Here is a 71777-nt window from a genome sequence, read left to right on the forward strand (position 1 = left end):
GATCCTGACCAGACTGCGCGGATGCTAATACGTCGAGTTAGCGAATATACATGTAGTACAAATAAATCTCTCGCGATTTTTTTTGATTTTGAAAAAAAAAAACAGTATGTGTTACACCTTACTATTTATAATAAGCGTTTACAACGCAGAGAAGAAACAAAGTCTTCTTGTCCTGACATATAATATGATGTAGAATATATTTCAATTTCTTTACGATATTTAAGGTACAACAAAAGTTGACAACAACCATACAATTTGAACTTACATGGTATGATGATGGAATGAAATGGCCAACTTCCAAACTGTCAGGAATCTCTAAAATACTCATGCCACAGGTAAATATTAATTTCCATTTATCACTGAATGACTGACTTAATGACCGGCCAGCCGGCCGTGTAATGAAGTATTTCGACCCCCATAGAATAACGACCCCCCGGTCATTATTCTATAGAAAATGTGACTCCTTTCCTGCAAAATATTGACTCCCCTTATAAAAAACTGACTCCCTTTGAAAACTCTATAGAATAACGACCCCCGGTCATTATTCTATAGAAAAACTGACCCCTCCAAGTAAAATACTGACTCCCTAAAGATGACTTCCTTCGAATCTCATAGAATAACGACCCCGGTTATTATTCTATAGAAAAAGTGACTCCTTCCATGTAAAATACTCACTGCCGAAATTACTACATTCGAACTCTCATACAATATCGATTCCCGGACATTATTCTATTTAAAAAAGTTACTCTTTCCGTGTAAAACGCCGGCTCCTAAAAAGACTTTCGACTATAATATCTATTAAAAAGTGATCCCCACCAAACCTAACGGACAATTTTACTAGATCTACAACTCTAATACCCTCCATTGCCAATAGTTAACATTTTGATTGTACTACTACTACTGGTGCCGCTACTTCTATTGCTATTACTACATGTACTTCTTCTTCTTCTACTACTACTACTACTACTACTACTTCTACTACTACAACTGCTACTACTGATACTACTATACCTGCTTCCACTAATACGTCTTGTACATCTGCCTCTTCTTCTCCTGCTGCTGCTGCTGCTGCTGCTGCAACTGCCACTACCACTGCCACTACTACTACTACTACTACTACTTTCTATTGTTGCCGCTACCGTACTTTACTGCCACTGCTAAGTATTGCAACTTATTAATACTAAGTTCTATGCTAGCAGTTTCTTGTGCAGTTTTCTTCTGAAGAATTACTTCATACCGAAGTTTGCAGGGATTATTGACACTGGTGTGTTTTGTGAACGTATTGTGAACTGTTATTTTCCTGAAAAAAATGTATACACCAAGATATAGCGTCTAGAAATAGAATCCCTTTTCCCGTTGCGGAATGCTCTGATTTCTGTGTCAAGTGATGGTATCTAAGGCTAATGGTCAAACGGAAGGACGGACGGACAAGGGCAAATCTATATGCCCCCCTCCCCGGAGTGGGGGCATAAAATGCATCAATTAGGCCTTAGATACATGAGTTATCACTAAATTTGACCAAATGACCGGGGGTCGTTTTTTTTATGTGAGTCAATATTCTTCGTGAGGTTCAGTTTACTTCACGTGGGGGAGTCATAGTACTATGATCTGGAGATCATAATACTATGACCGGGGGGTCACTTTTTCTATAGAATAATGACCGGGGGGTCATTATTCTATGGGGGTCGAAATACTTCATTACACCCGGCCGGCCAACCGACCGACCGACCGAACGAACGAATGAGTGAAACAAAAAATCAATAAATCAATTTATCAGTTAATTTGTCCTCTTTTTTTAATTTACATACTTGCATTTGTTTGTTGTATTTACCAGCGATTAGTTAATTATATTCACTACTTAACACTTCATGTTGCAGCTCTCTTTCAATGTCGAAAATCCATTCCTCGGTTGTATACAGGAGGTTGGCGGAATTTACCAGGTGCTAGGCTCATCCTCAACCTACTGAAACTGGAAAATCACCATAACTTTCTTACGCAAACCTTATAGCGGGCTGATGTATTAGCGTTCCTGGTCTGTAGCATAAATATAATGTACATTTCATTATACATTGTGTATATTTTTAATTTGCAGAATGATTTGTGGAAGCCGGATCTAGCTTTGCTGAACAGTTTTACGTCGTTGAGCGCAATGGGCAGCAAGTTTATGTTTGTCGTGGTTGAAAATACTGGTAAATGCACGTGGAAACCATACCAGATTCTAGAAAGCACGTGTCAGGCAGACATGACGAATTATCCGTATGACACACAAGAATGCGATCTCAAGGTATACATTTGACTGTGTAATGTGAACACCAGTTCTTGATGCTTCTTACATTGTTTGAACTCAGAGTGTAATCTCAAAGTTGTACATGTATATTTGTAATTACGCGTTGAGTCATTAAAGAAATTTGAAATAAATTGGTCAAACGTACGTCACACTATTTAAGACAATATGTTAAATATAAGTGTGGCCAAATTATAAATATATTATGCTACGTGCAAAACCCTAGGAACCCACCCGCTTAGCTCAGTAGGTAGAGTGCCGATCTACGGATCACGGGGTCGTGAGATCGATCCTCGGGTGGGCTGTATGTTCGCCGTGACGTTTTGATTCTGAAATAATTTGTCCACCGCCTCTGATTCAAAAGAAGTTGGCCGTTACTTGCAGAGAACAGGTTTGTACTGGTACAGAATCCAGGAACACTGGTTATGTTAACTGTCCGCCGTTACATAACTGAAATACTAGTGAAACCCAAAATATACAAAGAAAACAAACAAAACCCTAGTACAGCATCAACACGTAGCGTTAGGGAACATTAGCGACATTTCCATGGTGCAGCAATTGTAAACACTTGAGCAAGTCATTTTATACTGATAGAACTCATCCAAAAGTTAAATAATGTAGTGCCGTGTAACAACAGTTTTACTTCATGTTGGCAATAATTTCGCTAAAAGTGTACGGAAAGTATGGTGTAAAGAACTTTTCTCCTGATCCAGACATTGGTACCATTTCGTGTCGGTAAGTATTCCATCAATATTTCGATGAAGAGAAACCCTGTAAGGACATTATTGTGCGTGCATGTCGTGCAGATAGGCATAATACTCAAAAAGGTACACAACAGAATTAATATAATTTCAGTAAAAAAGAACTCAATAGTAGTTGCGCTACATCTGATGTGATAACTCTTTATATTAATGGTGCCTCTGTGACATATATTTTAAAGAAGTAATATCTCGAAATCAATGATTTGTAGTTGAATAAAATCATTGTTTGGAGTTCAGATGCCGAGGAGTTATATCACAAGAGCGCGCAGTCCGAGTTATATAATAATATACATCTAACCGAGAAACACAGACTTTACTAAAGTGCAAATTACTGTTTTAGACATATCAGTTCGATTCGATAACGTTATCAAAGATTATGTAATACATTATCAGACGGCACTGGTCGCAAAGGCAGAATCAATCGTGTCCAGCTTGAGAATTGTTGCATTCATTCAAGTACACGGTTTTGGCAAATGTATGAAGCTCTAGTGCGGGCTTTTTGTTTATTTCTTGTCAAATATTCTCGAACACAATCTCTGCGACCACTTAAAATACTGGCGTAGTGTTATACATATTTGGACCATTTGCATACGTACTAGTGTCTTTATAGATATAATAAGCTGATATAAAAATGCCATCAAGCTGGTTCACGGAAGGTCGGTGGTTCTGCCAAGGTGCCTTCTCGTGGTGATATAATACACGGAGGGGCACCTGGGGTCTTTCTCCACCATCAAAGCTGGAAAGTCATCATATGACTTATGATTGTGTCGGTGTGACGTTAAATCCAACAAAATAAATAAATAAATGATATAAAATGTGAAAATGTCTCAGTCACGAGAAAGGCTCTTGACACAGCAAATATATTTTAACGGAAGCATAGCCTTTCTATGGTACAAATTTTGATAACTGGTACTACATTCTTCGATCTACGAAGTAAGCTCTACAGACAGAAATATTATGAAAAGTAAATCTTACTCAAATGTTTACAATTTGAAGCGGGTAAAAACTGCGCCACAGAAATTGGGACATCATCCCTTTATGGTGGCTGAGCTGGGATTTAGCAGCTGTGTATATGGAACATTTGTACCTGGTGGTGCTAACTTATATCACCTAATGTTGCAAATTAATCTTCAGTGTGTCCAAAATGTGCGGTATATTTCATAAAACTAAAATCAATTTCTATTTCAGTTCAGCACATGGTCATCAACTTCCGACCAGGTTCAAACTATTGTTGGCTCTGCTGGTATGCGAATACACGAGAATTTCGTGGAGAACGCAGAATGGAAACTGGAAGGTGTATCTCAAAGAAACGAAACTATAAACGGTCAACTTACAGCTGTGTTTACATTAAGACTAAAACGAAACCATTCATTTATCGTGTTCTATGTGACAATTCCGGTTATTTTGCTTTCCCTATTGAATTCGCTAACATTTGCTCTACCGGTGTCAGCAGGAGAAAAGTCAGGCTATGCGATAACGGTGTTCCTGTCATTTTTAATTTACGTGATAGTCACTTTTCAGAAAATGCCCGATAGTTCTGACACTATTTCTCTTTTTGCGATTTATGTTTTGATATTGACTGGGATGAGTAATTTAACAGTGATTATTTCTGTCTTAGAAATAAGGATGATGGAATTGAAGACTAAACATAAACCAATGCTACAATGTACCATCTCATTTACAAAAATGATACTAAATTTGCAACACAGATTTTTGTGCATAAAGGAAGAAATGGATGAAAAACGCTATTTACAGGAACAGATGGAAAGTACACAAAGAAAAAGTGTTGCGAATGATGATGACGATGACGATGACGATATTGAGGAAGAGGATAATACATGGCCAGAATTCGTTTCTGCTTTAGACTTTGTCTGTTTCTGGGTGTTTTTTATTGTTTCACTTTCGCTGGCAGTTGGCTACATGGTTTATCTAGCGACACAATAGAATATATAAACATTTTGCCAATCTATAATTGTACACAATTATTGTAACCTATTACATATACTCTATTGCGAAAGAAGAAAAGCGCACTGTAGCCACCCCGCCTTTCTTTCTCCATCCCCTCTTAAAAGAGTAATTGCTCATCATTCAAATTGTCTCCTAGATTTTATTTTTGTATTTGCTTGCAATTTGTTCATGTTTATGAAATAATTTTGCTGTCAGAAAAGACTGATTGTCGAAATAAAAAGTTTACATTCAATTTTTATTTCATTCAGTAACTATTTTGTTGTGACTTTTCAAAATAATGTTTACCGTTATCTGTAAAGATCTATACACGCTTGATTTTGGTACACGGTAAGTTTATAATCATTTTTTGAAAGCTGAAAGTTGCATGATCCTCATAAATGTTCAGTTAGGTGGTAGGTTTTCAAACATACAACGATATGTTTTGTTGTTATGGACATATTCATACTTTTTGACTTGAAGTTGTACTGGGGTTAGAATCAATTACTACACATGTGGACTGATAGTAACGGTGATTTCTGAAACTGTCATGATGATTATCCATTGCATACGGCTTTTACCTCTACGCATAGTTGGGGAGATAAGGTTCCGACATTGTCCTTATACAGTGATGAGAGTGAAACTGTTTTAAGTGCTTCGTTATCTATATGTTTTTAGAACACTTCCGCTCTGACCCCTGGATATGCTCGTCTGTCTTTTCATCCGCTTGTCTTCCGGCAGAGCAATATCTGCATAGTTGGTCAAATTGAGTTGATATTGCATACACAGATACTTGGGAATCCTAGTTTGCTATTAAATGTTAACATACACAAAAGTAATAATTATTATACTTTTATTTCAACTCACTTAAGTTTGTTTTGGGTTTAACGCCGTTTTTCAACAATATTTCAGTTATTTAACGGCGGCCAGTTAACCTAACCATTATTTCTGAATTCTCTACCAGTACAAATATGTTCTCCACAAGTAACTGCCGACTTCCCCACATGAATCAGAGGTAGAGGACAAATGATTTCAGATGCAATGTCTTTTATCAAATTGTCGCGGAGAACATACGCCTCGCCCGGGATCGAACTCACGACCCCTTGATCCGTAGGTCTGCGCTCTCCCTACTGAGACAAGCTGGCGGGCTAAACAATATTGAGTTTGTACAGATTAGTTAACCATAGTATGTGTTTACTAATTTAACCTTTCATAAACATCAACTTTCGACTTGCAAATATTTGAATGCCACATTAGAATATAGCATTGGCTACCATAATTTAACTGGCGCTATTTTTATTTTCTAATGGTTGCGACCATTATATCAGAGATCCAACACAGTAAATAAACATTTCTAAAGCTGATTTCTAGCTAATTCTAATAACTGAAATAAATCATTTTGAATATGTTTGCTTCTAAAGGTGTACTTGCCTGATTGACAGGTAAAAAGCTACGAAGACTGAACTTACATATAGCTGATTTTTGAAAGGTTACGGATGCTTTGATTGATCCTAAAGGACGAGAAAATATAACAACATTGAATCCACGTGCGGGGATGTGTGTGTGTGTGGGTGGGGGGGGGGGGGTTACATAACTTTACAGCCGACACACGGCAATTAAAGATTGCTGTTGTGACAATAAATAAAATTTGTGTTGGAGGAGGGAGAGAGGTATATAAACAAATTATCCAACACCTCTAGCACCGACGTAAGCAGACCTCTATTATACAGGTATATATGTATATATATTTGAATGGATTTTATATGATACCGAAGGATTAAAAATAGTCAGACATGGAGACATTTTACGGCCGTCAGACGCATGACGGAAACAAATTTTGTGATAGTTTATAAAATATGTGCAATCTTTGTAAAGGGAGAACGCAATCAATCATAAATATTTAATTGCAGATTCTGTTTAAATGAGTCTGACCATTACAGTCAATCCCTCTCGTCCACCTCAGCACCAACAATTTATTAGAGCTTAATTAGATTTCGGTATTTCTTGCTGTTATTGTAAAACAAATCCTTTCCACTTTCAATTATAACTCTGATATAATATATTTTACATCAATCTCAATATGTCTCTTAATGGCTAACAGAGGGCATGTGTCTCAAAATCTCCATGTCGCCGGTATAGATGTATTCTATTTAAAACGCTGCATGCATGCGAAACATTCGCAATAAAATAAACATATGCATCGTTGGGTAATGGTATGTTAGCTCTTGAAATAACTTTGTAAAATTTTCGTTTCTAATAGTTCTTGTCGCCAAATCTTGGAAATCTACAGGACAAACATAGCAAGTGGAATATATATCTCGTCACAGCATAATAATCCTACTATAGTGTATCATACATTGCCTAGTTTGAAAATGCATCGCTTTACTAGAATGTAGAGAAACAGGGAAAGGCCCCATGTGGTTCTGGGACGATCTATGTATGAAAAGAATTGGAACCACTGCCTTACCCTTGCATGATCGTAAGAGGCGACTTATATAGGGTCTTAACACTAGGTTTTGCTGTAACTCTGTGATTCCAGCAGGAATGCAAATTTTGATTCCATACCTCATGTTTTTATTTCGATGTAAATGAGATGTGAAACCAAAAATTGTAGTCCTGTTCGGCGCCATATAACCTTAACTGTGTTGATGCGCCGTACAAATATGACCGAAATATAGAATACGAATACATTCTCAAATATCCGTATCTGTCATAAAAGTCTAACAAGAACACATAAACACTATTCAAAGTTGGTAACATTGCTTGAAATTAAATGGGAGTCTTAGTGACAGAAAGATTAAAGTCCTTTCGAATCGCTTGTCTCTCCCTCTGTATTTTTGAGTCCCTTTCGGGTCGTCTCTTGAGGAAGCAATTTAGCTGGCTAACAGAAGATCGGTAACTCTATCGAGTTACCAGCTCTCTCCTTAGTTAATATCTGGTTTTAACGGTTTAAAACTGGAAAGTCGTCATACTACATAATACTGTGTCGGTGTGGCTTAAAAACATGATTATCTGCGATATCTGATTATTTTTTATTCACTTTAATTTCAGTTTGTAACTTAATGACATGAGTAAACGAAACAGATCGATTCATTCAGATAAAATGCTTTGTACCTGTATGACGTTCATTTCCTTTGTCGTAAAGGGTCATAAACTGAATACACGCTTATCGTTCTCGATCTAATCTCGCAAATGAATTTTTAGATGTCACGGGTTCGGAGCAAGTTTTAATGTCACCAAATATACCCAGCGCATATAACGAGTAAGAAAAACATACTCGTTTTTCTAAATGAAACAGACCGGTGCAAATTATTTGCTTTACCTGATACCAATATATGAATTCTCACAGCTTATAAAACGTTTATATAATATAATACGATAGGTAGTCAGAGTTAATTTTAGTGTAAGGTCGAAATATTACCGAGTGCACACCCGATGTAATATTTGCGCTGAAACAAACAAATAACGTCCATCTATATCCAATCAATTTCAGATTTCTTAGCAACGACCGTGTTTGTACTTTGAAAAGTATAAAACTTTTAATGGGACCATATCAATATTTCCTTTCCTTTTAGGATTCGATTCTTGTTCGTGAACATTTTCATCACCAATTGGTATATTGTTTCAAATAAAATTTCTGGATATGGGAGGTTGTGGCCAGAGTCACTTGAGGTTCCATGATGGTAAGTCATTTTGCATAATAAATATATATTAGGACTATTAAAGAGACTGTTATTTGTTTTGGATGGTAAAAAGTCTAAGTTGTATTTTGTAAAAGTGGCTTATTGACATACATTTGTATGTATATATTTTTGAAAAAAAGTATGCTAAAGCATACATGTAACAAGATCAGTATTTAGAAAAAGAATTGTTGCACAAAAGTGTTACTATTGCCGTCGGGCTTAGCTACTGATCATTCACTTGCCATCGATGACCTACCTTTTGGTGGTCTTCTTGCAAAATTATTAAAAAAATTCCGCTTGGTTGCACATAGAAGACACAAGAGCTAAAAATAGAAAAATCTTCAAATGACATATTCTCCTAAACCACTATTCCGATTTTGAAAACAAAATCACAAAAAATGTTGTTTGTGAAACCCATCTTCTACCAACTTTGTTCAAATTATTTTGATTCGTCAAAATCATGACTGTCATGTTGGCGTGGTCACTTTTCCCTATATGTATATAATGGAAACTTAAAAAAAAATCTTGTATGAAACTACTGGCCCGATGTTCAATTATTTCACACAAGTTACTTGTGTGACCCTCCAAATTGTTCAAATGATTTCTATTCATCAAAATACATGGCCGCCAGGGGGTGTGGTCACTGTGTGGTCACTTTCCCCTACATGTATGTTGATTCTGCTTGTTTTATATTGTTGAGATTACCCGCCCATATTTATTTAGAAGCCACTTTTAAAATATTCTTGTCGGACAACATTGGCACTTTTTCACAATAAATTCACCACATTTCCATCTTCCAAAACTGTTCGAGCAAGCAGTGTAACACAGGTGAGCGATCTAGAGCCATCATGGCCATCTTGTATGCTGATGTCCCATTCATTGCAGGTACCTCGACGGACGACGCCCAACTAGACACAGTGTGTTCTGATGCATATATTTACGAGTTCCAGGATGTAGAAACTACCGGGTTTTCCGGCCATATCGCCTGGACAGTTACCACAGAGTCTTCGGACTATTACGGTTTCTTGCTGGTCTACCGGACAAATTCAGGTAGATTGTTTAAATAGTAGTAGTGTGTTGGTCGGTATAGGATAGATATTGTATTCAAGTCTCATTTGATACATAGAGGATATTACATGAGTCTTTAAAGGCATTGAATAAAATAAAAATAATGTGAGGCTCTATTGAGCATTTTATAAACTATATTCAACAAGTTTAATAAATTCAGTACGGAAAAAAACATTCATGTAATATACTTTTTCTATCGCATGCTGAATAAAAAATCAAAATTAATTTCTTTCTTCACTTATTAAAGACAAAATTAATTCGACCGTCGTCTGTTATATTTAAAATGAGGTCAACAAATTAATGTTTTAACGTTATTTAACTCCCACGATGTCGATCATGTGATAAAGAGTTACGACCGACCTTTAGTCAAGACGTCAAATATTACGTCAGAAAGTATCCAATGATGGCATCTTAACGTTTCATACTTCAAAATGATCCGCGATTCAGACGACTGTTTAGTCTTATTTGTCTCAAATTATAGTCAATTCGGCTAAGATAACAACATAAATAGGTAGATGTATAAGATGACTCGATTTCCTGTCAGTTTAAGAAAAACACATTTCAAGCGTTGTATACTCTTATACATATAGATAATGGTTGACGCGCGGACTGATGAGACAACATTTTAAGACCAATTATGACGTCAAGTAGCCGACTGATGTATGAAATAGATTTGAGCATCTTGTTTTAATATGTGTGTGTTAGAATGAAAATCAGCAATGCCTTCTTGTGGTTTATCGTTTCATTGTTCAGATGCTTTGATATACCACTCTTGCTAAAGCTCACATCTGAACTATGAACTTCGGGAAATCAGACAATAATCAGTGCAAAGGCTTTGATTGTCTGAATATTATAAGACAGTTCCTGCAGTAATGCGTTCGGCTCTCGTGTCCAATACCTGGCAACATCAACCGCCTCGGTAGCCAAGTGGTAGAGCGTCCGCTTCGAGTGCGGGAGGTCGTGGGTTCGATCCCCGGCCGCGTCATACCAAAGACGTAAAAATGGTACTAGTAGCTTCCTCGCTTGGCGCTCAGCATTAAGAGGATAGTGCTAGGACTGGTCAGCCCGGTGTCAGTATAATGTGACTGGGTGGGGTATCATGCCACGTGTCTACGGCGTAATATTCCAGTGAGGCAGCACTACTATAAAGTTGAGCATTGTGCTCACTGCTACAAGTAGACATCGTCGTTTATATGACTGAAAAATTGTTGAAAAAGACGTTAAACCCGAACAAATACACACACACACACACCTGGCAACATCAATTCTGGCAGAAACGTCGTTTGACGTATAGGAGACGGTAGTGGAATTTACTTGGTCTGTTATAGGTAAAGAAAGAAGAAATTTTGATGTTTCAGCAAGGAAAACTTACATGTGATAAAAAGAATATTACATTTTCATACTGAATTTATTAAACTCGTTGAATAAAATTGATAAAATGCTCGACAGAGTCTCGCATTTTATTATTTTATTCAACGAGTTTAATAAATTCAGTATGAAAAGACACTCATGTAATATCCTCTATATGTTCATGGGATTTTTTCCCCAGAATGTTCAATATCTCCCCGTTTGCTAAAGATACAGTGTTTTAGCTCGGAGCTACAGCTTCAAGTTATTATAGGCACAATAATACTAAATAGGTAATCAAGCAGCACTTCAGGGCTAGTCAGATAATGACGGAAAGAAATTGTAATGACTGTCAGCTAACCTAATCGATTCCTCTGATGACTGTTGTATAAGTACTCAGGGGATGTGGGAAAAGGTTATATCCCTGACAAACGTCAAACGTTATATTCCTGTCTGGGTTCAAATGACTGAAGGCACAAGTTATATCCCTGTCTAATTCCTAATAGGTATGGTTACAAGTAATGTATCTGTCTGGTTTCAAATGGGTAGGCAAATAACTGGTAGGAATATTTTAATAACTCACATTTGGATTTTAGGAATGTTTTCTTATAACAAATGACTGTTGCCATATTTCAGCAACAACAACAACAGCGGCTACAACGACCACGACTGCCGCCCCTGATACAACAACAACAACAATCGCTCCTGATACAACAACGACGACGACGACAACAACGGTTTCTGTTACCACCACGACTGATAGTCCGGGCTGCAATGCTTCGCTTACGGCAACTGCAACCACTGCCTATTTTACCACTGAAAATTATCCAAATAACTATGACAAGTAAATCAACTGTGGTTAACGTTTCAGTCAAGGTTCATGTCATGTTTGTTTGTCTATCTCCCCTAGATTGAAATTTAAATCGTTTACCAAAGGTTAGCTATTGGAAGGTCCACCAACGTTTCCGCAAGTTCCTTATTGCGTTATGTCCGGAGAGGAACAAGATATATTCTCCCATAAGTTCTAACTCACCATGTTACCTAAATTGTGTTAATATGACTGAAACCATTATGTCAAATGTTGATTTTTCAGCAATATAAACTGTCATATACTGATTACGTCACCAACGGACACGGCAGTTACTTTGACATTCGTGGCTTTCACGTTTGAAGCTGACACCTATTGCACTTACGACTATTTTGCAGTCTACGATTGTAAGTAGTCCTTTAATAAAGTAAACTGCAGATGTACAAAACAATATATTTTATTTTATGACGTTATTAGCCTCATTTTGATTTGATGACATAAGCTGGTGGCCACATTTTGATTTGATGACTTATTTGACTCCGATCGACCGGCCTGATTTTGATTTGACGATTCAGATCAAGTCTAAAAAGTCCGGAAATCCGCCTCATGGTGTCTCATTGTGATTTAATAAACCAGATTGTATCTACCGATCGAAGAACATAACAATTTGATTTGATGATTCAAATCATATCTGCCGAATTCGGTAGGCCGTCTCTAAGAGCCTTATTTAAAATTGATGACTAAAATCAATATTAATTTGATTTTTTTTTAATTCAGATTGAGCCTGCCAAATCCGGTCGAACATCCCTCAGGGTCTCATTTTGATTTGAAGACTGATCTTGTCTACCGAAACCTGTGCATCGTATCTATGAAAAACATTTTGATTTGATGATTCAGATCAACTCTGCCGAATCCGGATGGCTGTCTAGCTGTTAGAGCATCATTTTGATGAGCTGACTAAGATCGAGTCTGTCGATTCTGCTTTATCGTTTCAAGGAACCTTGTCTCAATTTAATAACCGGAGTCTTAAGCCATACCTGATTTGATGACTCAAATCGAGTCTTCCGAACCCATTCGACTGTCGCTTGGAGCTCCATTTCAATTTAATGATTCAAATAAAATTTACCGAAACCGAAGGACCATCTCTATGAACCCCTTTTTGATTAAATGACCCAGATCAAGTGTACAGAATCCTGGTGACCGTGCCTAGGAGCCTCATTTTAACTTTATTCAGACCGAAACTACCTAATCCGGCGGACGGTCACTATGAACCTCTTCTTAATTTGATGACTCAAATCGAGTATACCGAATTCAGCTGATCGTCACTACGGATCTCATTTTGATTTGATAACTCAGATCGAGTCTGCCTAATCTGGAAGATTTTCACCATGAGCCTCCGTTCGATTTGATGACTCAGAGTATATCTAAGCACCTCATTTTAATTAAATAACTATTATCGATTCAACTGAATCCTATGGACCTGCTCTATAAACCTCATAATCTCATTGGATGTTATCACTTAGACCGGATCTACCGAATCCCGTGAAGTCTCTAAAACTCATTTTGATTTTATGTCAGATCTGGTTGACTGTCACAGTGAGTCTCATTTTGATTTGATGACCCAGAAAGAGACTACCAAAACTGCCGGAGCGTCTCTTGAGTACTAATTTTGATTAAATGACTATACTCAAGTCAACCGAATCCTGTGGATCGTCTCTAAGGTTTCATTATGATCTGATGACTCATATTCGGTGGACCATCACCATGAGCCTAATTTTGATTCAGTATCCCATAATTAGTCTATCGAATATGCTGGGTTGTTCCTCGGAACCTCATTTCGTAAAAAAATGACTATGATCGAAAATATCGAATCCACTAGACCGTCCGTTGGAACATGAACCAGATCAAGTCTGCAGGACCCTGTCGACCAACTTTATGAAATATAAAAAGGTAAGAGTAGATTCTCTGGAAGAACTGAGCCCCGAAAACTTGGCTAGTCACACATCGCAAAGAATGCCAGCCGTAAATGTTTTTAACATTTCTGTTAGCCATTGAACCTAATTATCTGGATAGACTCGAGAAGGTGCTGATGGGACAATTTTATTTTATGCTTTATAATTTTGGTAAATTATCTAATGAAATAATATCATTTTAGATTCCACTGTGGATGGATCTACGTCTCTCACTGGAATATACTGCGGGACCAACGCACCAGGGAGTATTCTGGAAACAGCAATGGCGAAAACTCGAAAAGAATTTGTGCTTTCGTCATTGCAGTTTCGACTTTTCATCATCGTGATTTCGTTGTTTCGACTTTTCACCTTTTTTATTTTGACTTTTTCAACATCTAAGTTTCACCATTTCACGATTAAAGTGTTGATTTTTCTCCATCGTGACATCAATTCACCATTGTAGTTTCCACTTTCCGCATTGTAGTTTGTACTGTCTTGAAACTATTGTAGGTACTGCTATTTCAAAATCTCTTTAATGTAATTAAAATATTGAGACGGCTTTGTATAGCGAAAAGAACTGATGTGTTGTCGTATTATATATTACATCCTCTGCTTGAAAATATCTTTGCTGTTTGTTCTATATATGTGTTTAATAATGTGGCGATATGTTGTATAACACAAACAAAATCGAATATTTTGTTGTATTCTCTGCTTCAAACAACTGATAATCGATAAACTGACTTCCCTTGTTTATCGGATATTGCAAATGTATGCTCTGCTTCAAACAACTGATAATCGATAAACTGACTCCCCTTGTTTATTGGATATTGCAATTGTATGCTTTGCTTCAAACTATTAATAATCGATAAACTGACTTCCCTTGTTTATCGGATATTGCAGTTGCATGCTCTGTTGCAAACAAATGATAATCAATCGGTAAACTGACTTAAATGGAACATCGGATATTATTGCTCTTCTTCTAACAACTGATCATACAAAAACGCAGATAAACTAGGATTTGGGGGGTGGGGTATATCGACTGCTATTGTGGTATTGTAATGTCAACATCGAACAGCTGATAATTTAACAATTTGCATGGTATATCGAATATTCCATCGTGCATCCATCCAACAATTGATAACCGATCAACTGGTTCTCGTGGTATATCAAATATTGCGATTCAATGTTTTGCAGCAAACATTCGTTGCTCAATAACAGAAAAAGTTATCTACTGTTCTCGGTATATCGGCTATTACGACTGTTAGCTCTCATGCTCTTTAACAAACAACGATTGTACGATAACAGACTAGCCTGGTTCTCGCGATATTTCGAACACTGCAAGTGAATGCTTTGTAACAAATAACGATTTATCGATAACAGATAGCCCGGTTCTCACGATATATCGGATATTACGATGGTTTCCCGATTACAAACAGACTAGCCCTAGTCATTCATGGATATCAGAGGTCCGCCATAGTTCGTTCCGAAATTACGAAGCGTCTGTAATGGATGAGGATGTATGTACGCTCTGCAATAAACAATGGCCTGGTTCTCCATGTTACATATATCGCTGATTTATTTAATTATATAGTTACATGAACAACAAGTAATTCAGATATGCATGTTATATTTCAAATATTTATCTGTCTTGATTTATTCCCTATATAGCGACCATTTTACGCTGAACGCAAATGTAACACCGGTCATTGTCTTACACTTACCACATCGATCACCGGTGTATGTTGAATCAAACTAAATACATGTCAGTCTTTTGACTTTACAGCAATCAAAACGAGTACTTTCTTGTGGAGAATCCAACAGCTGGCAGTCTTATTCTACAGTTGTCAACAATGAGCATTGAACGGGCGTCAGGATGCACATATGACAGACTGACCATCTACAACGGTAAGAAAATGATACAATTATAATTATACATAGTGAAGTATATCTTTCATCGGGTGAACATTAAATGCAATATTTCAGAATGTAAGATCTAATGTTGACGAGTGAAAGATATTTTACCTATAAAAGAGATACATACAAAAAACCTTTCATTTTCCTTAAAATATGTCCAATAGTTTTAACTAAATCATACCGAGTTTCAGATCTGTTCAAATAACTTCATTTACTATTTTTGTCACTGAAATTACCATGTGATACGTGTTGTTATATTTTAACAATTCCCTGAAAACACGAAATAATGAATTATCTCTTCTTTTTAATAAAAACTGTATTTAGACTTTTACTGAAACATCTGTTTGATTTCAATTATGGTCTGATGACGGTTCTTCCAAATTTTATTCTATGAATACTGATTGCAACTGTTGAATATATGTTTTATTTCAACTTGAATATTTTTCTGTTAATAATCTAAACTAAAATTACTTGTAAAAATGGTATTTGTGATATGTTGAATGTAATGAATGTTTGTGCATTTAAATTCTTTGCCATGTTGTAAAGGGGACTATACAAATTATATTTTTTCACATGTTGCATGTTCTAGTTGTTGAACTTTTGCCATGTTGAAGTTCAATACACACAGTATTTTATCTATGAGTAGTAATTTTGCCGTATTGAATGCATTGTAATTAATCTTACTTATTACTTCATGTTTAATTGGACAGGTACTTGCACAAGGGATACTGTATTAGATATACACTGTGGAACATTCTTGAAGAGATGGGAGTTAACAGGCACTGAATATCTCGTGCATTTTCATTCTGACAGCAGCATAGAAAAGAATGGGTTTACTTTACAATATTTTCTAGGTAATTACATGCACATATACACTATGAAATAAGACTGTAACTTAAAATTTAGTTATTGTATGTTATATTAAAATTGTGCCAAACATACATTGTCTTAATCCAAAATGGTAGACATGTCTAAATAAATGCATCATGATAATTTGTTTTGGAAAAAAACTAATATATTAGCAAAACCGTGTTTTAATATATTCTAACACGACGAAGAGACTGCGGAATAATTTCACGACGGCATGACGAAGTGAATTATTCTACATGGTGTCTAACATTCTTCTGCTTTTATATTTTTTCGATTTTGATATGTATTTTATGTATGAAATGTGGATAAAATAGGGAATAATTTTAGCGTATATATGACACCAAATAATAGGTCAACGTGACTTCAATGTTTACGTGTTTTAATGTAATTCAATTAAAGCACGACAAAGAGGTCATACGTCCTGCGGAATAACTTACGAGTATGTAAATTTCTAGTGAATTATTCTGCGTGCCTAATAAATGATTCAGAATATATGCGAATAAATATAACACCGTTCTGTTATGTCATTTCGATTCTGAAACGCTTTTTAATACAAAATAGTGGATCTAATATGATAGCTTAGTGTGAAATTTATATTCCACATGAGTCGCATACCTTGTGTCTTTAATCATAGAAACAGAGTGTGAAATTATACTCAACTTGAGTTACAAACTTGTGTCTTTCGTCATAGAAACAAAGTGTGAAATTATTCTTCAAATGAATAATCGATCGTATCCTTTTCTACATGCGCACAGGTGTATCTGGAACAGGAGCTCCGACCACCACCACAACCACTATTGGTCCGCCAGTATCCGCCGAGGTATTCCTAATCAATGACGTACTGACCAACTACAGTACTGGAAACTTTCCAGCCAGGAATTTATCTACCTCTGTTGAATCAGTTGTAGAAGTGTATTTAGCAGGCGTCAACAGTTTGGACGAGGTAACAGAATTCAGTATCATCTCCCTTTTCTCTAAAAGTCGTAATATATCAGGAAATAATAGAATTAAATAACTGAAGGTAAACACTTTAAAAAAGTGTTCACAGTGAAATAAGTTTGATACTTCCGAAAGTTTAAGAGTAAAATTAGTACAATTAATTCGCGTTGTATAATACTCGCAGTGTTTGTCCAGTTTCTGAGACATAAAGGTTTATTTTAAAGATATTTAATGTGCATCTTTCACTATGATAATTTATTTAAAGATACTACATTCACATGGAGGAAATCCTCACTAAATGAGTCTAATTTGATTAAATATATAAACCAGCTGTGTTTGTACAGCTACATTTACAAGTACATATCATGTATAGCAATTATTTGTTAAAAACGTCCAGTTCTTTTAGTGTTTGTAAACATTTAGTATGTTTACGTAGATATTATGTAATTGTTAATATTTTCAGATATAAATTTGGGTGTCATATATATTTAAAAATAATTAATCTTTCGCGAGTAATTATTTTCGCTAATACGTCGAGTTAGCGAATATAGTACAAATAAATCACTCGCGATTTTTATTGTTTTTGAAAAAAAACAACAACAGTATTTGTTACAAATTACTAGATTAGATCATTTATTAGTCTCATCCATTTACATTTTTACATAAAATAGCACATATCATATAAGTAAGTAGCCATTCTATGTAGAAACAAGCGTCTATGAAATAGTATACTCATACCATGAAATGGTACACTGTTAAAATCATAGTAAAACTATCACAAGTGTGTGTTGTGTTTATTTCATGTGGAGTTAGTGTGTTGTATGGGTGCGTGTGTGTGTGTGCATAAATTGTGTGTATGTGTGTATTGTGTTACTATCTATAATAAGCGTTTACAACGCAGAGAAGAAACAAAGTCTTCTTGTCCTGGCATATAATATGATGTAGAATATATTTCAATTTCTTTACGATATTTAAGGTACAACAAAAGTTGACAACAACCATACAATTTGAACTTACATGGTATGATGATGGAATGAAATGGCCAACTTCCAAACTGTCAGGAATTTCAAAAATACTCATGCCACAGGCAGATATTAAATACTATTTATCACTGACTGCCTGACTGACTAAATGACCGGCCAGACGGCCGACCGACCGAGCGACCAACCGACCGGCCGAACGACTGAACAAATGAGTGAAACAGAAAATCAAAAAATCAATTTATCAGATAATTTGCCACCTTTTTAATTTACGTACTTTCATTCATTTGTTTGTTGTATGTACCAGCGATAAGTTAATTTTATTCAATGGTTAACTCTTTATGTTTGCAGCTAGCATCTCTCTTTCAATGTCGAAAATCCATTCCTCGATTGTATACAGGAGGTTGGTGGAATTTACCAGGTGGTAGGCTCATCCTCTACCTACTGAAACTGGAAAATCACCATAACTATCTTACACAAACCTTATAGCGGATTGGTGTATTAGCGTTCCTGGTCTGTTATTCATTTATTCATTTGGGTTTTACGGCGCACCAACACAGTATAGGTTATATGGCGCCAAACAGGACTACAAAGTTTGGTTCCACATCTCATTTACATCGAAATAAAAACATGAGGTATGGAATCAAAATTTGCATACCTGCTGGAATCACAGAGTTACTGCAAAACCAAGTGTTAAGACCCTATTAGTCGCCTCTTACGATCATGCAAGTGTAAGGCAGTGGTTCCAATTCTTTTCATACACAGATCGTCCCAGAACCACATGGGGCGTTCCTGGTCTGTAGCATAACTTTAATGTACATTGCGTTATACATTGTGTATATTTTTAATTTGCAGAATGATTTGTGGAAGCCGGATCTAGCTTTGCTAAACAGTTTTGCGTCGTTGAGCGCAATGGGCAGCAAGTTTATGTTTGTCGTGGTTGAAAATACTTGTAAATGCACGTGGAAACCGTACCAGATTCTTGAAAGCACGTGTCAGGCAGACATGACGAATTATCCGTATGACACACAAGAATGCGACCTTAAGGTATACACATGGCTGTATAATGTGAGCATCAGCTCTTGGTGCTTCTTAAATTTTTTGAACGCAGAGTGTGATCTCAAAGTTGCATATTTGAAATTATGCGTTGCGTCATCAAAGAAATTTGAAATAAATTGGTCAAACTTACATACGTAACACTATTTAAGACTATGTGTTTAACATAATTGCGGCCAAGTTATAAATATATTGGGTACAAAACCCTAGTGCAGCACCAGAATGTAGTGTTAATGAACATTAACGACATTGGCGACATTTGCGCGGTGTAGCTATATATTCTACCTGCTTATATTAATAGACTTCCTTAGAAAGTTGGATAATGTGGTACCGTATAATAACATTTTACTTCATGTTGGCAATAATTTAGCTAAAAGTGTAATATGAAGATTATGGCGTAAAGAACTATCCTCACGATCCAGACATTGGTACCTTTTCGTGTCGGTAAGTATTCCATCAACATTTCGATGAAGAAAAACCCCGTAAGGACATTATTGTGCATGCATGTCGTGCAGATAGGCATAATACTCAAATAGGCACACAACAGAATTAATATAATCTCAGTAAAAAAGAACTCAAAAGTAGTTGCGCTACATCTGATGTGATAACGCTTTATATTAATGGTGCCTCTGTGGCGTATATTTTTTAAGAAGTAATATCTCCAAATCAATGATTTGTAGTTGAATAAAAATATTGTTTGGAGTTCAGATGCCAAGGAATTATATCACAAGAGCGCAGTCCGAGTTATATAATAACATACATCTAACCGACTTTACTAAAGGGCAAATTACTGTTTTAGACATATCAGTTCGATTCGATAACGTTATCAAAGATTATGTAATACATTATCAGACGGCACTGGTCGCAAAGGCAGAATCAATCGTGTCCAGCTTGATAATTGTTGCATTCATTCAAGTATACGGTTTTGCAAATGTATGAAGCTCCAGTGCGGACTTTTTGTTTATTTCTTGTCAAATATTCTCGACACAAGCTATGCCTGACAGCGCCACCACTATTGTAAAGCGCCACCACTTAAAATACTGGCGTAGTGTTATACATAGTTGGATCATTTGCAGACGCAATAGTGTCTTTACAGTGTTTCCATGCATCGCAATGTAGTTGAAATATAAGCTGATATAAAAATGCCATCCGGCTAGCTTACGGAAGGTCGGTGCTTTTACCCAGGTGCCCGCTCGAGATGATATAATGCTCGGAGGGGCACTTGGGGTCTTCCTTCACCATCAAAGCTGGAAAGTCGCCATATGACATATAATTGTGTCGGTGCGACGTTAAACCCAACAAAATAAATAAATAAATGAATGATATAAAAATGTGAAAATGTCTCAGTCAGGAGAAACGCTCTTACACAACAAAAATATTTTAACGAAAGCATAATATTTTAACGAAAGCATAGCCATGTTGTTACCTGGTACTACATTCTCCGATCTACGAAGTAAGCTCTACAGACAAACATATTATGAAAAGTAAATCTTACTCACATGTTTACAATTTGAAGCGGGTAAAACCTGCGCCACGGAAATTGGGACATCACTCCTTTATGGTGGTTCAGCTGGGGTTTAGCAGCTGTATATCTGGAACATTTGTTCCTGATGGTGCTAACTTATATAACCTAATGTTGCAAATTAAGTTTCAGTGGGTTCAAAAGGTAGTTAAATTTGCATATTTGTAACTAATGTGTGGTATATTTCATAAAATTAAAATCAATTTCTATTTCAGTTCAGCACATGGTCATCAACTTCCGACCAGGTTCAAACTATTGTTGGCTCTGCTGGCATGCGAATACACGAGAATTTCGTGGAGAACTCAGAATGGAAACTAGAGGGAGTATCTCAAAGAAACGAAACTATAAACGGTCAACTTACAGCTGTGTTTACATTAAGACTAAAACGAAACCATTCATTTATCGTGTTCTATGTGACAATTCCGGTTATTTTGCTTTCCCTATTGAATTCGCTAACATTTGCTCTACCGGTGTCAGCAGGAGAAAAGTCAGGTTATGCGATAACGGTGTTCCTGTCCTTTTTAATTTACGTGATAGTCACTTTTCAGAAAATGCCCGATAGTTCTGACACTATTTCTCTTTTTGCGATTTATGTTTTGATAATGACTGGGATGAGTAATTTAACAGTGATTATTTCTGTCTTAGAAATAAGGATGATGGAATTGAAGACTAAACATAAACCAATGCTACAATGTACCATCTCATTTACAAAAATGATACTAAATTTGCGACACAGATTTTTGTGCATAAAGGAAGAAATGGATGAAAAGCGCTATTTAGAGGAACAGATGGAAAGTACACAAAGAAAACGTGTTGCGAATGATGATGACGATGACGATATTGAGGAAGAGGATAATACATGGCCAGAATTCGTTTCCGCTTTAGACTTTGTCTGTTTCTGGGTATTTTTTATTGTTTCACTTTCACTGGCAGTTGGCTACATGGTTTATCTAGCGACACAATAGAATATATTAACATTTTGCCAGACTATAATTGTACACAATTATTGTAACTTATTACTTATACTCTGTTGCAAAAGAAGAAAAGTGCACTGTGGCCACCCCGCCTTTCTTTCTCTATCCCCTCTTAAAAAGATTAATTGCTCAACATTCAAATTATCTCCTCGATTTTATTTTTGCTTGCAATTTGTTCATGTTTATGAAATAATTTTGCTGTCAGAAAAGACTGATTGTCGAAATAAAAAGTTGACAATCAATTTTTATTTCATTCAGGAACTATTTTGTTGTGACTTTTCAAAACATTGTTTACCGTTATCTATAAGGATATAGCCCAAATAGTGATACATCTATACACGCTTGATTTTGGCATAAATGTTCAGTAAGGTGGTAGGTTTTCAAACATACAACAACGAATAGAAAATAAGAACAAGAGCTGACCGTAAGACAGCCAAGCTCGACTATTCGAAATATTGTCCGAGAAGCAGGAAAATATTAGCCAAAATGTTAAATATCAAAAGAGTTTTATGTTCATAAGGGGACATAATTTGACCAAAATGCATATCTGAGTTATGGGACTTGATGCTATCAACTAGTTTTATAACCCCGAAGGCACATGTGAAGTTACAATTCAATATCTGCATTGGTTTTGGAGATAATAACTTCCATGTAAAACTTTAACCAGAATTTTTAAGTCCAAAAGGGGGCATAATTTGCACAAAATACATGTCAGAGTTATGGGACTTGACCCAGTGAGGTTGGTAATTGATCTAGAAAATCAAAAAATAAGTTTCAAAGCTATATGTCTTTAAGTAATTGCTGTATGTACTTGCACGCAAAACTTTAACCAGGATTTTCTAAGTCCAAAGGGGGTATAATTTGGCTAAAAGGAAAGTCAGAGTTATGGGACTTGATGCTATCAACTAGTTTTATAACCCCAAAGACACATGTGAAGTTTCAATTCAATATCTGCATTCGCTTTGGAGATAGTAACTTGCATGTAAAACTTTAACCAGAATTTTCTAAGTCAAAAAGGGGGCATAATTTGCTCAAAATGCATGTCAGAATTATGGAACTTGACCCAGTGAGGTTGGTAATTGACCTAGAACAAGAAAAAATAAGTTTCATAGCTATATGCCTTTAAATGATATATAGCTGTATGTACTTGCATGCAAAAACTTAACCAAGATGTGACGCCGACGGCGACGCCGACGCCAGGGTGAGTAGAATAGCTAGACTATTCTTCGAATAGTCGAGCTAATAAAAACTGATTTGAGCGATTTTATTGTAATTACACAGCACAAACTTATGTAAGATATTAATACGATATGTTTTGTTGTTAGAGATATTAATACTTGTTGACCTGAAGGTATACTGGCGATAGACGAAGCGGATCAATTACTAACTGTGATCAATGTAATTATTATCGATTCCTAATTATCTGTTGTATGGTACCTGTATTTTGATTGTTTTTGTTTTGGTAAATACGGTATTAGTTGATTTGGCTGAGCGTGAAATTATTCATGTTTCTCGCGTGTTTTATAAGGCTGAGCAGTCGTGTATTCGCCATTTGAGGTTTAGAATATTGACAGCTAACATGTACACTATGAGTGACAACGAAAGCAGAGACGTCGGAGAACCCAGGGAATGTAGAGAACGCAGAGAATTGAGGCAAGAAGTCGTTTCAGATTTGGAATCCATTATCGACAAGAAATTTAGACAGCTGAAGAAAGATTTTGTAGAAGATTCGGAGTAGATAGTGAAAAGCACACGGAAAAAGGTTAGAGCTGACAATTCTATTTCACTGAAGAAATTGTCAAATCACAAACAATTTCTCTTCAATTCTGACATTATTGATTCGGTGGATTCTATCGGCAAGAGGCTGTAGATTTGAGAGATTCTGTTAAGGCACGAGAGGAATAAGTTGATCAGGATCGCTGACATCTCTGTAACTGGCTGGGCGACTATTAGAGAATATGAACTCGCCCGCTTAGCTCAATAGGGAGAGCGCCGATCTACGGATCGCGGGGTCGTGAGTTCGATTCTCTGGCGGGCCGTATGTTCTCCGTGACGATTTGGTAAAAGACAGTGTGTCTGATATCATTCGTCCTCCACCTCTGATTCATGTGGGAAAGTTGGCAGTTACTTGCGGAGAACAGGTTTGTACTGGTACAGAATCCAGGAACATTGGTTAAGTTAACTGCCCGCCGTTACATAACTGAAATGATGTTGAAAAACTGCGTTAAACCGCGGCCAAAAACAAACAACAATATTAGAGAATATGAATCCTACGATAAGAGAATTTGCAGAGCTGAAGACAGAGATAAGGTCCAGCTTGAAACCTCTAAGAAATCAGAATTTTCTGATAGCCCTTGTTGATAAGTTTGTTGATAAGTCTTTTCACAGCTTCCGTGACAGGAACTACGGCTCATCAAGAACTCCCATGGCGGGAAGATTATTGACCGTGGAGAGGTCATCTGCTGGAAATGTGGTAACTCCGGACACTTCGCCAACGGCTGTGCCAATGACGTCTTCAAACCACAGGGATTTCGGGGAAACACGCTACATAGGACCAACCACAACTCGCAGAGATGGACAGATGTTAAAGACCTCTTTGATTTCTGACCAGCCAGAAGAAATGTTCCCAGATGTTAAAGCCGCCTGTATTACGAGGTAATGGGAATGAATCTTCAACAACAGGGAACTATTTATTGTATTTCAGTCGCTTCGCAAACTGGTGTAATAATCTTAAGTTCGAAAGTTTACCGGCTACTCCAGTTACTGTTGCTCTATATTTGATTTCCGTAAGCCAGAATGACGATGCTTGTGGGAAATCCAAGCTGAATAAGACTTTTTACGCCATAAATTGGGCACACACACTGTCAGCTTTATCTGGTGCAAAAAACTCGTGCAATGACAGTTGGCTTAAATTGTGCTTAAACGGATGTATTCGTAGTAATGCTAAACCAGTGAACAAGAAAGAACCTATAAGTTCCGATATCTTAAAGCAGTTAATAGTTCGATTCGCGCCTGATCATGACACTGAGAACAATTCTTTGGTCGATTTGCGACTGGTTGCTAAGTTTGTATTGATGTACGCTAGGAGAAGTTCAGAAACTGAAAGAAGCGATATTACCTTTTTTTGAGACTCATTGTGAGATTTCTGTAAATAAATAAAAAACTGACGTTTTAAGGGAAGGTATTTGTGTTGTGATAGCTAGAATTGGCAATTTTTCTTGTCATGTCAGTCTTTTAGAGAGATACTTTAATAAGACTAAAATATTTTCTCAATCTTCTGAATATATTTGCAGACATGTATATTACTGTAAGAAGTCTAAAACTTACATTTTACAAAAGTCAAACAAACCCATTACGTATTCAGGTGGTAGAGATTTGTTTAGAACTAAGTTGAGAATGTGGGTTTGAACCCCGACTTTAACGGTTTGCATTCCTGTAGATCAGGCACAGCGTCCGTTAGTCCTAACAATAAGACTTGTGAAAGGTTGTGGTAGCGGCACGGAAGATGGCAGTCCGTTTCCGCTAGGGACGGATACGTTAAGGACTCCCTTCAGGATCGTCTGTCCGTATCGCTGAATTTAGAACTGTAGTTTCAACATTCTACATTGAATTATACTTATTTCAAATCGATGTATTCAAATATATGTGTAACACGTCTTATTTTCCTGTCGTTCTCTAATCAAGTTGCCTTTTTGTACTATGTATGTTCTATGGACTGTATATATTCTATAGAAGTATTTATTTATTTGGGTTTTACGGCGCACCAACACAGTATAGGTAAACCTTATTGCTATGTATAATGTAGTGTGTTATGTACTGAGTGAGAACGGAGTATCTCATTAAACTTGTTCATTTAAAACTCGCTACATGTGCTTTATATTATTCCTTTTATTCAGTTTGCACTTTTCATTTTATTTTATTCACATTCATTTTAATGCTTTCCCTCTGTCAATCCTGTGTCAATAATCAAAATTTATTTCAAGGGTGATAACTTTTTTCAGCTTAACCCGAATTTTCAAATGTCCAGTGAAAGATGTAGAGTTGTCTCCCTGGATTAGTTCATTAATCTATTAAAGATTTTTTTATGCCTTCCAGATTCATACCTTCTAATATCTAATTAACAGATATATGCCTTTTTTTCCGGCCGCAGGCCTGTATTGATTTCATCTTAACTTCCTCTTTATATCGGGGGTGAAGGTCATTTAACAGCTGATTAAAACTGTACATTTTGATTGGTGGATGAAACATTTCACAGGTTTCCGAATGGAATAGGTAATATTTTCTGAAGGGGTGTGCAGGTGTTCTGAGCTGTATTGTTAGACAGTATAATCCGTTGCAAGGCTCCTGTGTAAGTAGCTTGTAAAACGTCATAAACCTTAATCCTCTGCGGCAGAGTTCGACTCTGCCACTCTGATACGGAGTGATCTCCCGTAAACGATTTACAGTCAACTCGTATTCTAGTCAACTCGTCCCTCAGACAACTCGTCCCCATTTTGGTCATTTCGTTTTCTTTGACGATTTAAAAAATGGTCATTTCGCACCCCCACAGTTCGGCCCCTCCTTTTTAGTCTTATTTTTTTTTGTCAGAGTTTCCTAGATTATGATTATTATAATTATGATGTAAAATATCTTCTACATAAAAAATGAAAATTTTACTTTAAAAACTACATTTTATTTTGCTTTATACATTCCCGATCATATGTAAACGTGCAGAGTGCATGCACGTTTCGTAGCTTAAAGTGTGCATTGACTAATGAGGCCGTGTATCTTTTTTAAAGCTACTTCTTGTTTTAAACATTCCATGGCCACACGTTCAAACACAACAAAGGGAACAACGTAGCATTGACATATTGAATATGTAACTTCGGTCCTGTCTGAAATGCTTACATGGTGTTTTTCCATGACTTGAAAGGGGCATGGTGCTGTTGGATCGAAGGGGCACATTCAGCGGACCGTAACGGAACAAAGAAGGCAACCACTTCAACTTCCATTATAGTCAGTTATTCATTATTTCATTCAATAAATAATCAGTAACAGCCACTCAAAATCAATCACATTTTGAATCAGACTATCAGTCACACACTAGCGTCACTCTTTCGTAATGCATAAGGTTTTCCTTGATTACGCTTTAAATGTAAAACAATACCGTTCATATTAGGTGGTAGGACCTTATTAAATTTTTAAATGTCTTGTGTATGGTGGCTGATTTCTGCCATTTCGTGTTGGCATATTGGCGGGGCGAAAACTCGAAAACTCGAGAAAAACCTTATTTGTCGAGTTTTCGTGTTTTCGTGTTGTTGTGTCGGCGGGGCGAAAACACGATACATTTTACGCAAAAACTCGACGTTTAGAGGACGCCGACACGACAAATTTATCTGTCGAGTTTTCGTGTTGGCGGGTATAAATATGTCGTGCTGTCGTCTTTTCGCCCTGCCGACACGACAACACGAAAACACGACAAATACATTACTTGTCGAGTTTTCGTGTTTTCGCCCCGCCGACACGAAAACACGAAAGCTCGACAAATTAGGTATTTGCCGAGATTTTGTGTTGTCGTGTTTTCGCCCCGCCGACACGACAACACGAAAACACGACAAATACACAACATAACTGCATGCTAGAAAATATAACTTTAAGAATTAAAATTGACTTATGTTTTATGTATATTTCGACCGAATACCTTTTTGTTACATAAAAAGATATTGAAAGAGGAAGGTCGATTATCAAATAATATTTTCTCACTATTTAGACCCAAAAATGCACCAGAGGGCACCATTTCATACCTATATTTCAAAAATGACAAGGGAGAGACCCTGTGATTCCACTGTCAGGAGGAGGTTAACCCCAGTATCTCAAACTTTGGACTCAAAAAATGCAACAGGGGCCACCATTTTATTCATATATTTCAAACATTTCCAGGCGGACACGCCCTGACCTACCTAATATGAAGGGTTAGCCCCTTCCGTACCTAGCCCCACTCGGCTCGCCGATGCCGCCTTCATTCTTTAACTGTTGTCGCTCACCGTATCCCAATGAAATATTTCTGGAACCGGGTCTGTTATACATACACTTTGTATTGTTAAAACGATAACTGACATCTGACATAATATTGTACTATTTTATAATCTCAGATCTTTAGTGAATATAAATAAATTCTGAATTGACGGTTCGTTCGAATAGAAAGAAAATTGCTTCTAAAATCCTATGCCACTGGTTTCAGAATAAGTGAACTTTACGTTTTATAAGAGATGTCTGAAAAGTATTTGTCATGTTTTCGTGTTGTCGTGTTGGCGGGGCGGAAACTCGACAACACGAAAACTCGACAAATACCTAATTTGTCGAGTTTTTGGGTTTTCGTGTCAGCGGGGTGAAAACACGAAAACTCGACAAGTTATGTATTTGTCGAGTTTTCGTATTGTCGTGTTTTCGCCCCACCAACACGAAAACACGACAATACGAAAACTCGACAAATACCTAATGTGTATTTAATAATGTGTAATACCCATGTGTATTTCAATGTTATAAATACCTTATTTGTCGAGTTTTCATGTTTTCGTGTCGGCGGGGCGAAAACACGAAAAGACGACAGCACGACAAATAAAGGGCGCAAACATGACATATTTATACCCGCCAACACGAAACTCGACAGATAAATTTGTCGTGTCGGCGCCCTCTAAACGTAGAGTTTTTGCGTAAAATGTGTCGTGTTTTCGTGTTTTCGCCTCGCCGACACAACAACACGAAAACACGAAAACTCGACAAATTAGGTTTTTGTCGAGTTTTCGTATTTTCGCCCCGCCAACACGCCAGCATGAAATGGCAGAAATCAGCCACCATACTTGTGAGATATGGTTTGAGTGTTTTGACAGAGTATTTTGCAGTGTGAATGTCATACATTTCGGACACACAAATGATTTAGATTTTTTTTTGCTTTGTAAATTGTAATTTAAAGCCCTAGATCTTAGCAATGGGCCATGCGATTTCGCTCTTCATTTGAACAGTAGGGGGCTAATGGCTTTCAACGCATGTGAACAGGGGTCACTCTTTATTGGAAAGTCAGCCAACCTTATATCTGTATCAATAAGTGTAAAGAAGTAAATGTGTTTTTCATTATCAAACTTTTGGTTCACTTTAAGAATTATATCTATTTTGGGACACTTTTTATTTCAAAAAAAGCTGCTCAAACATAGTAGTAAAAACTACTTTTAAGAATGTATTACAAATGTACACATGCTTTTAGGAAGAAAGGCGTGCTCTTAATTTTTCAAGGTCTATCTGGTTTATGCTAAAAACTTTAAACTTATAAATATAAAATAAGAACAGTTTTTTTTTCAAGTTTATTCAGACTGAATTTAAATCATAATCTGGTTAACAATGGTTTGAAATGTGCACAAATTGAAATTGGATTTTTAAGAGAAATGTGACATTCACATATCTTTTTTTTTTGCTGCTTTTTGAATATTGTAAAGAATATTTGTCTTAGATAGGAATACCCATGTGTATTTCAATGTTATAAAATAAAGCATAAAAATGTACACTTTATGTAACTTATTAATGAAACTGAAAATTCAGTATAAATGAATCACAGTAAATTGATTTTAACCCTTTATGGTATATTTCAGTAACACATATTTCTTTTTTTACGTTTGAGGTCCCAATGGGGAACCCCGTTTATTCTCCCCGCCAGATGGTTAGACATGGGTCGGGGAACCATCCCATGTTAACCTTACAAATACACACGTACCAATGAGTTAAATGTAAAATACAAAAACATGGGAAAAATAGATTTCGCAATAACAATGTTCAGGGAAGGTAATTATGTGTATGTTCTGAGGCCTCAACACATAGAACAAACGATATACTACTAATACTATATAATAAAAGACAAAACAGTCATAATCACGTACAGAAACGACTTTCATTATATTGGTATTTATATAATTATATTTATACACAACTATTCACAAATTAACTTTTCTATAAGTGACCAGTGAGCTTTATTTTTCTCAGCTTTATCTGTTTTATTTTTTTTTATCAATTGAAGAGGCAAACTTAAAGCTATTTCTTAACCCTTGCAGAGATGGAACTATTTCTTTTCTGTACACAAAAATATATATCTTTTTATTTCTAGATTCAAAATGTTAAAAGTTTCTTTTTGTTTTTTCGTATATCTTAAAATAAAAGATATACAAATATTGCAGGTTTATCTTCTGGCCTGTTTCGTCGGGCCCTTAAGGGTGTTTCTCTTGTTGCTCTGTCTTCTGAAAAGGCATTGAGTACATACGTTTTTGGTTCTTAAGGTTTGCTTTTTATATATTTATACACGAGCATTTTTGTGTTTTACATGCCATGCCTTTTTGTTTCCATTACGTGTGTAAGAGATTCACCTAGAGGGGATTACTTTTATTTACACTGTCCCGTGTCTTTGGAACATGGTGGGGGTAAGAGTGAGGTTGGGTGCGCACCATAAACCGGTTTAAGCTCCCCAGTGGTGTTTTTGCCACTGACCGTTCCAAGGCGATGCCCCACTGTGTTCCTTTGTTTGTTCGTTTTGTCCTGATGTGTTGGCTTTGTGTGTGTGTGTGTTCCTTTGTTTGTTCGTTTTGTCCTAATGTGTTGGCTGTGTGTGTGTGTGTGGTGCACGCATCTGCGTGCTGTGGGTTTCGTTTTGGGGAGGCTGCGTTTTTGGTGCGTGGCATTCCCTGTTTGATATTTGTCTTTGTTTTTATGATTAAATTATTTTATTTTTTTTTGTAATAATTTACGTTTTCACTATTTCAGTGGTTTATTATTATAATAAATTATTATTATTCTACATTAACTTCGGGGATGGGGAGTGGATCTATGCCTTTAAGTGTCTGCCTCCCCAAATCCAATAACTAACTAACTCCTTATCTGCTTTTAACAGCGATTATGTTACTGTAGCTAATTGGAGGGCAATTAGCACTGCATGGGTCTCCACTAGACCATGAATAATAATAATAATAATAATAATAACAGTATTTATAATGATTATATCACTATAATTATTATTGATAAAAATATAGTTATAGTACAGCAAACCAAAGGTTGATTGTAAACTCAGTAATGCCTGTGTAATCACAAAAACTATCTGCAAATATCATAATAATGAAAAAGGTCAAACCGGTGAAAGTGATCTAACCATTATATTTATATTCAATACTTAGAAAAGAATGGGAAAGTGGTTTTATCATGATAAGTGCAGTCACCATTATTGGAATGTAATATGTCAGGATAAACTCACTATGTATCATGTATACTGAATTTTCGATTTCAATAATAAATTGCATTAAGTATACACCTTTCTACACTGAATTGCATACTCATAGACAAATGTTCTTTACATTATATATTCAGAAAGCAATTGATTAAGAAATTGAATGAATGAGTGTCACATTACTTTTAAAAAATTTAATTTGCGCACATCTCTAGATAGAACTTGAAAAAATAAAATTTTGCTTTTTTCCATAAAACATGGTGAAATTTGTAATATATTCCCAAATAAGATTCTTATTATTTTATTATCATGTTTGAACAACTAACAGTTTTCTTGTAATAAAAAAGAATTCCAAAAATAGATGTAACACATGTTTATTAAATAAAAGTTTGTTAATAGAATACACTGTTTCCTCCTCTCACTAATTCAGCTATAAGGTAGATTGACTTTCCACTAAACAATGACCCTTGTTTATTAGAAACATACTGCGACAGTCATTAGCCCAAAACTGTGCTAATGAAGACAGAAATCCCTTGGCATTCTGCCAAGATTTAGGCATTTAAGCGGAACTCAATTACAGATGTATTGAATGGGCTTCATGATCCTAAAGAACCACACTGAATCAAAATACGGGGAGACTTAACCTTTTGCAGCCAACACGGCAATAAGAGTAAATAAAATTTGTGTTGAAGGAGGGAGAGGTATATTAACAGAATATCCAGCACCACTCACGCCCTCTGGCACCGACGTAAGCAGACTTCTATCATACAGATATATATATTTGAATGGATTAGAATGGATTTTAATACAGATATATATATATTTGAATGGATTTTATGATTCCAAAGGACTTAAAACAGTCAGACAGGGAGACATTTACGGCCGTCAGACGGAAACATTTTTGTGATACTTTATAAAATCTTTATGAATCTTTGGAAACACAGAACGCAACAAGTCATACATATTTAATTGCAGATTCGGTTTGAATGAGTGAATGTGACGAAAAGTGACCAGATGGATAAAGTTCCAGTTTTTCTCCCCAAACAAGTAAACATCTTCTTTCCATCTCTTGATTAAAGCTAACGTCTCTTCCGTGTGTTATGGATATGTGGTGCAGGCCAACTTGTAAGTGAAGGTGGAAAAGAATATGGGTCCGGTATCAGGCTTAAGTGATGTAGAGAATAACAAGTTACTGTCTTTTGAGAAAGGGTTTCTCAGACAAGGCTAGATATGGTCCTGGAAGGAGCGAGGCTTGCCGAGTATAGAGAAACCCCTTTCTCAAAAGACAGTTAACTGTTATTCTATTTATCATGCCATTATTAACAACTTTTATCATACCTTCATGCGAAATAAAGGGCAAAACGTAAGGGTAGAATGATTTTGCTGTTTTGCCGGACTTCTTTTTTGATTTTTTTTTCTTTAAAACGACGCCATCTTGTTTTTGAGAATAACTGCTGAAAGATATATTTACGCAATTATTTCTATATCCACAAATATTTTTATAAACGCGCTCTTATTAGGTACGTGAGACTATGTCACTAATGTATAGCGTATGCCTACCGTATTTGCAATTACCACAAAAAGTTTTAATAACAGAAAGGCTCGTAGAAACGGAAAAAAAGACTCATGTAAAGCGTTCGTTCAGGATTTTAGCTCTCTGCACTTACATCAAGGATTATTGCATCTAGAATGGAATGTTATTGATTAAAATCATCAAGGAAACGGTAATGCCTATTTTTATTTTCGACCAAGCGGCGTTATGACGTGCGTATTTAAATCATGTCTAACGTTTGTTTGGTGAGAATGGGTATCCGTCTTGCAACTGAACTTCGGATAAAACTTCTTGGCATCAGATTAAAATTATTCGATCATGTTCAGCAGAACTGAGATGTTGGGGACAAGGATAACTTTTGTTTTTTTCCGCTTTTATTTTATAATATTTGGGATTTTAAAGACCTATTTCAGTGCAGTAAGAGGGCGTATTAATCTTTAAATGCAAGGCAAACACAATCTGATGTCCTTGCACTTTATCATAGGTTTTCACAGTGTTCTCAAGTCACTGACCTGGGAAAGGCTGCTTTTCTCAGACAGGCTTTGTCAGGCAGTTGTTATAGTAACGGCATGATAAAATGTAAAACAAAGTCTAAGTGAAAACCGACTGAAATTTTTTTGTATGTTGGCCTTTATCATTAAAATGTGGCCACATATTTCACTTTTGACATATTCTCAGACAACCTGTTCAGATGATGTCGTCGACCTGTAATACAGTATTTTTCCATTAAAACAGATTGATGAGATAAAAAAATTGATGTTATTGTAAAAAACAACCTTTCTACTAAAATAGCACTGATGTAATATATCTTAAGTCAATCTCAATATTTTACGTCAACGAAATAGACCCTGTTTATGCCATGTTATTTAAGAAATAATAAGTTCCCAAGAGTGGTTTATCGTAGAATAACCCGTGTTTTGAGTTCTTATGCGTAAGAATATATCACGAAGGCCGTAGGCCTGAGTGATATATCATTTCGCATAAGAACGAAAATCTAGGGTTATTCTACGATAAATCACAATTGGGAATATGTTATTTCGATTCTAACACGACATACTAGTATCAACAGTGTTAGAAAAAATAGTAACTACTTTTTACGACCGTGCTACGCACAATGATCGGATGACGTCATTTCACGCGAGTGGTTTATTGCAGAATAACCCGAGATATAGATTTTGCTCTGCATGTATGTAGGTTATTCGCTGGTCGTGTTAGAATTATCATTTGACTGCCAAATGTGAATAGGGGGCGGAAAGTTATGCAAGAGACGGACTTATTATGGGGTATATTTGTGCCAAATAATATTAAAATCCCCTTCATGGATGACAGACTTATGGACCGGACAAGAAATAAAACCCTATTGAACCGTTAAGCGTGACCTTGACCCTTGGGGCAGGAGTCTGGATATTGTACATGACATATCGTCTTATGAGAAACATTTGTGCCAATTAATATTAAAATCCCTTTATGGATTGTTGAGTTACAGGCCGGACAGGAAAAATGCCTTCTTGACCTCCAAATGTGACCTTGACGTTTGAGCTAGGATTATGGATGTTGCGCATGACACGTTATCTGGTTATGATGAATATTTATGCCAATAATATTGTAATTCCTTGATGGTTGACGGAATTCTGGACCTGACACAAAACAGACCCTGTTCATGCCATGTTAGCATTTGACTGCCAAGTGTGACCTTGACCTTTACGATAGGGGTCTGAAAAGTGCACATGACACGTTGTCCTATTATGGGGTACATTTGTGCTTAGTAATATTAAAATCCCTTAATGCATTATTGTGTTACAGACCGGACAAGACAAAAACCCTGTTGATATTTAACCTCCAAGTGTGACCTTGACCTTTGAGCTACGGGTCCGGATTTTGCGCAAGACACGTCGTCATATCATGGGGAACATTTGTTCAAAGTAATATTAAAATCCTCCTATGAATGACGGAATGACAGACGGAAGGAAAGGCGCAATCCTATAGTTTTCAACCAGTAGGGGACTAATAAACTAATGCATCGCTTTAGGTAGGCTAGTTTTTAAAAAGAGATATTAAACTTTAAGAAAGGAAACCACTAAATCTTGGAAATCTACAGGACAAACGTAGCAAATGGAATATATACCGTCTCAGCATAATAATTCTACTATCATAAAAAAGTGTATGTTTTTCATGAATCTGATACATTGCCTAGTTTAAAAATTCATTACTTTACTACATGTATGATAATAATAATTTTTTTTTGAAATGTCCAACAATTTGCGCCCAAAACGTGATTTTAATACTATAATCTACGACCTTTGTTTTAAAGTTACTGTAAAGGTCCGGAATAAGATTTATATTTCCCCCAAAACACGCCAATGTCGTTAAATATATATCTTGGTAGTTTTAATGATCACTGCGCATAAGTGAAATGAATTAAATCATTTTAATTGCGGATATCATTATGTCAAATTACGCAACCTGTTGTTTTCACCATTGGTCGTTTACCTGTTAGAAATGAGTTTCTATTAACATAACTGAGGGGTGCGTTATGTTTATTTTTGAGTATCAATTTTTTTATTTACTTATTTATTTATTTATTTACGTCTCGTCCATGTACACCAATTACATATAATAAAACAGTTTATTATATACCTTACTATAAATAGTAACAAAAAAGCCGTTATAAACGGTCATTACGGCCTCTGTTGGCGAATCCACAATGGCGCAGTGCGCCTCACGCGCCATAATCATAATGGCCCCGGGTAACCGGAACGTCAGCGCGTTCTGACGATGACGTCATGTAGCAACGTCATTATGGCGGGTGAAAGGATGCTGAATTATTTTCAAATCGATTGTCAAATAGTGATGGCACTGTTGATGAAAAAAATCAAAATCAAATGATATTTAGGCCCCATAAGTTTGTAGAAAAAATATGTAAAATAAAATTACAAGATGAATATTAAGCGAAGGTATATAATAAAAAGGTCAATAAACGGCTGGTTGTGCCTTCTAGCCATAATGGCACACCTAGTTTCATAATGGCCCTCGGGCAATTATGACACTAAGTGTGCCATTATGGCAAGAAGGCACAGCCAAGCCGTATATTAACCTCTTAATAAAGTGCATTAAAAACATTCAAATTTGAATTACATGAGACTATTTCTAAAATATACATTCTAATATCATCTTTTAAAACACAATTCTTATTTCAATGACATTAAGAGATGCAAAGAATATTTCCTGTTGGAATCTAAAACGAACCATGATAAAACCATGTACACTTCTAATATTACCTATTTATCCCATATCACATTTGACCTGAAAACCTTATTCTAGCATATGTAACCTATATGTTAATTAAGAGACATAACAACAATGTTAATCTTACAGAGAGTAATTGTTACATATTCTGAATAAAACAGCAAATACTGTTTGTTGAAATCTAGTTAAAACAGAGAGTGTAAGACCTAATCATGAAAATCTTAGCAAAAGCTGTTATAATTAAATTAACAAATAATCAAGGCCTTCGCGTTGTTTATCGTCTGATTTACCACGGTTCAGAGTTCAGATGCGTAAGAATTTAACCACGAGGGCGTTAGCCCGAGTGGCGTCTGAACGACGAACCGTGGTAAATTAGACGATAAATCACAAGAAGGCCTTGATTGTTTTCATTCTGACATGCTCATTGATATATCTTAATAAATACTATACTGGACTTCATTTACGCGAGGAGTAATGTAGCGGACGTCATGCGGCAATTTGACGTCATAATTGACGTCATAATGCTCCCTTACCGGTCCGCGCGTCAACAGTTGTTTATCGTAGAATATACAGAGCTTGATTTCCTTCTTTGTTTAACTGGAAATCAAATCGAGCCATGTTAGAATGTATGGTTTAAAACACTTATCATCTCATATCAGGTATGAGAAGAACTGACTAACATTGCTTTTATGCATTTACCTAAGATATTTTCTAACATTTAAAAAATATTGTATTACATAAATTACACAAGATTTAAAATTACCAAGACAACACATTCTTTACTAGTTTCGACCTTTATGTCTTCGTCAGAAATAACAACGTACAATACAAACGACGTCACGTCCATTTGGACGCGAGCGTCAACGTGACAAAAAGCGCAAATTTAGAATATACTTGTATTAATGTACATATAGATACGGATCACAACGATACGACGGGTATTTATCGAAAACATATTTCTTCAATATGAAGTAGAGAAAAAATAAAACCCAACAGATCTACATGACAAATTTTGAAGAAAACATGTGAAGCATAAGCGAGAATTAACAATAGATCCACTTATAATTAAATAAATAGTAAAATAACATTAATTTAAAAGCTAATCTCACATATATAATTACAGAAACAATCAAAAAAAAAAAACTTTAAAAAAATACGATTTAAAGAAAAAATGCAGTCAAACGGTGGAAAAGGGGACCTTGAAGCAACAATAAGGGGAGGTAATAAAACGGCAACAAAATATCAAAATGCTGGATATTAGAGCAGATATATTCTTAACTTTTACATAAGTTATTAATATTATTTTAAAATTAGAAAATATATTAAAAATAATACTATAATACACAGGAAATTATTTCTATATAAATTTGTTCCTCCTTCGCAGAATAAAAAAGCAGGTTTTGGCTGTAAAATTTGTCATTTCTTCTCTAGTAAAAATAAATACGAACTGATATTTTCAGACATATTAATAAAGTTCACATTTATGCATGTAGCTTTTCTATACAAATGATCCCGGATGTCACTACATAATTCACATTTCACAAGAACATGTATTTCATTAACAATCTGGTCCTTACAAAAGGGACATAATTCTTCATTAACAGGCAATCTTTCATACCTTCCGGTCTCAAAACGCAATGGTGCCACAACACATCATAATTTAGCCAAAGCGAATCTATGTAATCGGGATAGTATAGTTTTACAATAATTTTCTGGTTCACAGTCTACTTTAAACAATTTATATGTACGTAATTTATTGCCTCCTTGTTTACTAACCACAGTAGGGGAGTTCACAGTACTTTTCCATTTTCTTATAAAGTTTTTCATACCAGCCTTTGTTATTCTATCAGCAAATTCAGTTTTTGACATTGGCAGGATAATGTTAAATATATCTTCACATTCTGTTGACCTTAGATTTTGTCTTACTCTAAAACACCAATTCCTACATCTGTTCTCACCTTGACCATAACAATACAGAAATATTTGATGATTTATTCTTCCTCTAGGCATCTTACACAATCTGAACCAGACAGAAATTGGATACTACATCCATTTGTCTCACTGTGAGCTTCCATCCCATTTCCCCAGACACTGCAGTAGATGGGGCAAACTTTGATACTCCCAAGAAATAGACACATAGCCCTCTGTTGAACAGAGTCTATACATGAGAATGACTGGGTGCCCCAGATAGCCAAGCCATTTGCTATAACCAACCACACCCGTGAGTCATATAAATGAGTAAACACATCATATTGCATACCTACTAATGTTTAGAATTTGGCAGTTAAAAGTCTTAGAGCTCTACTTGCTGCCTTAGCTACATGAGTCGTACACCAGTTGTAAATTCAAACCAATCTGTCTGGAAACCATTTACCTTTATACATGAAGAAATATAGTCATATAAGGACTTTACTGCATTATATATTTTAACATGGGTACCAATGCTATTCCGTTTTCGCCAGAGATACCTGTATGTACGGAGTAGTATGCTTTCCTAAAATCAATGAACGCTGTAAATGTAAATTTCTTTTTAATTCTTGTTTCAATGATATTCGTTAAGAACGATAATTGATCAATTGTGCTCCGTTTTTTCCGAAAACCATTCTCTTCATCTACTAATTTAGAGACCAGGTTTGGTGAAAATCCTTGAAAAAGTTCTTCAGGAGTTTTAATGTTTTACCTCCTGGACATAAAATGCTTCAAGTGATGTCTAAAGTACACAACCAATAGGGCACTTATTGCTTCAAGTGACATCTAAACTACTTGACCAACAGGGCACAACTTTTTTCACATGTCATCTAAACTACTCAGACAACAGGGCACAAAGTGCTTCCAGTGTCGGGCAACAGGGCACAAAGTGCTTCCAGTATCGGGCAACAGGGCACAAAATGCTTCCAGTGTCGGGCAACAGGGCACAAAATGCTTCCAGTGTCGGGCAACAGGGCACAAAGTACTTCCAGTGTCGGGCAACAGGGCACAAAGTGCTTCCAGTGTCGGGCAACAGGGCACAAAATGCTTCCAGTGTCGGGCAACAGGGCACAATGTGCTTCCAGTGTCGGGCAGCTTCCAGTGTCGGGCAACAGGGCACAAAATGCTTCCAGTGTCGGGCAACAGCGCACAAAGTGCTTCCAGTGTCGGGCAACAGGGCACAAAGTGCTTCCAGTGTCGGGCAACAGGGCACAAAGTGCTTCCGGTGTCGGGCAACAGGGCACAAAGTGTTTCCGGTGTCGGGCAACAGGGCACAAAGTGCTTCCAGTGTCGGGCAACAGGGCACAATGTGCTTCGAGTGTCGGGCAACAGGGCACAAAGTGCTTCGAGTGTCGGGCAACAGGGCACAAAGTGCTTCCAGTGTCGGGCAACAGGGCACAAAGTGCTTCCAGTGTCGGGCAACAGGGCACAAAGTGTTTCCAGTATCGGGCAACTGGGCACAAAGTGCTCCAAGTGATATTTAAACTACTCAGCCAACAGGGCACAAAATCCTCCAAGTGATATCTGAACTACCCGACCAAGAGGGCACAAAGTGCTTCACATGGAATCTAAACAACACAGGCAACAGCGTACAAAATGCTTCAAGTGACATCTAAACTACTCAGTCAACAGGGCACAAAGTGCTTTCAGTGTCGGCCAACAGGGCACACTGTGCTTCAAGTGATATCTAAACTACTCGGCATAGAGGACACAAAGTGCTTCAAATCACATCTGAACTACTCTGGAGAACAGGGAACAAATAGAGTTACATATTTGACACATGTATAGTAATTATGAAGTAATATTATGTAAGAAACGAAATAAAATGACATCCGACACTTTTAGTTTAGATATTTCTGTCTAACAACATTACATAAAAACGTTAAGATGTATTTCGTTTTTTTTTTCCCGTAAAAACAAGGGTGGGTGGCGGGTTCACCTTAGCCGAGTGGTTAAGGTCGCTGACTTTGAATCACTTGCCCCTCACCGGGTTCTTGCCTCAACCGGGGCATTGAATTCTTCATGTGCGGAAGCCATCCAGCCTGCCACGGAAGGTCGTTGGTTCTACCCAAGTACCCGCCCGTGATGAAATAATGCACCGAGGGACACGAAAGCTGGAAAGGCGCCATATGACACGTGCGACGTTCAACCCAAAAAATTAAAACGAAATCTTATTTCGTAATCAAGAAATTTATTTTGATTTTACGAAATGAAAAAGAGTGTATTGTCTAAAACAACAGTGCCGGATGTCACTGAAGGGGCTTCGTACACATTTCACCGTACTCCATACAATTTGACCGAAATACAGAATAAATAAAAAATACATTCCAATGCCTGTATCTATGATAACGGTCTATCAAGAATACATAGATACTATTCAAGTTGGTAACATTGCATGAAATTAAATGGGAGCCTCAGGGACAGAACGGTTAAAGTAGTTTCGAATCGTTTATTCCTTCCTCTGTATGTTTGAGCCCCACTCGGGTCGTCACAGGAGGAAGCAATCCAACTGGCTAGCAGAAAATCGGTAACTCTATCAAGGTACCCGCTCTCTCTCTTTAAATAATATCTAGTTTTAATGGTTTAAGCCATATCACGTAATATTGTGTCGGTTTCATGGGTGTGGCTTAAAGGTAAATGCCACAGTTGCCTATATGTATATAGGGCAAAAATTTCCTACGGGCAGAATTTCTTTAAACTGTGTGTACAGACTGAGAATCAAGTTTAAAACGGAAATATGTATAAAAAATCATAGGTATCCAGACTTGATGTTGAATTATCTGCCCTTGAAAAACAGAAAATAATTTCATTTTTCAAGGGCAGATAATTCAACATCAAGGCAAGAGAACTGTGCATTTTAATTTTTATTTCTGTTTCAGACTTCATTTGCAGTCAGTATACAAAGTGTAAAGAAATTCGGTCCGTGGGAAAGACCAGGACTTTGCGGTATCATTTTGTCATGTTCATAGTTAAGGACATTCGCAACAGTCTCTATATTGACATGGGGCAAACAATTTCTTACAGAAATATTTTCTTCTTTAAACCTTTTTTACTGACATAGAATCAAATCAAAAACAGAAATATGAAATAAAACAAACCATAGGCACCCAGTCTTGGTCATGAATTATCTGCGCTTGAAAGTCGGAAAATATGGGAAAAATCTACTTTCAAGGGCAGATAATACAAGATCAAGCCTGGGTACCTATGATTTTTGATACATATTTCCGTTTCAAACTTGATTCTCAGTCAGTACACAAAGTTTAAAGAAATTCTGCCCGTAGGAAAATTTTTGCCCTATATACAGTCGAGTCCACTTAATACGAACTCGCTTGATACGAGTTTTCGGCTATAACGAACAAAATCCGGATTCCCCGGCTGAGTCCTTCTATTTCTTTGTAAAATTATTTCGGTAATAACGAACTCGCTTCATAAGAATTTTCGGGAGATACGAACACATTTTGGAAGTCCTAATGAGCTAAAATGTTATAAAGTTTCCATTTTTTGATACGAACTAATTTTAGAAGTCGGCGACCATTTTTGTTTTTGTTTGCTACGCTTGATGTTTCAACAGTTTGAATCTCTATAGTGCTGATATTTAGTCGAAGTGATTATCACTGTATTCGATAAATACATAATAAAGAGATTAACACTATGTATGCAGTTATTTTATTCATTACAATCGAGTCCAAGTAATAATGTCTTTAGCAATTCAGCGATAATCACTTTCATTTGTACACCTCTCTATGAAAATATAATTTCATTGTACGTTTTAGGGCTATGTAGTGTACTTTTAGTATAAAAAATACAACCAAAAATTACCAGTTTTTTTTTTCAAGTAAATGTTTGAAATACCATGTGTAAAGTACCTGTTGCAAAAATGCATTGACATATACACCTTACTGTATTCCTGTGTATCTATATGTGCTAGATCTATATGTGCTATAAACACTTGATGATTCAATACAATTGTACATTAAAATTTATGTTTCATACATTTTTACGTGTTTAAGTATAATTTTGTTGAGTTATTTCATTGTAAACTGAACATACTCACTTAATCAGTTAAAAATACTAATGAGCACCTATTCACTACTGTATTTTTTATTTATCGGAAGCTATTCACTGGCGATGCCGGTGGTACTGCCCAACTTGCTCGGGCAAATTACCCGGGAGTGTTCATATAGGCAGCTGTGGCATTTACCCTTAAAGTCAGACAAAACATACTTACATAACGGATATCAAATTACAAAAAAAATCCACATTTCAAAAAACATGCCTATCTGCGATATCTTTTTGTTCACTGCATTTTCATTTTGCATTTTGTAACATGATAAACGAAACATATCCGTTCATTCATTCAAAAAATGCTTTGAACCTGAATCGAGGGCATTTCCTTCCTAAAGTGTCATAAGTACACGTCTAATCCCGCGAATGAATATCTTCAGTAAAATATTTGTTATATGAAACTGAATGGATCCTTTCATATATATACGTCGTCAATGTTTCATTGAAACTATGGCATATGGAAGTTATATTTTCATTTATTTACCGATATATTTCCTATTTTTACATCAAAGAGGTATGTGCTGTTTTGTCATTTAGATTTTTTGTTTATTATTGTTTAGACTGTACATATTTCCTTGAATGGTAGCGCGAGGTTATTATTTGGGAAATGTTAAGTATTAGTGGTGACGCTAATATACAACTGCACGACCATGCAGGTCATTCAGACAGTAGTATTTCTCAACATGATAACGTGAAGTTAGCACATGTTATGGCGGCCGTACCACTAATTTTACAAAATACAAAATAGCGGAGTCAGTATTGGTGGTCACGTTTTTGCAATGGTGAAAGTTTGTGCGAGGTTAGCAGTTGTGCGGGTTCAGTCCTGGTCGCACAGTATACCGGTTAAGGCTATAGAAGAATATTCTGTATCATTTTTCAAACTTCTGTCGTTCCTGGTTAATGTTTCGTAATAACTTTATATGCATGTTACCGCTAATGCTTGGTAGTTCTATGTTACTGGTACGTCACATTAAGTTAGGGGTATTTCAAATTAGATTAATACAGAGAGCTCTTGAAAGACTACGAATCTTGTTGTCGCAAATTTAATTCCTAGGCGGCGTAAAGGATATCCATGCCAATTTCATAAAAGACGATACGTCTGAAGCACCAAACCTTCACTTCTACGTCTTCTCTTTACTTATAAATAAAACTTAACACAAACTCTATTTCGCCCTTGTAGCTGTGCACTCTGACAATGGGACCATTAAATTTTATTCCAATACGATATGAAGGACATACTGCATAACAAATACTATCAACGAATAATATGTAACTCTCTTATTGTATCTTATAAATGTAATACTGGTATATAATATAAAATTTGTTACTGTGCAATTCCATTATTACAAACTCCTATCTTTCATTACATATGCCATTCTTGTATAATCAAACCTTTTGCCATACCAACAATATTATACTGAAAATTTGTATCGGAATTCGCCATATCATTGAAAAACACGACGTTCAGGAAACAACAGAGATGGCGGCTCTAAAAACCTGTGTCCAAATAACAATTCAGTGCTTTCCTCAATGGTGTGTGTGGACTTTAACACGAATAAAAAATCATTAGTTTTAATTGCGACACAAAATGTCTTTATGTAAAAAAGCAAAAATTAATTTAATTCCTTATAAAGAGCTTTCTTTCTTATTATCAAGGAATTTTGACTTACTTATGTGCTAAATAAAGTATATGCTATAACTAACACCTATCTACAATTCTTATTAATTATAACTTGCGCTTATTTTCAAATTTCAATTATGAACCAAAGCTCCTTATGTAAAAGCAAAATTATTCAAATCCTTATAAAAATACCTTTTTTTATATTAAGAAACTTGAAATTCCTACAGTGCTAAATGAAGTGCACGCTAGAACTGACAAATATCTACAACACCTTTTACTAGTAGCTTATGCTAATTTCTAATTGGTCAGTTTGGGAATAAATAAATTCCCGTTGGTCAATATCTATACATACTTGACCAGTGTGGTTCAATAAACAGTAACTCAAAGACAAAACTTTCACGCTATACTCCGAAACGCAGAAAGTAAAAAATCTTCTCTTTGCTTATAAATAAAACTTAGCAGAAACTCTATTTCGCCCTTGTAGCTGTGCACTCTGGCTAGAACTATTCAAAGTTAGATGGAATAAAGGCATTTCTTTTGGGCAAAATTTCTAAAAGAAAGACCTTGCATTAAACACATGCATATAGATAGTTCATGGTACTATCTGTTACATATACAAAGTTGATGTTACCAAATCTTAAAAAAATATCCTTACTGCGCCTTAACAACAACTACAAAAAATTAAGTAAAATTTTAATTGTTTTTCTTAATACTTAAATACTGTTAAATTTTCAATCTGTTTTCAACTGAATCTGGAACGTACATATCTTTTGCAAAATCAGTCTTCCACCTTCCATGCCTCTTTAGACATCTTTAATTAACATTATTATTTGCTGCAGTCGAAGGACCACCAGACCTTAACGAATGAAGGCCGATATATAGATCTGGAGCCACGTTTTTGAAAAGCTTAACTATACATTCTCTAGCTCGAGTATAACTGATCTTTTTGTCTTTATATATCAATTTACTGACACATTGTGATTTAAAAACTAGTTTAAACAAACCTTCAGTAGAAGTATCAATGCCTGCTAAACACATGTATCTCCTATCATTGAAAATGGACATGCTACTGTAACTCCTTTACTGATTTAAATTTCATTCTCAAATCTGTACTGATCAGTTTTACTTTTGCTTATATGAATCTTGAAATAATTTTCATCAAAAGAAGTATCTTCGCATCTTATATTACTTAACTCAACAAATCTCAAAAAACCTGCATATGCAGTATTTATCATGTACAAATTTCTGACAGTGCATAAATCTTCTGACGATGCAAATCTTCCACACAGTTCTATGATTATTTCTGATGTTGCTGGGTCTGTCTTAATAGTTGGTTTCCTTGAAGTACGCTTTGCTGATTCCAATAAGTTTTAACGAATGAATTTCTGGTTGGGGCGTCTAACCCATTAAGCTCGTGAGCCCATTTTATACCACAAAAAGCCTTAGAAACCGTATGATATGATGATGAAGAATCTAAAAGTTTAGTTAAATATAAAGCTATTAAAATTTGACTTGCTGGCAAAGCTGTATATCCCTTGTTACTACAGTATACCTTCCATCTCTTGAATCTAGTGTTATATGTTTTTGTAGTGTTTTCACTCTTACATTTAACAAGTGATCACGTAAACTGTCCACTTTAGAAAAACCGCTACAACTAGACTCCTGTAGGTTTCTTACAATGTTGGATCTTAATTCGACACATAAAAATATCATAATAAACCAGCTCTTATTATACTTTCTGCTAAACTTAATAAATCTTCATCTTGTTCAGCTACAATAAAAGAAAATATCAATTTCTTATTTTCAATGCCATCATTGGGAATTTCAATGGATTTTCTGCAAAAATGCCGTTGTTACCCAAATCTGAAACAATAATTTTATCTTTTGGCAATGTTCTATATTCCTCGATAAAAGATCTAAAATTGTTACTTTCATCACTAATAAAGGCCAAAATGGCGCAGATATCCATTTTGGACTATCAGAGTACTCTTAGCTTTCTTTTTCTGGAATTTAACTATAACTTTACATATCAATTTTGGCGGTGGTATCCACCAGCTCAGCCCCTCTCTCCACGACTGCTCAAATACATTAACTCCTTCACAACCTTGGAACCTACACATACAATTAAATCTTAAGCAATGTGTATTGAGATTTGAAGCAAATATATCCACGTTATGTGGTCCCTATTCTTTATCTAGCAAATGAAAAACCCACGACTGGATTTTCCAGTCGTCATTATCAAACATTCTGCTACAACGGTCTGCTTCGACGTTACTCTCTCTTGGAATCCATTCTTGAATAAAACTGACATTTTTATATTTACAAAATGTTTGTATGCGTTCTGCTATCTTGTGAAGCTTTGGGATTTTGCTACCTTTATCTAAAATAGAAATTACATTTTTATTATCACAAATTTTTAAATATTTTTACTGCTTTGTTTTGCAAAAAATCTTCATTTTCCAGTACCCTCTCTACAGATTCGATTTCTCTCCATGTAGAGCTTTCAAATGCTTCATTTTCATTCCAGTTTCCTGTTACCATACTGTCTTCAACTAAAGCACCCTCAAAAAAGGCGACATAGCCTCCATAGTCACTATTCGAGGCGTCAGAAAACACTGTATACCATATACAAAATCATTATACAAATCATTGCCTTAAGCATTCAGTCCTCTAACACTGTCCTTCCAGAACTGGAGCTCAATTGTTCTTATCAACCAAAACATGCATTCCAACTAGAACTAGTGTCCAAACAATGATACAGAGATCTTGTCTTAAATAGAACAAGTTTCCCAATTGCATTCTGTAAAGATACAGCTTATCCGACCACTGACGCCAAAATCGTGCAGGCATTACGTTTACACCATCGCCTCTCATTTGAAAAAAAAACATAAAATCGATAGCATTTTCTAAACGACACAATTATGTAAAGTGCCAAAAACCATTTTCTAAATATAACCTAGCCAGACTGCATCTTGCTTGGGCTCCCAAATGCATTTATTTTCAGCTATCAAAAAACCTAATTTTGATTAAAAGACTACGTACCTCCAAACTCAGAGATTTCGCACATTCTAGTGTACTATGTCTCCCTATCACATCATCCAAAAACATCACAACTTTTTTACCCTGTGACCTGATAATCCTCTGCGGCACCCGCATAAGTTTTGAAAAAATGAAACCAGCTGTTGCTAATCCAAAAAGTAGTACATTAAAGACAAGAAAATCCTAGAAATATGTTATGTTCCTCAAAAATTTCAATAATGTGATATGCAGATTTCAAATCGAATGTAAACAAATAATCTTGCCGCTGCTGTCGAGACATCTTCATATCTATATTAAAATTTTACTAAATGGGGATTTATGTGTCTACTGTCTAAAACTAAACACAATTTTCGCGATTTTCCGACAGCAAAGGTCACACGGCTTTTCGTGCACTACGGAAATGCACCCTTTTCATAATAAACATGATATGTCTTCTACAACGAATTGTGGATGATCCTTAGTGGATTTAATATTCTTTAGAAAACAATTACCTGGCAAAGTTTTTAACGGAAGCTTATATCCGTTCTGAACGACATTTTTTTACACTGCTATTTTTATCGGACATGCCTATTTTTATTTCTTAGGCCATGCATATCTTTTGTATCTGAACAATAATTGCTCTTTACATATTCAAACAAATTAATTTTTTTTTACTTATCTTATCATACAACTTGTTTCGTTACTTCTGCATTCAAACTTCCAATGACCAGTTTTACCACAACCGAAACATAGCCCAAGCCTGTTTGTTCTACCAACACTTGAACCGTTGTTTATCGTAGGAATGCTTGTCCCGGTCTTCATTTGTTGATGTGCCTTAGAAGTGCTAGTGTAAGGTACGAATCTTCCTCCGAAACGCCTGGAAGTCGTAGAAGATTGTTTAGCCTTCAGTTTATATACATACTTGACCAGTGCGGTTCAATAAACCGTAACTCAAAGACAAAGCTTTCCCGCTATACTCCGAAACGCGGGAAAGTTAAAATTCCCCAGGACTGGTTGTATAGTAATTGCGGCGAAGAAAAATAAATGGTACTATCACATTTACATGCTAGTAACTGAATTACATGCTAGTAACTGAAACACTGTTGAAATATTACGTCATAATCATATCTAACTAGCAGAAAAAAGTATGTAAGTACTGACGATTCCCATCCAAAGATTTTATTCTGTGCTTCCTTTTTATATCAGGTTTCTTTTCTTCTTGTTTTCAAAGTTAATGGTCAATGTGATGGGTCGCAACCGTTGGTAATGGGCGCCGAAAGTTCTCCGCAGTATTTTACATCGCCTAATTTTCCAGACAACTACCCTAAGTAAGTAGCTCCATGTTTAAGCACATGTTTTTTTGAGAGACAGATATTTCAATACTTAATCTATGTTTGGTTTAAACTCCTTAACTACCGAACGGCCATTTGTAAATAAACGATTTTGAAAATCCGGTTACCTGTTTAACCTAGGAACTGGCTCCAGCTGTTTTATAAGGAACTACAATGTATATAAACTGGAACAATATTTTTTCGTTGGACTTTTTAAGTCAGATCGGCACCATAAATGTCATGTGTCGATTTTCAAGCTTTAATATTGGAGGAGGACCACAGATTCCCTCCATGCATAAATGTAGACACGGGCGAGCACCGACTTTCAGCAAGGCAGCTGGGTATCAAAATAACTCCAGACATCCCGAGCAAGACTCGAACCAGCAAGGGGAGAGAGGTAAGTCAGCGACCACTCGTCAGATAACATACTACATGAAACTGCACTGGCTAATAGAACTCGATTCTAGACTGAAAAGAAAGTTATTCTTCAGCCACATACACTTTAATACGCCACTTATTGGTTGAATATTCCATTTTACAGTGACTTGAATTGTTCGTGGCGCATAGAAGCTCCTACTTCCTACGATAGAGTAATCATCAGCATCGAAGATTTTTCCTCGCAAAGTACGACCACAGACTACATGGATTTGTACGATGGTGGTAAGTATTTTCATTTTTTATTTTCTTGTACATATACCAAATTATGTGATCACAAAAACAATGAGATAGCAGATTTAGTTTAGTAAATTATAGTATTGATACAGAATATAAGAATAACATAAAACTACCTAGGCGTTGTATCACATTATAGTGATATCGGTTAAATTACCTTTTAACTTAATCAGGGTTATCTCTGCTGACGTTGTGTTAATGCCTACCCCAACCCCTACCTTCTTTGTTTTGTAAATCAGTGCATCTTGTTTTAACAATTATAACGCCAGATGTCCAGGTCACAGAGTGATCAGTAACTGAAATGCTTGGCTTGTGCTTTAATCAGCATAGGTAGGTCATTTACCTCTATTGTTTTTGGACCAGTATATCAAAGGTCAAGAACAAAAAGACAATGTCACTGAAAATTGTTTTTTTTTGGTCAAAACTGGACAAAAATACAGCAGCTAAACATTGTAGGATTATATCTAGTAGTCAGTAACTGACTATGCTTTGTTTTTAGGGGTCTTTTGATCTAAGGTCAAGGTCACAACATTTCAGCTGAAAATATGTCCAGTTAAAACCGAACAGTTCATCAACGGGGCACGGTCCCTTGTTATCCTAAAACTAAAATGTACATACTTCAACTTTTAATCCTTCAATTTGTAATACTTTTACAGCTGATGAGTTGGCGACACATGTTATCCGAATGGCTAAATCAAACAGGAAGGCATTAAATGCATATGTTAGCAGTGGCAACGTACTGTATATAACTTTCATAACCGATGCTAGATCACAGGACTCGGGCTTCCAGATTCTTTACTTTTACAACAATACAGGTAGACAGAACTTTATTTCATTGTGTTTTGAGCCGGCTATGTTAGACTTTAAAAATCGGGCAACAAAACCATTACACATTTAGTCACATTGTCTCTCTCAGAAATGTGTTGGTTCTTAAAAAGTCAGTTACTTTTGTGCTAATCAATACCATAACGTTATTCAATGACGTGAACTTTTGAAACGCAATTTGTCTAATTTAGTCTAAACATTATTTGAAGATATGTTATATATATGTTATAAGATATGTAAAATGTTTTTAGGAAGAATACACACGTGATGTCGAGGCCATATTTCCCAGTATGTACGTGCATTTATTGCTCGTAAGAAAAACTACTGACAATCTAAGTGATCTGTTGTTAACAGTATTTAATAAACAATGTGCTGAAAACATTGCAATGTAAGACCTAAAAACGAAAGCCTGTTTTATACAGCATGCTTTACATATACTGTAAAATATAAAATATTTGCGAGTGATTTATTTTCTTTGGATTCGCTAACTGTCATTCTAAATAGTCTTATATGCCTTTCACGTTTGCACTGCAGTGTATCACACGCAGAAATTCCACTTTTTAAAATTAGCAAAGTTTTTGCACATAGAGTATTAGATAAATCTACTGCATGTTGACTGTTTTCATTTACTAATAATTAATTCAATGTATTTCAACAGTTAATCAGCCAGCATGTGATACAGCCCTAGATGTCACGGGTTCGGAGCAAGTTTTGATGTCACCAAATTTACCAAGTGCATATAACGAGTAAGCAAAACATACGCGTTTTTTAAATGAAACAGATCGGTGGAAATCATTTGCATTATCATATAGGATATACCAATGTTCACAACTTACAATAAGATATATATAATATAATACGATATGTAGTCAGATGTTCAGTTGTCTTGAAGGGATATAAGTTAATTTCAGAGTAAGATAGAAATAACACCACGTGCACACTCGATGCAGTACTTGCGCTGAAACAAAGAAATAACGTTCATCTATATCTAGTCAATTTCAGATTTATTAGTAACGACCCTGTTTTTTATTGGAAAGGTATATTTTTTTTTAATGTGACCGTATCAATATATCGTTTTCTTTTAAGATTCGATTCTTGTTCATGGACATTTTCATCACCAACTGGTATATTGTTTCAAATAAAATTTCTGGATATGGGAGGTTGTGGCCAAAGCCACTTGAGGTTCCATGATGGTAAGTCATTTTTCTTTATATAACTATCAAAGCGAGTGTTATTCTTAGTTTGTAAAGTGGCGTATTGACATATGTATCATTGAAAGCTTAACAAGAGCAGTGTTTAGAAAGGGTTATAGGACAAAAGTGCTGTTACTGTCGTTTTCAAGTAGTGTTTAAGTAGGAGACTAAACATATATTTACAAGGAAAGCATGTGGTTTTAGTACACCATTTTATATATATGCGTGAATGTTCAACGGCAATACATAGACGTAAAAACAACCATATATAATAAATCTAAAAGGACATAAACGCTTATCAGCATGATATTTCTTTTAGCGCTTTTAGCTCACCTGAGCAAAAAGTTCTCTAGGTAATCTACAGTGATCACTCACTTGGTCTGGATGTTCCTTTGGTCGTCTTCTTCCAAAATTGTTCAAACAGTTCCGCTTGGTTGCACACAGGGGCCACCAGAGCTTAATATAGAAAAATCGTCAAATGACACATTCTCCTCCTAAACCGCTTGTCCGATTTTGAAATAATTTCACAAAAATGGTCATTGTGAAACCCTCTGCCAAGCTTGTTCAATTATTCTGATTCGTCAAAAACATGACCGCCAGTGGGGCGTAGTCACTTTTCCCTACATGTAAAAATCTTCTCATATGAAACTACTGGCCTGATTTTTAATAATTTCACATAAATTGTCCTTGTTTGACTCTCCACCAAGATTATTCGAATTATTTCTATTAGTCAAAAATATGAACACCAGGGGGCGTTGTCACTGTTCCCTTTATGTCTATAATGAAAACTTTTAAGATCTTTTTGCCAGAAACAGCAGTCCCAATTTTCAAATAATTTTACGCAAATGTTCCTTTGGTGACCCTTTATAAAGATTCTTAAGATTGTTCCGATTCGTCGAAAACATGGCCACCACATGGTCACTTTTCCCTGTAATTATTACAGATTATTTGTTGTCAAAAATATGGCCGCCAAGGGTGTGGTCACTTTCCCCAATATGTATGTTGTGGAAATTTCAAAAATCTTCTTGTTTTTTTTTGTCTCTTAGCATTATATCATCATTCTCCAAACCTCTTACCCTACCTCCCCCAACCCCCACAATACACGCACACACGCAAAGATTACCCACTAATATATATATAGTAGAAACATTTAAAATATTATTTTTAGAAAACACTGGCACTTTTTCACAATTTCACCGCATTAAAATCTTTAAAATCTGTTCAAGCAAGCAGTGTAACTCAGGTGAGCAATGTAGGGCCATCATGGCCCTCTTGTATGCTAATACCCATGCATTGCAGGTAATTCCACGGACGACGCCCAGCTAGACATAGTGTGTTCTGATGCATATATTTACGAGTTCGCCGATGTAGAAACTACCGGTTTTTCCGGCCATATTGCATGGACAGTTACAACAGAGGCGTTGGACTATTACGGTTTCTTGCTGGTCTACCGGACAAATTCCGGTAAATAGTTTAAATAGTAGTATATGGCGTTGGTTGGTTTATGACAGTTAATGTATACCTTTAAATGTCCTGTCTGAAATACAACTACAATTTCACAAAACCATGTTTTTAAGCCCCGTTTGTTACATAGAGAATGTCATCATGAGGGTCTTTAAAGGAGTTGAATAGAATACCGAGCATTTTATCAACTATAGTCAACAAATTTAATAAATTCAGTTCGGGAAAACACTCGAATGAAAATCAGCAATGCCTTCTTGTGGTTTATCGTCTGATTTATCACGGTTCATTGTTCAGATGTTTTGACATACCACTATTACTATCGCCAACATTGTTCAGTTTCAGAGCATTTGAACTATGAACTTCGGGAAATCGGACACTAATCAGTGCGAAGGCTTTGATTGTCTGATTATTATAAGACAGTTCTTTGATCTGCAATAATACATTCGGCTCTCGTGTTCAAGACCTGGCAAAATTAACTCGAGCAGAAACAATACTGTAGGTCAAGCTACTGCAAAAAGACCCAATCAGAGTTATCAAACCTTGCTTAATCAAATATGTTCAAGAGAGTATTTTTCAGAATTTCCGATATTTTTCCGTTTGCTAAAAGATTTTTTAGCTTGGCTACAGTTTCAAGCCATTATATTGTTTTCGGTGAGTATGGTTTAGTGTAATAGGAGAAACCGGGAAACAAAATACAAACAATGAGGAAAATATTAGGACTCCATCGATTGGTCAACGCTACCTGTTTCGGTCCAATGGAGGGTTCACTTTCAACCAGGCATTTAATAAGGACATTCCTATCTTGCGGCCATGCAGTCATGCGGCCAATTTGTGGCTACTCTGTGGTCATTTATCATATTAAGTAATTGTAGAGGTGGTACCTACAAATTTCAAATTTGTCTTTACATGCGTTTTTTCGGTGTGAAGTAATAGCTTAGTGCACAAATTTACTGAATATGTTATGCTTTTCCTTCTCTCCATGTAAAATTAGAAATATTTGATATTTACAAAATGATCTTCTAAAGATATCTGAAGCAAAATGGACAATTCTTGCATTAAGAGTTTTTCATTGATTTTGAGATTTCCTCATTTATAGTCTATATCAAAAGTCTCAACAGCTAAATAAATTGAATAGAGTATAGTTTAAGTCCAAGTTGTCATCACTGAGAACAAAAAACAACTTTAGCTAAAAAGCCAAGACATCATAAAACGTCTTGAAAGAAATTTACGCATTCTTTTGTTTAAGTTTTATGCACTAGTCTACTAAACTTTCTAGCAGGGCCTCAGCACAACTTAAAAATATTTGTCAGTGTAAGCCATGAGAAATGTTCTTCTCCTTAGATTTCTTGGGTAGGTATAATAATATTATTATAACTATCATTTTATACTGCTTGACAAGACAATATTAAATCGTCTTATATCTTTTCAATTTTATTGTAAAATATACAATCGCTCCCTGTTTTATTCCTTGTGACACATTTGAAAGAAAACATACAAAAAGGTTTAGACTTATTATATTGAATAAAAATATTTAACTATGTTTACCTTAAATAAATTACGTTGTTCTTTTATGATACATGTTTGTGTATTTTTGCGGTGATGAGTTATTGCTTTGATATAATTAAGCAACAACAACAACAACTGCTGCAATAACAACAACAACAACAACAGCAACAACAACAACAGCCAAAACGACCACGACACCGGTACCTGATACAACAACAACAATAGATCCTCCGCCAACGACCACGACGACAACAACAACAACAACCGCTCCTGATACAACGACGACGACGACAACGACAACAACCGTTTCTGCTACCACAACGACTGACAGTCCGTGCTGCAATGCTTCGCTTACGGCAACTGTAACCACTTCCTATTTTACCACTGAAAATTATCCAAATAATTATGACAGGTAAATCAACTGTGGTTAACGTTTCAGTCAAAGTTCATGTCATTTGTTTGGTCATCTCCCATCAATTGAAATTTTAATCGTTTCACAGAGGTAATCATGTAGCTAGTGGAAGGTCCACCAACGTTTCCGCACGTTCCTTATTGCGTAATGTCCGGAGAGGCACAAGATATATTACCCCATAATTTTTAAGTTGCTAACCCACCATGTTACCTTAATAGCGTTAATATGAACGAAAACCTTTATGTAAAATGTTGATTTTTCAGCAATATGAACTGTCATATACTGATTACGTCACCAACGAACACGGCAATTACTTTGACATTCGTAGCTTTCCAGTTCGAAGCTGACACCAATTGCACGCACGACTTCTTTTCTGTCTACGATTGTAAGTATACTCCAAATGTTGCAGCTTATCAAATAGACTAAAATCAGGCGGTGTTGGCAAATTTCCGTTCGATTATGTATTCTCCAAAATGAACGGAGATCCAGGTTCTCGTTTGATCGAATAATCGACCTATTAATGTCAAAGTGCCAAAAAGAATATGTAATCGCACGGAAATTAACAGGTCTTATAAGTAAATGCAAAACTTCGTTTTTGATCAATATCTTAAAATCACTTCAGCTAGATTTTTGAATTTTGCCAAACTCTTAGAGAAACCAATCAAGATTTCAAGGAAATAGATACATAAAATGATATATTTTTACTCATTTTATGACCTTAACCTATTTTAAGCGGTCGCAAAATGTAGCATTAGAATATTTGTTCTTACATGTAGATATGGCTCGACGACAAGCTCGACGACAATGTTCTGTTTCATTTGTTTTCCACTGTTTTATTGTATCTAACCATTTGTATGTATTTTTGTTTCTTTTTTATAAATAGATTGAAGCCGTAAAATAAATCATATGGTGATTCATTTCTATTTCGTTGAAACTTTAATATGTTATCAAGTGTATATATTTAATATTATAAGTGTTGCGTTTGAAAATGAGTTGAGCGAATTAATTTAGGTTCTGCAATAAACTTCACAAGAATTATCTCCCCTTGTAGTACAATCACTGTTGCAACTTTTCAAAATAATATGTACATTTTAGGTTTTGGTCTGTATCATTGAAATATTCAAAACATGGGAGAAACGCTCGACTTTTCAAAAGCCTTGTCGTGAAAGTAATCGGAACAAATTAATACTATAAGTAAAAAACAACAACATAACTTTGTGTATAAACGAAACTGAGTTATGCAGACTTAGCTTTTCGTATCAGACCATCACAGCTGACAGCTATGATGGGTTTCAATCGATTCTCATAAATGGTTCTACATGCGACAATTAAACAAGAAGTTTCCAAGACGAAAAATTGGCATATCCTTGTAAAAATGCATAGACATATGCATTGCATGTTAGATCATCACAGTAAGCAAGTGTGTGAAGTTTCAATCAATTCCCACTAGTGCTTATAAAGATAAAAGCTCCAATCCCCACAAAAAAGACACAAAAAATTTCCAAGTCGCAAAGGGGGTTAACTATGCAAATATTTAAAATACAGTAATGGGACATGACTTGTGATCATCACAACAAAGAACTGTGTGAAGTTTATATCAATGGCTACAAATGGTTACCGAGAAACAGGCTTATATACAAAAACATTCCAAGAAATTGCCAAGATGAAAAAGGCGAAGACATTCATAAAGTCGTATAATTGGAATAATAGAGTTATGGAACCTGTAAACTGCGGGTCAGATTATCACTGTGTGTGAAGTTTCAGTCCATTCCCATTGATGGGTACTAATATACTATCCTAAACAGAAATTGTTGTGTCGAAAAGGGGGCATAACTTTGTAAAATAGAAAATAGAGTAATGGGACATACGCGTACCATGTCAGATTATCATAGTGAACAATCCATTCCCACAACTGATTACTGAGATACAAGCTTAGATACAAAAACTTAACCAAGTCAGACTTCGATGCTGACGCAGATGCCGACGAACAGGTGAGGGCAAACAGAATGCTTATTCTTTGAATATCTGAGATAAGTATAGTGTTGCAGACAGAGTAGAACGGATGCAGAGGTGTTTTGGTAAGGCATCGTATCATAATGCAAGGGGCTGTGAGTTCAAGCCACCGTCTCTGTATATTGCGTTCAAATTGTAAGAAAAAGATTTTATTGTACGGGAGGAATTATAACATTTCTGGCTTTGTTAATATGATATAAAAGGAGAATCAATATTTTGTAACTTTATATTCTTCTAGACTCAACTGCAGATAAATATACGTCCCTTATTGGAACGTACTGTGGAACAAACGTACCAGACCCTGTTCAAAGTTCCAACAACGCGTTGTACATTGTGATATACAGCGACAATTCTACACAAAGAAGTGGAGCTAATGTTGGATACCTATACACGGACAATTGTAAGTGGGTGATCTGTTATTTACCGTCCATTTCAGTATGTTTCACGAATGCAGAAAACCAATAATTGCTAACAGGAAACAATAACAATAAGGTAAGTATAAAATCACAATTAGAATAATAAATGCATCAATACTTAGTACGACTGTCCTTTTGCAATCAACATGATTGAATAAAAATATTGTAATTATGTTTATCTTGTAAATTTGTACACAACCGGATAGTACTGTAATGGGTATCGCCGAGGAAATTTTGCCGTCAATGTCTGTGTTTGTGTTCTGGCCTAACCCATTAGTGTGTAAAGAAGTGGTTTTGCTAAACAACAAAAGAAAATTAATATAGCCTTAGTAAAAAGGTAAAGATTGTGTTTTAGGACATCGTGTACATATACTGCATTTGCAAGTACCGGACACTTATATAGATTTAGCAAATAGGTAAAGATTGTGTTTTATGACATCGTGTACATATACTACCTTTTCAAGCACCGGACATTTGACTGAAACAATTGCCTTCTTTGTACTGTATTTCCTCAACTAGCCAAGCCATTCCTTTTTAGAAGGAATTTTTATTAGATATTAAAGATCTAAGGAATTCAGTATTGTAATGACTGTTAGCTAGCCTAGTCGATTCCTTTTGATGAATTCTGTACTAGCAGAGAATCTTTCAAATGCTAGTGGGCACACGCTACATCCCTGTCAGTTTTAAATGGATGTGGGCACAAATTATCTCTCTGACAGTTTCACACGTGAGATCCATGTCTGATATCAAATAGTTATGGGCACAAGTTATGTCCATGTCTAATTTCAAATAGTTGCGGGCACGACCGTTATGCCCATGCCAATTTCAAACGCTATATTCCTGCTTGGTTTCAAATGATTGAAAGCACAAGTTATATTCCTGTCTAATTCCGAATAGGTACGGTTACAAGTAATGTCCCTGTCTGGTTTCAAATGGGTGTGGGTAAATAACTGGTAATATATGACTATTTTAATGACTCGTATACTGATTTAAGTAATTTTATCATATAACAATTGATTGTTTCCATGCTTCAGCAACAGCAACAACAACAGCCACAACGACCACGACACCGGTACCTGATACAACAACAACAACTGATTCTCCTTCAACGAACACATTAACAACAACAACAACAACCGCTCCTGATATAACAACGACGACGACGACAAAAACCGATTCTGTTACCACAACGGCTGATAGTCCGGGCTGCAATGCTTCGCTTACGGCAACTGTAACCACTTCCTATTTTACCACTGAAAATTATCCAAATAATTATGACAGGTAAATCAACTGTGGTTAACGTTTTAGTCAAAGTTCATGTGATTTGTTTGGTTATCTCCCCTCGATTGAAATCTAAATCTAAATCGTTTTACATAGGTAATTATATAGCTAGTGGAAGGTCCTCCAACGTTTCCGCACGTTCCTTTTTGCGTATTGTCCGGGGAGGAACAGTGTACATTCCGATATAGTTTTAAGCTAAGTTACTACTCCACCATGTTACCTTAATTGTGTTAATATGACTGAAAACCTTTATGTAAAATGTTGATTTTACAGCAATATGAACTGTCATATACTGATTACGTCACCAACGGACACGGCAATTACTTTGACATTCGTGGCCTTCCAGTTCGAAGCTGACACCAATTGCACACACGACTATATTTCTGTCTACGATTGTAAGTATACTCCAAATGTCGCAGTATTATTCAGCAGTAGTATATTATAGTACAATTCTTGTCCGGAATATTTCTCAGTAACCCACGGATACTTGATAGGAAGCTTTACTAACAAGAGGAGATGCGCATATTATCTTCATGTTTCGGTTGGATGATTTTCACTGATTTATTGCCCTTTGATTGTTCAACATTAGTAAACTATAGCGCCATCATAGTCGGGAATATTTCTGAGCAAACACTGCCTGGAATTCAGCAAAAATTCAAAGGACGCTTCACTCTCAAATGTTTTCATGTTTTCTTCATTATCCACTGCAATTTTTCAGTGCCATATTACCCTTTAAGCTATATGTGCCCAGTCAGTAAATTTCAATTTTGTTCTTTTAATATGCAAATTTCGGGGAGCACCCATCGGTGTTACCGATATTTCTTGTTTATAAATAGACTGAAGCCGTAAAATAAATAAAATAATTTGGTGATTCATTTCTATTTCGTTGAAACTTTAATATGTTATCAAGTGTGTATCTATGTTAGCGTTTACATATTGTTAAATATTATAAGTGTTGCGTCTGAACATGAGTCGAGCGAATTAATATAGGCACTGCAATAAACTTCTCAACATTTATCTCCCCTTGCATTACAATCACTGTTACAAATTTTCAAAAATAATATGAATATTGTAGGTTATGGTCTGTATCATTGAAATATTCAAAACATGGGAGAAACGTTCGACTTTTCAAAAGCCTTGTCGTGAAAGTAATCGAAACAAATTAAAGGGGTAGATTACTTTGTTATCAGGGTAAATTCAAATTAGTTAAACCGTAGCAATTTATTGTATTTCGTTTAAGTTAATGTTTTAGCTGCTACAATCTCAAGTTCGTTTATCCCTGTCCCTTTGAGTACAAGTTTTATCCAGGTTTGAAGTACATGACCCTCCACATGTATTTTATATTTAAAGAAGAAGGAAAATACGAATATTTAAGACTTTTCAGTGTATTTCGTTTTCACTGATATCCTTAGAAATTTTCGTAGTTGCTAATTTTATCAGTATGCGCGTTAGCTTTCTAGAATAAATTTAAAATGTATATGTCGCGGAGCTCGTGTTTCCATGGTAACGATTTTCTCTTATTTTTAATCAATATGCATGATAACGGATTTTTCGACGGCTTCAGTGCCATTCTGTTAATAACCAACATGGAATATCAGAGTAATATTATTAGTAGAATACTCAACACTTTACATGGTACACTATTTATCTTAACGTTTAAAGTAACCATGGCAACAGAGACGTTTAAAATATCTTATATCTTGCTTTTTATCGTAATTTCTTTGAAAAAAGATTAAATAAAATTACTTTTCTCGTTTAACGTAGCTTCAAAACAATTTATTTCTTAAGCAAGTAATATGTTCGTGTTATTTGCATTTATTTAAACAAATTTCAAAGCTTAAGATATTTACTGCAGTACTCCTCATCTGACATTTTTATGGAAAAACCATTGTACTTGCAATTATTATTCTCATGGCTAATGTTGAAATAAAACTAAAATGCTGAAGTTGTGTTCCTAACTTAAATAGACCAGAGTGAACGCCTTTGAATTTTACATTTAGATATATAGGTTACGGGACTCGTTTCCATGGTAACATTAATAAACTTCAAGAAATCACTATTTTCTTCTGAATGTTGAACAATTTTAGAGCATAGTTTAAGTGTATAAGTACAACATTTTCAATGGAAACGGAGAAAAGGAATTACAAATCAAATATCCCTATTTTCATTGGAAAATGACTGTTATAAGTAAAGTTTCACCCAGCTATATTCCCAGTAAGATCAGTTACCATCATCCATTTTCTTACATTCCTCATTTCCTCATAACACTTCAATTTAACTATACAAAAGCCGATATTGATCATTATTCAGAGTGCAAGACTCATAAAAATATTTTGGCAAATAATGTATGTTTAAAAATAGTTCAAGTAAAAATAAATGCTCAGAATTACGTACTTTCAAGATAAAAGCTATTAATTTGCGCGGTAACTGACATGTAACGTCATGACGTCGATGACGTCATTTTAAGGCAACAATGTTTTGTAGCGTTTGTGCGGTAATTTATTCATTATTTCCGCATTATTAATCCTTTAATCAGATCAGACACGGGTAAATGATATTTTATCAGAAAAAATAGATCAACAAACACATTTAGTTTGTCGTAAACGTTGGCGTAAAGCCTCACGTTAGTTTCCGGTTGAGCATGTGCACATACAAATATTAAGGTAACCTGCCTCCTTAATACTGTCAGTCAAAAAATAACGTAACTGAGTTATGCAACCTTAGTACTTCATATCAGACCATCACAGTTGACAGCTATGGTAGGTTTCAATCGATTCCCATAAATATTTCTACATGCAAAAATTAAACCAGAAGTTTCCTTCCAATTCGAAACAGTGGCATAACCTTGTAAAATGCATAGACATATGCATTGCATGTTAGATTATCACAGTAAGCAAGTTTGTGAAGTTACAATCAATTCCCACTAGTGCTTATACAGACAAAAGCTCACATACAAAAACTTAACAAAATATTTCCAAGTCGCAAAGGGGGTTAACTATGCAAATATTTGAAATACAGTAATGGGACATGACTTATGATCATCACAACAAAGAACTGTATAAAGTTTATATCAATACCGAGAAACAAGCTTACATACAAAAACATTCCAAGAAATTGCCAAGATGAAAAAGGAAAATACATCCATACAGTCGTAAAATTGGAAAAATAGGGTTATTGAACTTGTAAACTGCGGGTCAAATTATCAGTGTGAACAAATGTGTGAAGTTTCAGTCCATTCCCATTGGTGGGTACTAAGATACAATCCTACACAGAAATTGCTGTATCGAAAAGGGGGCATAACTTTGTAAAATAGAAAATAGAGTAGTGGGTCCTGTGCGTTCCATGTCAGATATAGTGAACAAGTATGTGAAGTTTCAATCCATTCTCACAACTGGTTACTTAGATACAAGCTTAGATACAAAAATTAACCAATTCAGACTTCGATGCTGACGCCGATGCTGACGAACTGGTGAGTGCAATAAATATGCCTATTTTTCCGCAGAGGTGTTTTGTAAAGGCGTCGTACTATGAAGCAAGGGGCTGTGAGTTCAAGCCACCGCTCCTCCATTTCTTGCGTTCAAATTAGTTAGAAAAGATTTTATTATACGGGGAGGAATTATAACATTCCTGACTTTGATATCATAATGATTTAAAATGAGAATCAATATTTTGTAACTTTATATTCTTCTAGACTCAACTGCAGATAAATCTACGTCCCTTATTGGAACGTACTGTGGAACAAACGTACCAGACCCTGTTCAAAGTTCCAACAATGCGTTGTACATTGTGATATACAGTGACAATTCTACACAAAGAAGTGGAGCTAATGTTGGATACCTATACACGGACAATTGTAAGTGGGTGATCTGTTATTTACCGTCCATCTCAGTATGTTTCACGAATGCAGACAACCAATAATTGCTAGCAGGAAACTCAACATTTTTTTTTCAAACGAATATTTCAAATTTTGTAATGTTATCTCTTTCAAATACCGACATATTTCAATGACAGTTAGAAACAATGTTTAATGGTCATTTAATTTTAATGGAATATGATGAAGATAAGAAATTTACAAAAATTAACTGAGCGTAACAGATATTGGCAAAAGTTATATCTCTGACGGTTTCAAACGTGAGATCCATGTCTGATATCAAATAGTTATGGGCACAAGTTATATCCTTGTCTAATTTCAAAAAGTTGCAGACACGACCGTTATGCCCATGCCCACGTTATATTCCTGTCTGGTTTCAAATGATTGAAAGCACAAGTTATAGTCCTGTCTAATTCCGAAAAGGTATGGTTACAAGCAATGTCCTTGTCTGGTTTCAAATGGGTGTGCGCAAATAACTGGTATATATGAATATTTTAATGGCTCGTATACTGATTTAAGGAATCTTATCTTATAACAACTGATTGTTGCCATACTTCAGCAGCAGCAGCAACAACAACAGTCGCAACGACCACGACACCGGCACCTGATACAACAACAACAACAACAAATCCTCCTTCAACTACCACACCAACAACAACAACAACCGCTCCTGATACAACAACGACGACGACAACAACCGATTCTGTTACCACAACGACTGATAGTCCGAGCTGCAATGCTTCGCTTACGGCAACTGCAACCACCTCTTATTTTACCACTGAAAATTATCCAAATAATTATGACAGGTAAATCAACTGTGGTTAACGTTTCAGTCAAGGTTCATGTCATTTGTTTTGTTCTCTCCCATCGATTGAAATTTTAATCGTTTTACAGAGGTAATCATTTAGCTAGTTGAAGGCCCACAATCGTTTCCGCACGTTCCTTATTGCGTATTGTCCGGAGAGGAACAGGATATATTCCCCTATAATTTCTATGTTGCTAACCCACTATGTTACCTTAATTGTATTAATATGACTGAAAAGTTTTATGTAAAATGTTGATTTTACAGCAATATGAACTGTCATATACTGATTACGTCACCAACGGACACGGCAATTACTTTGACATTCATGGCATTCCAATTCGAAGCTGACACGAATTGCACACACGACTATTTTTCTGTCTACGATTGTAAGTATACTCCAAATGTTGCAGCTTATCAGACTAAAATCAGGCGGTGTTGACAAATTTCCATTCGATTATGTATTCTCCAAAATGAACGGAGATCTAGGTCCTCGTTTGATCGAATAATCGATCTATTAATGTCAAAGTGTCAAAAAGAATACGTAATCGCACTGAAATTAACAGGTCTTATAAGTAAATGCAACACTTACTTTTTAATTAATATCTTAAAATCACTTAAGCTAGATTTTTGAATTTTGCCAAACTCTTAGAAAAAAGCAAATCAAGATTGCGAGAAAATCGATAAATAAAATGATATTGTTTTACTCATTTTATGACCTTAATCTTTTTTAAGCTGTTGCAAAAGGTAGCATTAGATATTTGTTCTTTCATGTAGGCACGGCTCGACGACAATGTTTTGTTTCATTCGTTTTTCACTCTTTTATAGTATCTAACCGTTTGTATGTAATTTTGTTTCTTTTTTAATGAAGCAGATAAAGACCAAACACGCTGTCAATTTCAAAATTTACTATAGTTCCAACGTTTCAGCTGCATGCTTTCTTCAGGGAATAATAATAATAATAAACAACGGAAATAAAGTCATACATAGTACGTTACGTTACGCTAAAATAGCGGGAAACAGACGACAGTAAAAACTTGACGGAAGTCACATGTATTACTTGTAACGTGTTATAATGAAAAAGTACATGCACATGTAAATAATTGATAACTATAATTAAGTAAATAAATACGCATAGCAGCAATAATTCAGCGTACTATAAATTATCATCGGATCAAAAAGATAACATGTTCCTATAAAGATATGGAAAAAAGGAAGAATAGGAACAAACGATTCTAAACAATGAATGATTACATGTACATTGTATTTACATTACTACATGTTATATAGAATTATTACATGTACATTGTATTTACATTACTACATGTCATATAACAGTTTTGCATTGAGTCCTTTTGGATACATAGTTTATAATTTGTGTTTCCAAAACGTTTCTTTACACAAACGACTAAACTTATTACCAACAATATCAAAAATCACTAATTGAATGTCCAGGCGAATTAAAGTGCGCCGCCACGTGAGAAGAGTCAGTCGGGTCTAAGAAGTTTCTTATATCAAAACGATGGCTATTCATACGTTTTGAAACATTTTGATTAGTATGACCGACATATTGTTTCTGACATTTTTTACCACATTCTTTGAAGTACAGTCAGTATTACAGCGTATTTCAAATTTCTCACCGGTAACCGAACTGGAAATCAATGATTTTTCGACAATGTTACAACAATGGCAACATGTACGTCTATTACATTTAAAGGAACTGAAACTGTCAATTCTGTGTTCTGAAAATTTAGATTTAACTAACATGTCCTTTATGTTCAGCGGACGTTCGAACGCAACAATAGGTTTGTAAGTATGCAAATGTTTGACACTTTTATTGTTCGATAACCGTAACAGATCCCAGTACTTATGCACAGTACCGCCTATATTAGGCAATGATGGGTTGTAACTTACAGTAAACGGTATACAAGCACTGTCACTGTTTTCACTCTGTATTAGCGCATCAGTCTGTGACATTGATGAAATCTTACTCAAAGCATTGTCAACAATAACAGCGGGATAGTTTTAGTCAACAAAATATTGCCGTAATTCAGGCAAACTATTTTCAAATTGTGTATCGTTAGAAATAGTACGTCTATATCTTTTAGCCTGGCTAAATGGTATTCTACGCTTACATGAGTTAGGATGTGACGAAGAAAATTCTAAGTATTGATGAACATTCTTGTCCTTCACGAAAACGTCTGTGACAATATCTGATGAATTACCTTTTGAAACTTTTACATCCAGGAAGGTAACTGAAGTTTGCGATATGCTGTACGTAAACGTAATGGAAGGATGGAACCTGTTAATTTTATCAATAAAAATCTTGAAATTATCCAGTGAATCATTCCATGAAAATGTTATCAAAAAACCGTAACCATACCTCTGGTTTTATTGGTACAGACTTCATGAAGTCCTCTTCAAGTTTTCCCATGAACAAAGAGGCATACGCCGGTGCCATGGAACTACCCATGCCGCGCCCATCTTCTGTAGGTAGTTTGTATTATCAAATTGAAAATGGTTGTTTTCCAGGACCAACTGGATCAGTTTTGCGATGTCGTCAACAGATAAAGTATTATTATCACTATCTTTCGTAAAAATCACTATCTTTCGATAAAAAATATTTACATGCATAAATACCATCGTCATGGAGTATATTTGTATATAAAAACGAAACATCAAGACTAACTAGGTAAGAATTCGGCTGGAGACGTATATTCTTCAATTTGTTGATAAAGTCCATAGTATCCTTCACGTATGACTGTAGCTTCTGCATTTTTGGTTTTAGCAAAAAGTATACATATTTCGAAATATTTTCTGTGCACGAGCTGTATCCAAATACAATTGGTCTTCCAGGATATCCCAGTGGCAGCGATTTATCGTATGTTTTATGTGTTTTTGGCAATATATAAAACTGAGGAACACGTAACTCGTTTGGGAATAAATCAAATTCTTCACTTATTTTATGGCAATGTTCCTCAATTTCATTTATACAATTGCAAATGTTACTTTTTATTTTTTCTTCAGGATTACAATTAAGTTTTTCGTAGTATTTATCTTCCAAGTGCCTGTCTACTTCGTTTTAATAGTCATCACTGTTCGTTATCACAATTGTACTAGACTTGTCAGCTTTTTTAATCACAATGTTTTTATCACTTGCTAGACTTTGTAAAGCAGACAATTCAGACTTGGAAATATTACTAAATAAACGCTTATTCTTATCACTCTGTAATATTTCCTGTGATACAGCTTGAATATAAAAGTCCAAATAAATATCGCGTCCACCGGGAGGTGTAAATGAGGAATGTTTTTTGTTGAAAAAGGGTAGGTCTTGAAAAGTATCTCTGTCAGAACTTTCATTATCACTAAAGAAATATTCTTTCAAATGTAAGCAACGTGTGAAGTTTAAGAAACTTCTTCCGCTAATTTTATTTTATCATGTGATTTAGTTCTTGGACAGAATCCTAGACCTTTACTTAACAAAATATATTCGTCATCTGTCAATGATCGAGAGGATAAATTTAGTACTGTTTTCTTACTCCTCTATAGGTTTTTGAACCTACGTTTATGTTTCTTCCATGTATTCCTGTCTTTGACGCGGATATATCTTCTGTTCCGTTTCTTTTTTTTCGTTTCCGACACTAAGTTGTTCACGGCCTTCGTCAGGATGTCCAACGTCTTATGTAGTGATGTTAATGTTTGGCTCTGATTTTCCCCGCTGCGTACGGCCTCCGCGTATGTACACTGTATGTTTAGTGCCCGGGGCTTTCAAGTTGTTTTGAACGTTACTTTTAGATTTGTCGGGTGTAACGTTTTTTAGGACGTTTGTTTTGTGACATAGGCTTCTTACCGTTCTGTTTGGTAGTAGATTTATATTTCGAAGTGTCGCTGGTTTTTGTAGTTTTCTTCGAGTGTTTATTTCTAACTTCTTGCCATTGACTGGGGTATGGAGGAAACATTCTTCGGATCACTGGGCGAGATTCTCGACTGTTATCATCATCTATTACAATGATGTCTTTAAAATGTTGGAGAAAGTCAATTTGTTTCTTGTGCTTGACTATCATATCATCCCGTTTTTCTTCAGTGGCTGCTTTAATACTACTATCTAAATCAGATAGCTTATTTGTTGATAATGTTTTCTTAAGTTCGTTCCTATGTTCATCTATCGAACGGCTCAATTCAAACGCTTGTCTGAGGTGATCTTCGCGTACTCGTTGGCATATATCTGCACTTACTTGCTTCAGTACAGAGTCGACATTCTTCTGTAGTTCTGAGGAATTATCACCAACACTTACTTTAAGCGTCAGTGTAAGGCCTTTAGGCATAACGTCAGCGTCGAGACAATCTTGTAAGAATTTTTTCTGCTTGAAACGTGGATCAATCGATGTCATGGTCTTTAGAATACGTAAAAATAATAAAGTAGATAAAGACCAAACACGCTGTCAATTTCAAAATTTACTGTAGTTCCAACGTTTCAGCTACATGCCTCTTTTTTTATTAATATTTATTAATGAAGCCGAAAAATAATTAAAATAATTTGGTGATTCATTTCTATTTCGTTGGAACTTTAATATGTTATCATGTGTATATCTGTGTTAGTGTTTACTAATGTTATTTAATATTATAAGTGTTGCGTTTGAAAATTAGTTGAGCGAATTAATTTAGGCACTGCAATAAACTCCGCAACAATTATCTCCCCTTGCAGTACAATCACTGTTACAAAATTTCAAACTAATATGTACATTGTAGGTTATGGTCTGTATCATTGAAACATGGGAGAATCGCTCGACATTTCAAAACTCTTGTCGTGAAAGTAATCGAAACAAATTAATACTTTAAGTCAAAAAAAAAAGAAAAGAACTTAACTGCGTAAAAAGCAAAACTGATTTATACAACCTGAGCATTTCATATCAGATCATCACAGTTGACAGCTATGATAAGTTTCAATCGATTCCCATAAATAGTTCTACATGCAAAAATTAAACAAGAAGTTTCCAAGTCGAAACAGTGGCATAACCTTGTATAAATGCATAGACATATGCATTCCTTGTTACATCATGACAGTAAGCAAGTGTGTGAAGATTCAATCAATTCCCACTAATGCTTATAAAGACAAAAGCTCGCATACAAAAACTTAACAAAAAATTTCCATGTCGCAAAGGGGGTTAACTATGCAAATATTTAAAATACAGTAATAGGGCATGACTTGTGATCATCACAACAAAAAACTGTGTGAAATTTATATCAATGGCTACAAATGGTTACCGAGAAACAGGCTTTTACATATCAAAACATTCCAAGAAATTGCCAAGACGAAAAAGGGGCATACATTCATAAAGTCGTAAAATTGGAATAATAGAGTTATAGAACCTGTAAACTGCAGGCCAAATTATCACTGTGTGTGAAGTTTCAGTCAATTCCCATTGGTCGGTACTAATATACAATCCTAAACAGAAATTGTTGTGTCGAAAAGGGGACATAACTTTGTAAAATAGAAAATAGAGTAATGGGACATATGCGTTCCATGTCAGATTATCATAGTGGACAAGTTTGTGAAGTTTCAATCCATTCTCACAACTGGTTACTGAGATACAAGCTTAGATACCGAAACTTATCCCAGTCAGACTTCGATGCTGACGCAGACGCCAACAAACCGGTGAGTGCAATAAATACGGCGCCTATTCTTCGAATATCTGAGAAAAATGTAGTGTTGCAGACTAGAAAAGAGATCAGAGTAGAGCGGATGCTGAGGTGTTTTGATAAGGCATCGTGGTATGAAGCAGGGGCTGTGAGTTCAAGCCACCGCTCCTCCATCTTTTGCGTTCAAATTAGTTAGAATATATTTTCTTTTACGGGAGGAATTATAACATTTCTGGCTTTGTTATGATATAAAAGGAGAATCAATATTTTGTAACTTTATATTATTGTAGACTCAACTGCAGATAAATCTACGTCCCTTATTGGAACGTACTGTGGAACAAACGTACCAGATCCTGTTCATAGTTCCAACAATGCGTTGTACATTGTGATATACAGCGACAATTCTACACAAAGAAGTGGAGCTAATGTTGGATACCTATACACGGACAATTGTATGAGGGTGATCTGTTATTTACCGTCCATTTCAGTATGTTTCACGAAAACAGACAACGAATAATTGCTAACAGGAAACATTTTTTTTCAAACGAATATTTCCAATTTTGTAATGTTATCTCTTTCAAGTATCGACATATTTCAATGAAAATTAGAAACAATCTTTAATGTTCATTTGATTTTAATGGAATATGATAAAGATAAGGATTTTACAAAAATTAATTGAGCGTAACAGATACAATAATGTAAGTATAAAATCACAATTAGAATAAAGAGTGCATCAGTACTTAGTATGACTGTTATTTTGCAATCAACGTGATTGAATAAAAATGTTTTAATTATATGTTTATCTTAAATAAATTGCTTTGAATTTATTGTGCATACATTAATCATATTTGTCAATATCAGTCTAATAAACCAAGAAAATTTGTACACACACGGAAAGTAATGTAATGGGTATCGACGAGGAATTTTTTCCATCAAATTCTGTGATTGTGTTTTGGCCTAACCCATAAGTGTTAAAGAGGTGGTTTTGCTCAACAACAAAAGAAAATTATATAGCTTGAGCAAATAGGAAAATATTGTGTTTTAGCATATCGTGTACATATACTACATTTTCAAGCACCGGACACTAGCCTGAAACTATTGCCTTCTTTGTGCTGTATTTCCTCAACTAGCCAAGAAATTCTAGAAATTTTAGAAGGCATTTTTATTAGCCATTGAAGATCTAAGGAATTCCAGTATTGTAATGGCTGTCAGCTAGCCTAGTCGATTCCTTTTGATGAATTCTGTACTAGTATTGAATCTTTCAAATGGTAGTGGGCACACGTTACATCCCTATCAGTTTTAAATGGATATGGGCACAAGTTAAATCTCTGACAGTTTCAAACGTGAGATCCATGTCTGATATTAAATAGTTATGGGCACAAGTTATATCCATGCCTAATTTCAAATAGTTGCGGGCACGACCGTTATGCCCATGTCAGTTTCAAACGTTATATTCCTGTCTTGTTTCAAATGATTGAAAGCACAAGTTATATTCCTGTCTAATTCCGAATAGGTATTGTTACAAATTGTCCCTGTCTGGTTTCAAATGGGTGTGCACAAATAACTGGTAAATATATGAATATTTTAATGACTCGTATACTGATTTAAGGAATCTTATCTTATAACTACTGATTGTTTCCATATTTCAACAGCAGCAGCAACAACAACAGCCACAACGACCACGACACCGGCACCTGATACAACAGCAACAACAGACCCTCCTTCAACGACCACACCAACAACAACAACCGCTCCTGATACAACAACGACGACGACGACAACAACCATTTCTGTTACCCCAACGACTGATAGTCCAAGCTGCAATGCTTCGCTTACGGCAACTGCTACCACTTCTTATTTTACCACTAAAAATTATCCAAATAAATATGACAGGTAAATCAACTGTGGTTAACGTTTTAGTCAAGGTTGATGTCATTTGTTTGGTTATCTCCCCTCAATTGAAATTTAAATCGTTTTTCAGAGGTAAATATTTGGCTAGTGGAAGGTCCACCAACGTTTCCGCACTTTCCTTATTGCGTAATGTCCGGAGAGGAACAGGATGTATTCCCCCATAATTTTAAATCTGCTAACCCACCATGTTACCTTAACTGTGTTAATATGACTGAAAACCTTTATGTAAAATGTTGATTTTACAGCAATATGAACTGTCATATACTGATTACGTCACCAATGGACACGGCAATTACTTTGACATTCGTGGCCTTCCAGTTCGAAGCTGACACCAATTGCACACGCGACTACTTTTCTGTCTACGATTGTAAGTATACTCCAAATGTTGCAGCTTATCAGTTAGGCTAAATTCAGGCGGTGGTCGCAAATTTCGTTCGATTACGTATTTTCCAAAATGAACGGAAATCGAATAATGCCGAAGTACGAAAAATCGCACGGAAATTAACAGGTCTTATAAGTAAACGCAACACTTACATTTAGATCAATGTCTTAAAATCACTTAAGCTAGATTTTTGAATTTTGTCAAACTCTTAGAAAAAAAATCAAGATTGCAAGAAAATCGATACATAAAATGATACTTTTTTTACTCATTTTATGACCTTAATCCTTCTTAAGCAGTCACAAAAGGTAACATTAGAATATTTGTTCTTACATGTAGACATTGCATGACGACAATGTTTTGTTTCATTCGTTTTCCAATCTTTTATAGCATCTAACATTTGTATGTATTTTTGTGTCCTTTTTATAAACAGATTGAAACCGTAAAATGAATACAATCATATGGTGATTCATGTCCATTTCGTTGAAACTTTTTAAAATATGTTATCAAGTGTATATCTGTGTTAGTGTTTACTAGTATTATTTAATAGTATGTGTTGCGTTTGAAAAGAAGTTGTGCAAATTACTTCAGGCACTGCAATAAACTACGCAACAATTATCTCTCTTTGCAATACAATCACTGTTACAAATTTTCAAAATAGTATGTACTTAGTAGGTTATGGTCTGTATCATTGAAATATTTAAAACATGGGAGAAATGCTCGTCTTTCAAAAGCCTTGTCGTGAAAATAATCGAAACAAATTAATACTGTAAGTAAAAAAAAACAACAACGTAACTTTGCGTACAAACGAGTTATGCAACCTTACCATTTCATATCAGATCATTACAGTTGACAACTGCGATAGGTTTCACTCGATTTCCATAAATGGTTATTCATGCAAAAATTAAACAAGAAATTTCCAAGTCGAAACAGTGGCACAACCTTGTCAAAATACTTAAACATATGCATGGCATGTAAGATCATCACAGTAAGCAAGCGTGTGAAGTTTCAATAAATTCCCACTATTTCGTGCTTTGTTATGTTAAAAATGAGTATCAATATTTTGTATATTCTTCTAGACTCAAGTGCAAATAAATCTATGTCACTTATTGGAATGTACTGTGGAACAAACGTACCAAGCACTGTTCTAAGTTCCAACAACGAGTTGTACATTGTGATATACAGCGACAATTCTACACAAAGAAGTGGAGCTAATGTTGGATACCTATACACGAACAATTGTAAGTGGGT

At 35.6% G+C, this 71777-nt stretch overlaps 4 protein-coding genes across 4 annotated transcripts; all 4 read left to right on the top strand.

The window, feature by feature from the left end:
• Window positions 1-224: 224 nt before the first annotated feature.
• LOC128551379 (neuronal acetylcholine receptor subunit alpha-9-like) lies at window positions 225-5637 on the top strand (the record flags this gene model as incomplete). The annotated part of the gene is made up of 3 exons (XM_053532225.1): window positions 225-335; window positions 2093-2284; window positions 4234-5637. Coding segments are annotated over 3 exons (1059 nt in total), but the record flags the coding sequence as incomplete, so codon positions are not given.
• A 13773-nt stretch (window positions 5638-19410) lies between these two features.
• Window positions 19411-22242, top strand: LOC123556924 (neuronal acetylcholine receptor subunit alpha-9-like). The gene is made up of 2 exons (XM_045348018.2): window positions 19411-19597; window positions 21344-22242. Exons 1-2 carry the CDS (start codon window positions 19463-19465, stop codon window positions 22091-22093), a joined length of 885 nt encoding a protein of 294 aa, XP_045203953.1. The 5' UTR covers window positions 19411-19462; the 3' UTR covers window positions 22094-22242.
• A 16784-nt stretch (window positions 22243-39026) lies between these two features.
• LOC123558318 (uncharacterized) lies at window positions 39027-39590 on the top strand. Its single transcript, XM_045350196.2, has one exon. It carries the CDS (start codon window positions 39027-39029, stop codon window positions 39588-39590), a length of 564 nt encoding a protein of 187 aa, XP_045206131.2.
• An 11462-nt stretch (window positions 39591-51052) lies between these two features.
• On the top strand, window positions 51053-71767 carry LOC123558314 (cubilin-like; the record flags this gene model as incomplete). Its single annotated transcript, XM_053532226.1, has 14 exons — window positions 51053-51083; window positions 52131-52295; window positions 53922-54213; window positions 54477-54598; window positions 56465-56626; window positions 57677-57923; window positions 58197-58318; window positions 61615-61776; window positions 62354-62600; window positions 62864-62985; window positions 68527-68688; window positions 69889-70129; window positions 70393-70514; window positions 71606-71767. Coding segments are annotated over exons 1-14 (2359 nt in total), but the record flags the coding sequence as incomplete, so codon positions are not given.
• Between the last annotated feature and the right edge of the window lie 10 nt (window positions 71768-71777).

This window comes from Mercenaria mercenaria, unplaced genomic scaffold (assembly GCF_021730395.1).
Source record: "Mercenaria mercenaria strain notata unplaced genomic scaffold, MADL_Memer_1 contig_1037, whole genome shotgun sequence".
In the NCBI taxonomy this organism is placed as follows: domain Eukaryota; kingdom Metazoa; phylum Mollusca; class Bivalvia; order Venerida; family Veneridae; genus Mercenaria; species Mercenaria mercenaria.

Excerpts from the sequence above, each read along its gene's own strand:
- LOC123558318 (XM_045350196.2), top strand. The coding sequence starts at position 39,027 with ATGCTTCCAGTGTCGGGCAACAGGGCACAAAATGCTTCCAGTGTCGGG.
- LOC123556924 (XM_045348018.2), top strand. The coding sequence starts at position 19,463 with ATGGGCAGCAAGTTTATGTTTGTCGTGGTTGAAAATACTTGTAAATGC. Across the intron at positions 19,598-21,343 it reads CACAAGAATGCGACCTTAAG|TTCAGCACATGGTCATCAAC; the intron begins GTATACACATGG and ends TTTCTATTTCAG.